This window comes from Mustela nivalis (genome assembly GCF_964662115.1).
Source record: "Mustela nivalis genome assembly, chromosome: 9".
NCBI classification, from domain to species: Eukaryota; Metazoa; Chordata; class Mammalia; order Carnivora; family Mustelidae; genus Mustela; species Mustela nivalis.
In genome coordinates, this window is record NC_139028.1 from 2675892 (window position 1) to 2747980 (window position 72089).

A 72089-nucleotide genomic window follows, 5' to 3' on the forward strand; every position below is an offset into this window, starting at 1 on the left:
AATCCCAAGAGTTCATTCTTGCCCTTGCTTCCCTTGCCTTTGGCGATGTTCCTAGGAAGAAGTTGCTGCTGCTAAGGTCAAAGAGGTTGCTACCTGTTCTCTCCTCAAGGATTTTGATGGATTACTTTCTCACATTATGCTTCTTCATCCATTTCCAGTCTATTTTCATGTATGGTGTAAGGAAATGGTCCAATTTCATTTTTCTGCATGTGGCTGTTCAATTTTCCCGACCCTAAGGCCAGAGGCTCCTTCTCTACTCTGGGGGCGGCGTGCTGTGCCTTCCCCATGTGCTCCTGAGGAGCGCGGTGACAGACGTGTGCGACCATGCTTCTCTCTCAGACAGAGGGGATGCTAGGGAAAAAGTATTTCGCTCCATGCGGGTATCTTCCACCGTGCTGCGGACTAGCTCAGGCAAGCAGCAGCAGCATCCACAAACCCAACTCTGATTTCCCAACGAATGCTGTGCTTTCCCAGGGGAGATGCCCAGGCAAAGAGGCTTTCGCTGTATGCGGGTTTCTCCCACCGCAAGACTGGGCTCAGGCAAGCAGCAGCAGCCCGCAGATCATTTCTCAGCGAATGCTGTGCTTTTGCAGAGGCTTTGGCTTGGAGCGAACAGCCCTTCGCCGCTGCTTCCTCAGCAAGGCTTCAGTCGCGTTAGGGAGAAGAGCTGCAGGAGAGCTGGTGCCTCTTGGGCCTTGCTTTCCCGGGCTCCATGTTCGCGTCCTGGGTTCACCCTGCCAGGCCGAACTAAGCAGACACAGCCACAACCGTGAAGTAGCGTGCATAGCCTAGGGTGGCACTCTATGCACACTACCATCTCCCGGTTTAGGCATTGCTAGGCCTTTTACTCTAGCGCTCAGGCGGACTCGGGGACTAGGCCAGTGCTTTCCCCACCAGAAAGGAGAGGTGACAGGATCCCTGCACACCGCTCTGTGCACTGAATAGGGAGCTTTGGGGGACTGTCCCCACTCCTTCCCCTTAAACCCCATGCTTCCTCCAAGCTTCCACATCGTGGAGGAAGAAGGCATCTGATGGCAAGTTCTTTCTGGGAGTTGTTTCTCGAGTTCAGGGTAGGCACCTGGTAGCAAGCCCATGTCTGCCCCAGGGACAGGTGGCCAAGGAGCTGCTGTCTCCTTGAGCCCAAAGGTCAGGACCGGCATGCTTTCTTCCCAGACTCCTTCCTCAGAGTGGAGCCCTTTCCCCTGCCCTAATCTACCCGTCCTGTCTCTTAGCAGCCAGACTTCCTTCGCTCTGCAGTGACAGACGTGTCCCTTTCCTTAAGGCTCTTTCCACAGGTGCCACCGCGCTTCTCTCTCAGGCAGAGGGGATGCCCAGGCAAAGAGGATTTCGCTCATGCGTGTATAGTCCACCGTGCTGTGGAGACTAGCGGAGGCAAGCAGCAGGCAGCATCCCACAGACCCGACTCTGATTTCCCAAAGAATGCTGTGCTTTCCCAGAAGGGATGCCCCGGCAAAGAGGCTTTCGCTCTATGCGGGTTTCTCCCATCGTGCAGCGAATACTAGGCTAAGGCAAGCAACAAAAGCAGCCCACAGAATCGACTTTGATTTCCCAGCGACTGCTCTGCTTTTGTAGAGGTTTTCAGCTTGGCGCGAATAGCACTTCGCTGCTGCTTCCTCAGCAAGGCTTTGGTCGTTCGCTCTATCGAAGCAGGGAAGAAGAGCCGCGGGAGAGCTGCTGCCTCTTGGGCCTTGCTTTCCCGGGCTCCAAGTTCGCGCCCGGGGTTCACCTTGCTAAGCCGAACTAAGCAGACACAGTCACAGCCCTGCAGCAGCGAGCCTGGCCTAGCATTGCACTCTATGCCTATTACCACCTCCTGGTGACGGTAAAGCTTTGCCTTTTGCTCAGGAGATCAGGCAGACTCGGGGACTAGGCCAGTGCCTTCACCACAGGAGAGAGGAGGCAACAGGATGCATGCACACGGCCCGTGCACCGGGATGGGGAACTGTGGGGGACTGTCACCACTCCTTCCCCGGCACACCCCCTGCCAGCCCCAACGCTGCCACATCTTGGTGGAACACGGCATCTGACTGGCCATTTCTCCATGGGGTTGTTTCTTCGAGTTGCGGGTATGGCACCTGGGGGCAAGCCCGTCTTCCCTTCCATAGGTGGCAAACGAGATGCTGTCCCCTTGGGCCCAGAGGCACAAGACAGGCCTGCCTTCTGCCCAGACTCCTTCCTCAGAGGATAGCACGCGCCCCTGCCCTAGTCGTCCCCTCATGTCTCCTTAGCAGCCAGGCTTCCATCTCTCCGCACAGGGAGCGGGTGACACTTGTATTGCCACAGGCCGCTGTGCCTGCCAGGGCCGGCTCTCCTGTTTCGCAACCGTTTCCAGATCAGAAAGCCAACGGCTCCTGCTCTTCTCCCTGGGCAGCGTGATGCACCTTCCACAGACATGCTCCTGGGGAGTGCAGTGATAGATGTGTCCCTTTCCTTAAGGCTCTTTCCACAGGCGCAACCGCGCTTCTCTCTCAGGCAGAGGGGTGCTAGGGCAAAGGATTTCGCTCCATGCGGGTATCTTCCACCATGCTGCGGAGACTAGCTCAGGCATTAAGCTGCAGCATCACACACATGTGATTCGGATTTCCCAACGAATGCTGTGCTTTCCTAGAGGGGATGCCCGGGCAAAGGGGTTTCGCTGTATGCGGGTTTCTCCCACCGCAAGACTGGGCTTAGGCAAGCAGCAGAAGAGACCGCAGAACCGACTCTGATCTCCCAGCGACTGCTATGCTTTCCCAGAGGTTTTCAACTTGGCGTGAACCACACTACGCTGCTCTCCTCAGCAAGGCTTTCATCGTTCGTTCTGTCGCAGCAGGGAAGAAGAACAGCGGGAGAGCTGGTGCCTCGTGGGGCTTGCTTTCCCGGGCTCCAAGTACACACCCGGGTTTCAACTTGCTAAGCCGAACTAAGCAGACACAGTCACAGCCCGGCAGCAGCTTGCGTGGCCTAGCATGGCACTCTATGCCTATTACCATCTCCTGGGGTAGGTAAGGCTTTGCCTTTTACTCCGGCGCTCAGGCAGACTCGGGGACTAGGCCAGTGCTCTCAGCACAGGAGAGAGGAGGCGACAGGATCCCTGCACACGCCCCGTGCACGTGGATGGGGAACTGTGGGAGATAGTCTCCACTCCTTCCCCGGCACACCCCCTGCCACCCACATCGCTGCCACATCTTGGTGGATGACGGCTTCTGACTGCCCGTTACTCCATGGGGTTGTTTCTGCGAGTTGCGTGTATGGCACCTGGTGGCAAGACCAAGTTTGCCGTTGGGACAGGTGGCCATGGAGATGCTGTCCCCTTGGGACTAGAGGCACAGGACAGGCCTGCCTTCTGCCCAGACTCCTTCCTCAGAGTGGAGCTCACGCCCCTGCTTTAGTCATCCCCTCATGTCTCCTTAGCATCCAGGCTTCCATCTCTCCGCACAGGGAGCGGGTGACACTTGTCTTGCCACCGGCCCGCTGTTCGTGCCCCAGCAGGCTATCCTGCTTCCCGAGCGTTTCCCGTCCCCAAGGCCAAGGGCTCCTTCTCTTCTCCGGGGGCGGCGTGCTGCGCCTTCCCCACACTTGGTCCTGGGTAGCGCGCTGACAGACGTGTGCAACCACGCTTCTCTCTCATGCAGAGGGGTGCTAGGGCAAAGAGGATTTCGCTCCATGCGGGTATCTTCCACCTTGCTGCGGGGAGTAGCTCAGGCAAGCAGCAGCAGTATCCCCAAACCCAACTCAGATATCCCAACCAATGCTGTGCTTTCCCAGAGGAGATGCCCTGTCAAAGAGCCTTTCGCTGTATGCGGGTTTCTCCCACTGTGAGATTGGCTCAGGCAACCAGCAGCAGCAGCCCACAGTACCGACTCTGATTTTCAGCGAATGTTGTGCTTTCACAGAGGCTTTGGGCTTGGAGCGAACCGCACTTCACTGCTGCTTCCTCAGCAAGGCTTCGTTCGCTTCAGGGAAGAAGAGCTGCGGGGGAGCTGGTGCCTCTTGGGTCTTGCTTTCCTGAGCTCCAAGGTCGCACCCGGGGTTCACCTTGCTAAGCCGAACTAAGCAGACACAGTCACAGCCCTGCAGCAGCTTGCGTGGCCTAGCATGGCACTCTATGCCTATTACCATCTCCTGGGGTAGGTAAGGCTTTGCCTTTTGCTCTGGCGCTCAGGGAGACTCGGGGTGTATGCCAGTGCCTTCAGCACAGGAGAGAGGTGGCGACAGGATCCCTGCAAATGGCCCGTGCACTTGGATGGGGAACTGTGGGGGACAGTCTCCACTCCTTCCCAGTAACACCCCCTGCCACCCACATCGCTGCCACATCTTGGTGGAAGACCGCATCTGACTGCCCGTTTCTCCATGGGGTTGTTTCTGCGAGTTGCGGGTATGGCACCTGGGGGCAAGCCCAAGTCTGCCCTTGGGACAGGTGGCCAAGGAGATGCTGTCCCCTTGGGACCAGAGGCACAAGACAGGCCTGCCTTCTGCCCAGACTCCTTCCTCAGAGGATAGCACGTGCCCCTGCCCTAGTCGTCCCCTCATGTCTCCTTAGCAGCCAGGCTTCCATCTCTCCGCACAGGGAGCGGGTGACACTTGTCTTGCTACCGGCCTGCTGTTCATGCCATGGCAGGCTATCCTGCTTCCCGAGCGTTTCCCGACCCCAAGGCCTAGGGCTCCTTCTCTTCTCCGGAGGCGGCGTGATGCGCCTTCCCCACACTTGCTCCTGGGGAGCGCGGTGACCGACGTGTGCAACCACGCGTCTCTCTCAGGCAGAAGGGATGCTAGGGCAAAGAGTATTTCGCTCCATGCGGGTTTCTTCCACCGTGCTGCGGAGACTAGCTCAGGCAAGCAGCAGCAGCATCCCCAAACCCAAATCACATTTCCCAACGGATGCTGTGATTTCCCAGGGTAGATGACAAGGCAGAGAGGCCTACGCTATATGCGGGTTACTCCAGCCGCGAGACTGGGCTCAGGCAAGCAGCAGTAGCCCACAGAACATTTCCAGTGAATGCTGTGCTTTCTCAGAGGCTTTGGCTTGGAGCGAACAGCACTTCGCCACTGCTTCCTCAGCAAGGCTTCAGTCGCGTCAGGGAAGCAGAGCTGCAGGAGAGCTGGTGCCTTTTGGGCCTTGCTTTCCCGGGCTCCATGTTCGCCTCCTGGGTTCACCCTGCCAGGCCGAATTAAGCAGACACAGCCACAACCCTGCAGTAGCGTGCGGAGCCTAGGATGGCACCCTATGCACACTACCATCTCCCGGTGTAGGCATCGCTTGGCCTTTTACTCTGGCGCTCAGGCGTTCTCGCGGACTAGCCCAGTGCTTTCCCCACGGGAAAGGAGACGTGACAGTATCCCTGCACACCGCCCGTGCACTGAATAGGGAGCTTTTGGGGAAGTCCTCACCCCATCACCCTAAACTCCATGCCACCTCCAAGCTTCCACATCCTGAAGGAAGACGGCATCTGACTCCCTGTTATTTCAGGGAGCTGTTTCTGCGAGTTTAGCGTAGGCTCCAGGTGGCTAGCGCATGTCTGCCCCAGGGACAGGTGGCCGAGGAGCTGCTGTCTCCTTGGGCCCAGAGGCTCAGGACAGGCATGCTTTCTGCCCAGACTCTTTCCTAAGAGTGGAGCATGCGCCCTGCCTTACACATTTCCTCCTTTCTCTGTAGCAGACAGGCTTCCGTCTCTCTGCACAGGGAGCATGTGGCACTTGTATTACCACCGGCCGCTGTGCCTGCCAGGTCCGGCTCTCCTGTTTCGCAACCGTTTCCAGACCAGAAAGCCAACGACTCCTGCTCTTCTCCTTGGGCAGCGTGCTGCCACTTCTACAGACATGCTCCTGGGGGGCGCAGTGATAGACGTGTCCCTTTCCTTAAGGTTCTTTCCAGAGGCGCAACCGCGCTTCTCTCTCAGGCCGAGGGGTGCTAGGGCAAAGAGGATTTTGCTCCATGCGGGTATCTTCCACCGTGCTGCGGAGACTAGCTCAGGCAAGCAGCAGCAGCATCCCCAAACCCAAATCACATTTCCCAACGAATGCTGTGATTTCCCAGGGTAGATGACAAGGCAAAGAGGTTTTCTCTGTATGCGGGTTTTTCCAGCCGTGAGACTGGGTTCAGGCAAGCAGCAGTAGCCCGCAGAACATTTCTCAGCTAATGCTGTGCTTTCTCAGAGGCTTTGGCTTGGAGCGAACAGCACTTCACCGCTGCTTCCTCAGCAAGGCTTCAGTCGCGTCAGGGAAGCAGAGCTGCAGGAGAGCTGGTGCCTTTTGGGCCTTGCTTTCCCGCGCTCCATGTTCGCTTCCCGGGTTCACTGTGCCAGGCTGTATTAAGCAGACACAGCCACAACACTGTAGTAGCGTGCGGAGCCTAGGATGGCACCCTATGCACACTATCATCTCCCAGTGTAGGCATCGCTTGGCTTTTTACTCTGGCGCTCAGGCGTTCTCGCGGACTAGCCCAGTGCTTTCCCCACAGGAAAGGAGACGTGACAGGATCCCTGCACACCGCCCGTGCACTGAATAGGGAGCTTTCGGGGACTGTCCTCACCCCATCCCCTTAAACCCCATGCCTCCTCCAAGTTTCCACATCTTGAATGAAGACGGCATCTGACTCCCTGTTATTTCAGGGAGCTGCTTCTGCGAGTTCAGCGTAGGCTCCTGGTGGCTAGCGCATGTCTTCCCCAGGGACAGGTGGCCAAGGAGCTGCTGTCTCCTTGGGCCCAGAGGCTCAGGACAGGCATGCTTTCTGCCCAGACTCCTTCTTAAGAGTGGAGCACGCGCCCTGCTCTACACATCCCCTCCTCTCTCCATAGCAGAGAGGCTTCCGTCTCTCTGCACAGGGAGCGGGTGACACTTGTATTGCCACAGGCCGCTGTGCCTGCCAGGGCCGGCTCTCCTGTTTCGCAACCGTTTCCAGACCAGAAAGTCAACGGCTCCTGCTCTTCTCCCTGAGCAGCGTGCTGCACCTTCCACAGACATGCTCCTGGGGAGTGCAGTGATAGATGTGTCCCTTTCCTTAAGGCTCTTTCCACAGGCGCAACCGCGCTTCTCTCTCAGGCAGAGGGGTGCTAGGGCAAAGGATTTCGCTCCATGCGGGTATCTTCCACCATGCTGCGGAGACTAGCTCAGGCATTAAGCTGCAGCATCACACACATGTGATTCGGATTTCCCAACGAATGCTGTGCTTTCCTAGAGGGGATGCCCGGGCAAAGGGGTTTCGCTGTATGCGGGTTTCTCCCACCGCAAGACTGGGCTTAGGCAAGCAGCAGAAGAGACCGCAGAACCGACTCTGATCTCCCAGCGACTGCTATGCTTTCCCAGAGGTTTTCAACTTGGCGTGAACAGCACTACGCTGCTGTCCTCAGCAAGGCTTGGTCTTTCGCTCTTTCGCGGCAGGGAAGAAGAACATCGGGAGAGCTGATGCCTCGTGGGCCTTGCTTTCCCGAGCTCCAAGATCGCATCCTGGGTTCACCTTGCTATGCTGACCTAAGCAGACACAGTCACAGCCCTGCAGCAGCTTGCGTGGATCCCTGCACACGGCCCGTGCACTTGGATGGGGAACTGTGGGGGACAGTCTCCACTCCTTCCCCGGCACACCCCCTGCCACCCACATCGCTGCCACATCTTGGTGGAAGACGGCATCTGACTGCCCGTTACTCCATGGGGTTGTTTCTGCGAGTTGCGGGTATGGCACCTGGTGGCAAGCCCACGACTCCCTTTGGAACAGGTGGACAAGGAGATGCTGTCCCCTTAGGACCGGAGGCACAACACAGGCCTGCCTTCTGCCCAGACTCCTTCCTCAGAGTGGAGCTCACGCCCCTGCCCTAGTCATCCCCTCATGTCTCCTTAGCAGCCAGCCTCCATCTCTCTGCACAGGGAGCGGGTGACACTTGTCTTGCTACCGGCCTGCTGTTCGTGCCATGGCAGGCTATCTTGCTTCCCGAGCGTTTCCCGACCCCAAGTCCAAGGGCTCCATCTCTTCTCTGGGGGCGGCGTGCTTTGCCTTCCCCACACTTGCTCCTGGGGAGCGCAGGGACACACGTGTGCAACCACGCTTCTCTCTCAGGCAGAGGGGATGCTAGGGCAAAGAGTATTTTGCTCCATGCAGGTATCTTCCACCGTGCTGCGGAGACTAGCTCAGGCATTCAGCTGCTGCATCCCACACATCCGATTCTGATTTCCCAACCAATGCTGTGATTTCCCAGAGGAGATGCCCGGGCAAAGAGGCTTTCGCTGTATGCGGGTTTCTCCCACCGAGAGATTGGGCACAGGCAAGCAGCAGAAGAGCCCCCAGAACCGAATTCTGATTTCTCAGCAAATGCTGTTCTTTCCCAGAGGCTTTGGCTTGAAGCGAGCAGCACTTCGCCGCTGCTTCCTCAGCAAGGCTTCAGTCGCATCAGGGAAGAAGTGCTGCCGGAGAGCTGGTGCCTCTTGGGGCCTTGCTATCCCGGGCTCCAAGTTCACATCCTGGGTTCATTCTGCCAAGCTGAAATAAGCAGACACAGCCTCGACCCTGCAGCAGCGTGCTTGGCCTAGGATGGCACTCTGCTCACAATGCCATCTCTCAGCATACGCACGGCCGGTCCTTTTGCTCTGGCGTTCAGGTGGACAGGGGACTAGGCCTGTGCCTTCTCCATCCTTGAGGAGACGTGAGAGACGTAATCGGTAACTGTCCCTGTTTCCCCGGGACACCCCCTGTCTCCACCAATGCTGCCACATCCTGGAGGAAGACGGCATCTGATTGCCCGTTCCTCCAGGAGGTGTTTCTGTGAGTTCACGGCCGGAAGCTTGGTGGCAAGCCCACGTCTGCCCTTTGGACAGGTGGCCAAGGAGATGCTTTCCACTTGGAACCAGAGGCACAGGAAAGGCCTTCCTTCCTCAGATTGGAGCACGTTCCCCGGCCCAATCGCCCCCTCAAGTCTCCTTAGCAGCCAGGCTTCGTCTCCCTGCACAGGGAGTGGGTGACACTTGTCTTGCCACCGGCCCGCTGTTCCTGCCAGGGCCAGCTCTCTAGCTTTGCGACCATTTCCCGCCCACAAGGCCAACGGCTCCTTCTCTTCTCCTGGGTAGCTTGCTGCACTTTCCCCAGACAGGCTCCTGGGGAGCCCAGTGACAGACATGTCCCCTTCCTTAAGGCTCTTTCCACAGGCGCAACCACGGTTCTCTCTCAGGCAGTGGGGATGCCCAGGCAAAGAGGATTTCGCCCCATTCGGGTTTATTACACCGTGCTGTTGGGTCTTGCTCAGGCAAGCAGCAGCAGCATCCCACAGACCCGACTCTGATTTCCCAAAGAATGCTGTGCTTTCCCAGAGGAGATGCCCAGGCAAAGACCCTTTCGCTGTATGAGGGTTTCTCCCGCCGTGCTGCGAATACTAGGCTAAGGCAAGCAGCAACAGCAGCCCACAAAAACGACTCTGATTTCCCAGCGACTGCTATGCTTTCACAGAGGTTTTCAGCTTGGCGCGAACGGCACTTCGCTGCTGCTTCCTCAGCAAGGCTTTGGGTGTTCGCTCTGTCGCATCAGGGAAGAAGAGCTGCGGGAGAGCTGGTCCCTCTTGGGCCTTGCTTTCCCGGGATCTATGTTGGCACCCTGGGTTCACCCTGGCAGTCCGAACTAAGCAGACACAGCCACAACGCTGCAGCAGCGTGCGTGGCCTAGGATGGCACTCAATGCACACTACATTCTCCCAGTGTAGGCAACAACCCTGTATCTGACTGACTTGTTAATTCTGGGAAGGTCTTGCAGATTAATTTGCTTGCCAGAGGTGGTTCCTCTAATTGATGTCTAAGAACCCTAATTAGGTAAGAAACTTTTTAACATTTTCATTGCTATTTATTATTATTATTATTATTATTATTGCTAATATCTCTATTATAAATAATTCACAAGGGCATCTTTCTGACAAAAGACAAAGAGCTGGCTACTAGTAGAAAAAGTACTTTTGACTCTGTCAGTGAAAGTGGTAAAGGGATTTGAGAAAATAAGGCAAAGCACTGGAATTATGTGTTAAAACTTTAAATATTATAGACACATTTACTTAATTTCTAATACTGTTGTTGCTTATAATTAAATAAGATGTTTTCCATGAACCACGCATTACAGCAAATATATTGTTTATACAGATTAAATTTTCATCAAAAGGGACGCCTGGGCGGCTCAGTTGGTTAAGCAGCTGCCTTTGGCTCAGGTCATGATCCCAGCATCCTGGGATCGAGTCCCACATTGGGCTCCTTGCTCGGCCGGGAGCCTGCTTCTCCCTCTGCCTCTGCCTGCCATTCTGTCTGCCTGTGCTTGCTCTCTCGCCCACTCTCTCTGATAAAGAAATAAAATCTTAAAATAAATAAATAAATTTTCATCAAAAAATTGTAAGTGTATTTTATTGTAGGATCATGATCAGCATTTTGCAGATGAGAAAAGTGAAATTTAGAAAAGTATGTCTCTTCAAATCCCTCATACAATATCTGGCCTAGATAGAAGGATATACTATCACAATTGAGGAAGATAATTGAGATTACTTAAAATGATAAACTTTACTGTATAGGGTTTTTAAAAGTTTGCCACAGATTCAGATTCTTTTAAAATATATATCTATTTTGTGTAAAGAGAATGCACTGAGAAGTAAAAAGAAAGTGATATATCAGTGCTACCAACTAATGGCTATAATATCATCACCTTATTTATGAACAATAAAACAGTGTGCAATACTTAAATAAATTTAAATAAATTCCTATTTATTTTATATATTTATAAATTTAAATAAATTCCTATTTATTTATTATTAAAGAAATTCCTCTAACAAACAGTATGTTTTGAAGGTTGCTAGCAGGAAAGTGTTGTACTTCATGGAAGTAATCAGAAAATGTGATCTAAAAGTCTGCTTTCAAGGGCGCCTGGGTGGCTCAGTGGGTTAAAATTCTGCTTTCAAGAAGCTATAACAGTAAGTACTGAGCATTAGCTATTATATGCTATGGATGAATAACTGAAATCTACATTTGAAACTAATGGTACACTATATGATAACTAATTGAATTTTAAAAAGTTAATTAAAAAAAAACCACTATTTTATAAAACAATATTCCCAACAGGCTCTTTTGCTTTAAAATACTCACTCGGTAATGAGAGTCATTACTTTTGTCCAGCAAATTCTTACATCACTGTTTATCCCTTCCCTGCTTTATCCCTTCCCAGTATCAATAAAGGCTCACTTGGATTACCTAGAAGCCATGAGAAAGCTTGTAATAGATCTGGCTGGTTTTCACCAGCAATTTGACCACCATGTGCACAGGGAAGTCTATTGATAAAGGCTTTATTGCAATAAATTGCAAATACAGGGATGATTTTGAATTCTCTTTCTTGAGGTCTTGTTTCATGATAATAAATGTAGGGTGGCTTATTGGAATGGATGTTATTAACATATCTTCATAGTTCTAAGTACATGGAATTGTAAAATAGATTAATGAAAGTGGCATTACTGACAACCGTCCTCATTTTGAAATCAAATTACAGTGTACTGAGCTGAGGAGGCAAAGCAGATTTGGGATTATGAGTGAAATAATTTTAAAAAGTCTTAGGGGTATGATCAGACTATTGGGTAATTCAGTAGAAAAATATCAACTGATTGAGATTCTGTGTTCCCTGATTTCAGAGAGACATTAAGATAAATAAGTAACACGAGGAGACTAGGAAGCCAAACATAAGTGATACTTTTGTGCCAGGGTGTGTATACATCTGTTTATCTTCTTGCTTTACCACTAAGGTTGCCCCTAGAGGAGAGTTGAAATATGTGTTGGAGCTAATCTCTGTGGATTACCCAAGAAACCACATCCTACAGCTCTCCCTGAAACACCGCTTATGATTTCAATGTAATTTGATTTTTGCATTTTTAGAAATAACAAAATACTTTGCAAACTCATCTACTTTATTACCACCACAAGTGAGTCAGCTGACTCCACATTTTAACACAGTGACAGTCACAGAGGAATGGAGGAGTGAGTAGAGTTATCAATATATGTGTTTAAAGAAGTATGACAGGGTAGCAGCTATTTCCAGGAACCAAAACATGGGTCAGCAGCTGTGCAGGAAAAGTGATGGAATAAATGACTCATTTCAGAGGAGTTCTATAACATATTAGTTCTATAATGGATCTTCAGCACCCAATTACCCGCTTTGATCTAAAGATAAGGATTTACAGTTAAGATCCCATTTATGATTTGTCTGGTAGAGTCTGAATCATGTTTACTATTGTTTTGACTATTACTTGAAACCTATAGTAGTACTTGGGATATGTGTTGTGTATTCTGTGAACATGTGCTATTTTTAGATTAGATAATTCCTGTCTCGAACCCCTGTTAATTTGTTTGCTTTTGTTTATTTGATAGTGCTTTCAGTAAATGGATATATCTTAAAAATTGCAAAGCCACTATTAAAATAAGTTATTATGATATATAGCATGGAATTGCACATTCCTCCTTTGAATCTGACAGAGCTTCACCATATCCTTGACAATTTGGGAAAAACACGCTATTATTTTTCTTCATAAAATTTCTCCTGTTAGGCTGTGATGGTTGTCATCAGCAGTAACTCCTCTGAAGGCTTTGTCAAAAGAGTTGAAAAAATTGGAAAGGTGTGAATGAAGCTGTTTGCTGAATATAAAGAAAAGAGAGTTGAAGTACAATTCACACTCTTACTTCTCCTTCTATGCTTTCAGATGTTTGACATTTGAAAATTTTGCTTCTAGAAGAGATGCCCTATATAATTCTTACTTAAAGGAGCAAGTTGCTTTAATAATTTTTTTTATTATTCTACCATTCAAGAATTTCCATTTAAATTAAATTCAATACCATTTTAAAAAAATCAAAAGTGCAGCCAGTATTCAATTCCTGGGCTAAATAATTTTAGAAAGCTTTGTGTTATTGAACCTACGGGGTTTTTCTGTAGTTTTAACTCTTTCTTTCTGTGATTTTTCCCATTAGTCACATAATTGATGCAATATAACAGACATTGAGGATAAAGGACTGAATAGAACAATCCTTGGCCTCATGAAGTTGAGAATCTAGCAAGGGAGTCAAACAATTCAATCATTCAGAGACAATTTATTGAGTGTCTGGCCTAAGATGAGCACAACAAAACCCCAGCTCAGAGGAATCTTTTTTTTTTTTTAAGATTTTATTTATTTATTTGACAGACAGAGATCACAAGTAGGCAGAGAAGCAGGCAGAGAGAGAGGAGGAAGCAGGCTCCCCGCTGAGCAGAGAGCCTGATGTGGGGCTCGATCCCAGGACCCTGAGATCATGACCTGAGCCGAAGGCAGCGGCTTAACCCACTGAGCCACCCAGGCGCTCTAGAGGAATCATTTTAATGGGAGAGATAGATAATAGGTAAGCCAACTTTAAAAAGAAAAAAATCGTACTGGTTTTTCTTTAATAGTGTTGCATATTTGAACTAAATAAGCACATTTTAATAAGAGCAGTGATTGAGAAGAGGTTTTGTAACTGAGTGGTCCGAAAGGGCCTCCCTGAAAAAGTCTGTTTTGAACAGATTTCTGAATAATATCAGCCAGGAAGCTGCGTAAAAATCTCAGGGATGGGTGATTTTTCCAGTCAAAAAACTGTAAAGGCTCCAAAGTCACAATACAGCTGTAAGTTTCTCTAATAAAGTAACTTCTGACAAAGAATGAGAAGAAATAACTAACCCAGGTTTGAAAGAAAAGGGACAGACTTTCTATGGAATTCATATTTAATTAAAGCTCTAAAGGACAAAAATACAATAGAGCAAAATTCTGGTCCCGCTGATATACCTAATGAAAGTTCATAAACAAGGTGTGGGTAGCAAAGAGTGTGTGGGAATGTTGGTAAGGACAGTGGGCAAGAGTCATCCCTGAACATGTTCTTTAATGAAGCAATTCTTGTGTTGTTTTAAAGGGTAACTTGGAGTTTGCCTAAGTGATTAGAGAAGGATGCCTCGGCTTATGGAAGTTCAAAGCCATAAAGATGTGATAAACTACTGCAGATATTTTCATGTATATTTGTTGTTGCTTCTAGTAATGGTGATCTAAAAACTCCTACTTAAGACAACTTAAAAATCCAGACAAAATAGCTTTTAAAGTTAAAAATATCAGAATGATTATAAAAATAAGTGAGGGATTACTGGGCCAATACGAAACACAATGAGAGCCTAGAGATATATGCCCTGAAGCCATTTTAGCTATGAGAGCATTAGAAACTGCTAAAACACACTGAGCTGTGTTTTTAATAGACACTTGATACTAGAGAAAAAAAATTCAAAATCCAGCAGCAATCAAATTTGAGGACTTTGGTACAACCCAAATTTAAGTTGAGATCCCCAAAGCACAAGGAGAAGCAGAAATAAGACTAGAGCCTACCTTGCCTTCTGTGTAAACTGAGAACGTCAACCACTGAATTTGGAGTATGATTGTCTTGTAGAGTCTCAGATATAAGAGAAAATCCTGCCAAGGAGGACCATACCATTATTATAGCTCTTAATTATCCCTACTCAATAAGAGTTTCAAATATAATGTCTTGAACATACCAAAATGTAACAAAGCACACAAAGGAAAACCATTAACAAGATTTGATAGACAAAAAGGGATTAAGTATGATATTAAAATGATCAATAAAGATTGTAAAATGGCTTGATTACTCTGCTCAAAGAAATGAGAGGGGAAGCAAATTGAACAAAAAACTGAAACTAAAAAATGATATTGAGAAAGATTTTATAAGTGAACCAAATGGATACTCTAGAACTTTAAAGATATGACAGCCAATTTAAGATACCACAGGGGTGCCTGGGTGGCTCACTTAATTAAACCTCCAATTCTTTTTCCTTTTTTTTTTTAACACCTTAATTTTATTTTATTTCTTTCATTTTGGCTCAGGTCATGATGTCAGGCTTGTGAAATAGAGCCCAGAGTTGGGCTCTGTGCTGAGCCTGGAGCCTGCTTAAGATTCTTTTCCCTTCTTTTTCTATCCCTCCCTGCGCTCTCACTCGCTCGCTCTCTCTTGCTTGCAAATAAATAAATAAATCGACAGATAATAGACAAAGCAAAATAAAAGCAGATTATGAAAATAAATATAAAGTTTTTGAAATGAAAACAAGTTCAAAATAAAATAGAGAAGACCTACACAGCTAAAATTTCATTCAGGAAATCTATTATTAAAGAAGTCAGTATGACACAATGTTAAGATATCAAAAGATTGGAGCATGTACTTTACAGAAAGGGTAATCCAAATGGCCACTCATAGGTAAAAACTGTTTATCTTTATTATGAATCTGGAATTAAATTAAATTAAATTAAAAATAAATTAAAACCTAGAATGGCATACTATTACACACTTACCATATTGGGAAACAGTAAAAATGTCTTGCAAGAATGTGAAAGAATGACAGTGCCCATAATAAAAACATTTGAGGTAGGTTGGACAATATTTAGAAAACTTAAAAATTAAAAAAAAATTTTGGTCCATTCCTGGAAATACAACATTGAATTAAATGAATATTTTCACCAGGATATGAAAACAGATGATTATAGTTATTTCATTCATAACGGCAGATCAGCAGTGGTCTATTTGCACGATGTTACATTAAATAAGAGAGAATATTAACAAACTGGGAGAAGGGGCTAGGTTGTTATCATAAACAGATCTTCTATGGTGCTGATTATGTTCTATTTCTCAAAATCTTTAAGTTAAAAAATTTTCAAATTTATATCTAAATAGTTAGATAGATAGATAGATGATAGATTGACAGATATCCCAGAAGCTGCAATGCTAGGCTAAGACCAGGCTTTAAAGGGCTTTTCTATATTCTACTAAATACTTTAAACCATTCAATATATTATAGCTCAGTGTTCGAATCTCCATTTGTTTCCTCAGTTTTCTAATATTTATCTTAAGGTGACCTGATGCAGACTTTTGATGACCTTTGTCTAAATATTTCTATTTTAACAAAGTCCTTTTTAATACTCAGAGACTAAAACTTAGAAAAACACTCTGATTTTTATCTCACTAGAGTGGAAAATATATGGTTACCCATTAACTAATGATATCCATGTCTACATTAGCTCCATGACATTTTTCATTCTTGGGAGCTTTTGGTTAAATGAATTTTTTTAAAGCTTCCTTTAAATGAAGCTTTAAGCCATCACCACATGAATAAAATTAAAGAACTAAATGAAAACAAGCCAAGTAATAGAGTAATAGAATGTGCAGTGGAAAGAGTACAATTCTGAAATCATAAAGCCTAAATTAGTGTGATGCATCTTTACTAGCCATGTAATCATAAACCAGTTATCTAAATGTGTTAGCCTCAGATTTTTCACCCATGAAATGGTGATGATAATACTAATTATGCAGAGTTGTTGTGTGGATGTGATGAAGCATGGAGCATGAGAGTCTCATATTCCATGCTAAAATGATAGCTATTTTTTACTTATAATAATTCTAATAATAGTAATTAAATTGTTCAAAATGATAATATTCATTTATATTGAGGCATTGTATTGACTATTCATAGACACATTTACCAAAATAAATTTCATTTTACTTTACCCCCTCTGAGGCTATATATTCCTTAATTCAATATGAATCTTATTATGAATAATAATTATCATGATAAATATGCTGATTTTTCTTCTATTTATTTTTAGGGAAGTATCCTTTACTGTTGAACATAAAGAAACTTAAGCAAGTCTGTCTTATTCAAAATTTGCATGCTGCTTTCTTATGAAACTAGATTATAGAGTTGTATGAAATAAATTCATGCAGTTAAGACATTTATGTTTGGAAAACTGGGTGGTCAGTTTAGTATTTCAAAAGAAGATTTTAAATTTAAACCTTAAAACTGAGCTCTTTCAGCCTTATTTATAGAACATCCTTCATGCTTCATAAGTATTCCTTCATTGTAAACTAACTAATAGTGTTTGTCACAGTGTATATAACTAAAATGGATTTTGTATTCTATTATTTCAGAGTTAGTTGCAGTTTCTACTTCCTTACTTCCTCTTTTGAAAAATAGATTAATTCTACAAAAGGTTATTTCCAGCTTTATTGAAAAATAATTGACATATTATAATTTGTAAATTTAAGAAATGATTTCTTATAACACTGCAAACTTTTAACATTGTGTAAATTTTGTACCATTTGATAAATTGGTATACATCTGCATTGCAATATAATCTACATAAAAATGTTAATACATCTACTATCTCATATAGTTGCCTCTGTTTTTTATGCATGTATTGTAAGGAATTTTAAGATCTACTCTCTTAGCAACTTTTATGTATATAGTACAGTAGAGATAAACTTCAGAGGTCTTGTGGGTTTTGTTCCAGACCGCCTCAATAAAGTGATTATTTCAATAAACTAAGTCAAATCATTATTATTATTTTTTGGTTTCCCAGTGCAAATAAAAAATTATGTTTCCCAGTGCATATAAAAAATAAACACTATACTGTACTGTTCAAAAGCATTATGTCTTTAAAGAAAAACAATGTATATACCTTAAGTAAACTAGTTCTGAGTTTTCAGTGGGTCATAAATAGTGATCACAGATCACCATAACAAATACAATAATAATGAAAAAACTTGAAATATTGCAAGAATTACCAACATGTGACAGAGACACAAAATGAACAAATGGTGTTAGAAAAATGGTGGCAGCAGACCTATTTTATACAATATTGCTATAAACTTTCAACTTGTAAGAATGTGATATATGCAAAATTTAATAAAGGGAAGCACAATTAAAAAAGTATGTATATATTATTAACTATGACCATCATGCTGTACATTAGATCCCCAGAACTTTTTCCTATTATAGTTGCAAGCTTGTACCCTTTGACCACCTTATTCCACCCCAGGTTCACCCCTTGTCAACTCAACTCTAAGTTTCCATTAGTTTGCTTTTTCTTCAGATTCTGTATGTAAGGGATATCGTAATACATAAATTAAAAAATATATAAAATCTTTGAAATAGTTCACTTAGTATAATACCTTCAAGATCCATCCATGGTATTGTAAATGGCAGTATTTCTTAATTTTTCATGGTTAAGTAGTATTCCATAGTATATATTTACCATACTTATTTTATTCATTCATCCATTAATGGATACTGAAGTTATTTCCATCTCTTGCTTAGAGTTAATAATTTTATAATGAACATAAGAGTGCAGAGATGTCTTCGAATAGTGACTTCGTTTCCTTTAGCTATATCCCTAGAAGTGGGATTACTGAATCATATGGTAATTTTACTTTTAATAATATGAATAGTCTCCATACTGTTTTCCATACAAATTTATATCCCTATCACAGTGCATAAGTTCCCCATTTTCCCCAATATTTACCAAAATTTGTTAGTTTTAATTTTTTGGTAGTATATATTCTAAGAGGTAGTAATAACTTGCTGTGTTTTTCAGAGGTAAACAAAAACAACAACATAATGACTTTGCCCTGAGTTTTTTACGTTGAGCACTTTTTAATGCTCCTGTTGGTCATTTATATAACTTTTTTGAAAAAAAGTCTATTGAGATTCTTTTGCTTTTTTTAATTATATATTTTTTCTTTTTGTATCTGTTAGTTATTAACCTCTTTTCAGATATAAGTTTTGTAAGTATTTTCTTCCATTCTGTGGATTGTGTTTTTATTCCCTCTTTTTTTTGGCAATGCAGAAAATTTAGTTTGATGTAATACCATTTATTTATTTTTGCTTGTGTTTTTGGTCTGGTATCCAAAAAACTATTGGCAAGACCAATGTCAAGGAGAATTTTTCCTATGTTTTTCTTTAGGAAATTTAGTTTTATGCATCACATTTAAGTCTTTAATCTATTTCAAGTTAAGATTTATGAGTGATATAAGGTTCCAGTTTCATACTGTTTATGTGACTATTCAGTTTTAAATATCATTTACTGAACAGACTATCTTTACCCATTACATATGTTGGCCCCTGTCAAATATTAGGTGACTGTATGAAAGGATTTATTTCTGGACTCTCAATTCTGTTCTACTTGTTTATTGGTCTGTTTTTATGCCAGTATGCTTTATTGTTTTGAGCATGAGGGCTTTGTAGTATAGTTTCAAATCAAGAGTGTAATTTCGCTTCTTCATTCTTTCTCAGAACTGCTTTGATTATTTGTTGTCTTTTATGGTCTCATATAAATTTTAGGATTCTTTACTTACTTCTGTAAAAACACAATATTGGATTTTTTAAAAGATTATTTATTTATTTATTTGAGAGAGAGAGATGACAAGCAGGCAGAGAGGCAGGCAGAGAGAGAAGAGGTAGCAGCTTCCTGCTGAGCAGAGAGGCTGATGCGGGGCTCGATCCCAGGACCCTGGGATCATGACCTGAGCCGTAGGCAGCAGCTTAACCCACTGAGCCACCCAGGTGCCCCTAACATTGGATTTATGATAGGAATTGAATTTACAGATGGTTTTCGGTAGTATGGACATTTTAACAATGTTAATTCTTACCATTCATAAATATGAGCTATCTTTCCATTTGTGTCTCCTTCAATTTCTTTATCAATGTCATAGATTATGGGGTACAGATCTTTCATAGTCTTAGTTAAATCTTATCCTAAGTATTATATTAGTTTTGATGCTAGTGTGAATTAGATTGTTTTCTTTATTTTTTCAGATAGTTCATCATTAGAGTGTTAAAATGCTCCTGTCTTGTGCTTACTTTGTCAGCACATATACTAAAATTGGAATGATGCAGAGAAGACTAGCGTGATCACTGAGCAAGGATGACATGAAAAACTATTAAAAAAACGAAAAAAACCAAAATTCTTGTCTTCTATATATTGATCTTGTATTTGGCAGCTTTACTAAATTTGTTTATTCAAAAATTTTTATGAAGTTTTTAGGATTTTTTTACATGTAAGTTCATGTTATCCAAAAAAAGAAAATTTTACTTCTTCCTTTTTTTTTTTTAATTTGGAGTCTCTTATTTCTTTGTGTTCCTTGTTTCTCTGGCTAGGACATCCAGTACTATGTCAAATGAGAGTAGTGAAAGTGGACACACTTGTCTTTTTTCTGATCTTTAAGGGGAAAACTTTCAAACTTTTTTGATTGAATATGAGATTAGCTCTGGGCTTGCAATATGTGTTTTTTCTTTAATGGATTTTTTAAATTATTTTTTTTAAATTTTTTATAAACATATAATGTGTTTTTATCCCTAGGGGTACAGGTCTGTGAATCACCAGGTTTACACATTTCACAGCACTCACCATCACTCACCATAGCACCTGCCCTCCCCAATGTCCATACCCACACCATCCTCTCCCAACACACCTCCCCCCAGCAACCCTCAGTCTGTTTTGTGAGATTCAGTCTTTTATGGTTTGTCTCCCTCCCAATCCCATCTTCTTTTATTTTTCTTTTCGCATGCCCGTAACTGCCTATGTTGCATCTCCACTTCATCATATCAGGGAGATCATAGGATAGCTGTCTTTCTCAGATTGATTTATTTCGCCAAGCATAATACCCTCTAGTTCCATCCACGTCATCACAAATAGCAGGATTTCATTTCTTTTGATGGCTGCATAGTATCCCATTGTACATATATACCACATCTTATTTATTGATTCATCTATTGAAGGACATTTAGGTTCTTTCCATAGTTTAACTATTGTGGACATTGCTGCTATAAACATTTGGGTGCATGTGCCCCTTCAGAATGCCACGTTTGTATCTTTAGGGTATATACCCAGTACTGCAATCACTGGGTCATAAACTAGTTCTATTTTCAGCTTTTTGAGGCACCTCCACGCTGTTTTGGAGTGAACCGCACTTCACTGCTGCTTCCTCAGCAACGGTTCGTTTGCTTCAGGGAAGAAGAACCGCGGGAGAGCTGGTGCCTCTTGGGCCTTGCTTCCCGGGCTCCAAGTTTGCGCCCGGGGTTTACCTTGTTAAGCCGAACTAAGCAGACACAGTCACAGCCCTGCAGCAGCTTGCGTGGCCTAGCATGGCACTCTATGCCTATTACCATCTCCTGGGGTAGGTAAGGCTTTGCCTTTTGCTCCGGTGCTCAGGCAGACTCGGGGTCTAGGCCAGTGCCTTCAGCACAGGAGAGAGGAGGCGATAGGATCCCTGCACACGGCCCGTGCACTTGGATGGGGAACTGTGGGGGACAGTCTCCACTCCTTCCCCGGCACACCCCTTGCCACCCACATCGCTGCCACATCTTGGTGGAAGACGGCATCTGACTGCCCGTTTCTCCATGGGGTTTTTTCTGCGAGTTTCGGTTATCTCACCTGGTGGCAAGCCCAAGTCTGCCCTTGGGACTGGTGCCAAGGAGATGCTGTCCCCTTGGGTCCAGAGGCACAAGACAGGCCTGCCTTCTGCCCAGTCTCCTTCCTCAGAGTGGAGCTCATGCCCCTGCCCTAGTAGTCCCCTCATGTCTCCTTAGCATCCAGGCTTCCATCTCTCCGCACAGGGAGCGGGTGAAACTTGTCTTGCCACCGGCCTGCTGTTCGTGCCATGGCAGGCTATCCTGCTTCCCGAGCGTTTCCCGACCCCAAGGCCAAGGGCTCCTTCTCTTCTCCGGGGGCTTCATGCTGCGCCTTCACCACACTTGATCCTGGGGGAGCGCGGTGACAGATATGTGCAACCACACTTCTCTCTCAGGCAGAAGGGATGCTAGGGCAAAGAGTATTTCACTCCATGCAGGTATCTTCCACTGTGCTGCGGAGACTAGCTCAGGCATTCAGCTGCTGCATCCCACACATTCGATTCTGATTTCCCAACGAATGCTGTGCTTCCCAGAGGAGGTGCCCGGACAAAGAGGCTTTCGCTGTATGCGGGTTTCTCCCACCGAGAGACTGGGCACAGGCAAGCAGCAGAAGAGCCCGCAGAACCGACTACTGATTTCTCAGCCAATGCTGTGCTTTCACAGAGGCTTTGGCTTGAAGCGAACAGCACTTCACCGCTGCTTCCTCAGCAAGGCTTCAGTCGCATCAGGGAAGAAGTGCTGCCGGAGAGCTGGTGCCTCTTGGGGCCTTGCTATCCCAGGCTCCAAGTTCACAACCTGGGTTCATTCTTCCAAGCTGAAATAAGCAGACACAACCTCGACCCTGAGCAGCGTGGGTGGCCTAGGATGGCACTCTGCTCACAATGCCATCTCTCAGCATATGCACGGCCGGCCCTTTTGCTCTGGCATTCAGGTGGACAGGGGACTAGGCCAGTGCCTTCTCCATCCTTGAGGAGACGTGAGAGGATCACTGCACACCGCCCGTGCCCTGGAATGGGGTGTAATCGGTAACTGTCCCTGTTTCCCCGGGGCACCCCCTGCCTCCGCCAATGCTGTCACATCCTGGAGGAAGACGGCATCTGATTGCCCGTTCCTCCAGGAGGTGTTTCTGCGAGTTCACGGCCGGAAGCTTGGTGGCAAGCCCACGTCTGCCCTCTGGACAGGTGGCCAAGGAGATGCTTTCCACTTGGGACCAGAGGCACAGGAAAGGCCTTCCTTCTGCCCAGACTCCTTCCTCAGATTGGAGCACGTTCCCCGGCCCAATCGCCCCCTCAAGTCTCCTTAGCAGCCAGGCTTCACCTCTCTGCACAGGGAGTGGGTGACACTTGCCTTGCCACCGGCCCGCTGTTCCTGCCAGGGCCAGCTCTCTAGCTTCGCGACCATTTCCCGACCACAAGGCCAACGGCTCCTTCTCTTCTCCTGGGCAGCTTGCTGCACTTTCCCCAGACAGGCTCCTGGGGAGCCCAGTGACAGACATGTCCCCTTCCTTAAGGCTCTTTCCACAGGCGCAACCACGGTTCTCTCTCAGGCAGTGGGGATGCCCAGGCAAAGAGGATTTCGCTCCATGCGGGTTTATTACACCGTGCTGTTGGGTCTTGCTCAGGCAAGCAGCAGCAGCATCCCACAGACCCGACTCTCATTTCCCAAAGAATGCTGTGCTTTCCCAGAGGAGATGCCCAGGCAAAGACCCTTTTGCTGTATGAGGGTTTCTCCCGCCGTGCTGCGAATACTAGGCTAAGGCAAGCAGCAACAGCAGCCCACAAAAACTCTGATTTCCCAGCGACTGCTATACTTTCACAGAGGTTTTCAGCTTGGTGTGAACGGCACTTCGCTGCTGCTTCCTCAGCAAGGCTTTGGGTGTTCGCTCTGTCGCATCAGGGAAGAAGAGCTGCAGGAGAGCTGGTCCCTCTTGGGCCTTGCTTTCCTGGGCTCTATGTTGGCACCCTGGGTTCACCCTGGCAGTCCGAACTAAGCAGACACAGCCACAACGCTGCAGCAGCGTGCGTGGCCTAGGATGGCACTCAATGCACACTACATTCTCCCAGTGTAGGCAACACTTGGCCTTTTGCACAGGCCCTCAGGCGGACTCGCGGTTAAGGCCAGTGCCTTCCCCACAGGAGAGGAGAGGCGACAGGATCCCTGAACACCACCCGTTCACTGGAATGAGGAGCTTTGGGAGATTGTCCCCACTCCTTCCCCGGCAAAACCCCTGCCACCGAAAACGCTGTCACATCTTGGAGGAAGATGGCATCTGACTGCCCGTTTCTCGAGGGAGCTATTTCTGCGACTTCCGGGTATGGCGCCTGGTAGCTAGCCCAAGTCTGCCCTACGGACAGGTGGTCAAGGAGATGCTGTCCCCTTGGGACCAGAGGCACAGGACAGGCCTGCCTACTGCCCAGACTCCTTCCTCAGAGTGGAGCATGCATCTCTGCCCTAGTCATCCCCTCATGTCTCCTTAGGAACCAGGCTTTGTCTCTCTGCACAGGGAGCGGGTGACACTTGTCTTGCCACCGGTCTGCTGTTCCTGCCATGGCAGGCTATTCTGCTTCCCGACCTTTCCCGACCACAAGGCCAACGTATCCTTCTCTTCTCCTGGGGTGGCGTGCTGCACCTTCCCCAGACGTGCTCTTGGGGAGCGCAGTGACACACGTGTGCAACCACGCTTCTCTCTCAGATCTCAAATACCCAACATAACCCTACACCTAAAGGAGATGGAGAAAGAACAACAAAGAAAGCCTAACCCAGCAGAAGAGGAATAATAAAGATCAGAGCAGAAATCAATGAAATAGAAACAAATAAACAAACAAATAAATACCACAAAAAACCAACAACAACAACAAAAAACAATAGAACAAATCAACGAAACTAGGAGCTGGTTCTTTGAAAGAATTAATAAGATTGATAAAACCCTTTCCAGACTTATCAAAAAGAAAAGAGAAAGAACCCAAATAAATAAATTAATGAATGAAAGAGGAGAGATCACAACCAACACCAAAGAAATACAAACAATTATAAGAACATACTATGAGCAACTCTACGCCAACAAATTCAACAATCTGGAAGAAATGGATACATTCCTAGAGACATATAAACTACCACAACTGAACCAGGAAGAAATAGGAACCCTGAACAGACCCATAACCAGTACGGAGATTGATACAGTCATCAAAAATCTCCAAACAAACAAAAGCCCCGGGCCAGATGGCTTCCCAGGGAAATTCTACCAAACATTTAAAGAAGAATTAATTCCTATTCTCATGATACTGTTCCAAAAAATAGAAATGGAAGGAAAACTTCCAAACTCATTTTATGAGGCCAGCATCACCTTGATCCCAAAACCAGACAAGGATCCCATCAAAAAAGAGAACAGCAAACCAATATCCTTGATGAACACAGATGCGAAAATTCTCACCAAAATACTAGCCAATAGGATTCAACAGTACATTAAAAGGATTACTCACCACGACCAAGTGGGATTTATTCCAGGGCTACAAGATTGGTTCAACATATGCAAATCAATCAATGTGATACAACGCATTAATAAAAGAAAGAACAAGAACCACAAGATACTCTCCATAGATGCTGAAAAAGCATTTGGCAAAGTGCAGTGTCCCTTCCTGATTAAAACTCTTCAAAGTGTAGGGATAGAGGGCACATATTATCAATATTATCAAAGCCATCTATGAAAAACCCACTGCAAATATCATTCTCAATGGAGAAAAATGGAATACTTTTCCGCTGAGGTCAGGAACACGGCAGGGATGTCCGTTATCACCACTGCTATTCAACATCGTACTAGAAGTCCTAGCCTCAGCAATCAGACAACAAAAAGAAATTAAGGGCATCCAAATTTTGCCAAATTGGGAAAAGAGAAGTCAAACTATCCCTGCTTGCAGAGGATATGACACTGTATGTGGAAAACTTAAAGGACTCCACTCCAAATCTGCTATAACTTGTATAGGAATTCTGTAAAGTGTCAGAATATAAAATCAATGCACAGAAATTGGTTGCATTTTTTTTAAACCAACAAGACTGAAGAAATAGAAATTAAGGAGTGAATCCCATTTACAATTGCACTCAAAACCCTAAGATACCTAGGAATAAACCTAACCAAAGAGACAAAGAATCTATACTCAGAAAACTCCAAAGTGAGTACTCATGAAAGAAATTGAAGAAGACACAAAGAAATGGAAAAATGTTCCATGCTCCCGTATTGGAAGAACAAATATTGTGAAAATGTCTATGCTACCTAAAGCAATCTACACATTTAATGCAAACCCTATCAAAATCTCGTCCATTTTTTTCAAAGAAATGGGACAAATCATCCTAAAATATATATGGAACCAGAAAATACCTCGAATAGCCAGAGGAATATTGAAAGAGAAAGCCAAAGTTGTTGGCATCACAATTCCAGACTTCAAGCTCTATTACAAAGTTGTCATCATCAAGATGGTAGGGAACTGTCCCCAAAACAGACATAGATCAATGGAACAGAATAGAGAGCCCAGAAATACACCCTCCACTCTATGGTCAACTAATCGTCAACAAAGCAGGAAGGAATGTCCTATGGAAAAGACACAGCCTCTTCAACAAATGGTGTTGGGAAAATTGAACAGCCAATGCAGAAAAATGGAGTTGGACCATTTCCTTACACCATACATGAAAATAGACTGTAAATGGATGAAAAAGCATAATGTGAGAAAGGAATCCATCAAAATCCTTGAGGAGAGAACAGGCAGCAAACTCTTTGACCTCACCAGCAGCAACTTCTTCACAGGAACATCACCAAAGGCAAGGGAAGCAAGGGCAAGAATGAACTCTTGGGATTTCATCAGATCAAAAAGCTTTTGCCCAGCAAAGGAAACAGTTAACAAAGCCAAAAGATGACTGTCAGAAGTTATCTGGGAAAAGATATTTGCAAATGACATACCAGATAAAGGGCCAGTATCTATCCAAAATCTATAAAGAGCTTATCAAACTCAACACCCTAAGAACAAATAATCAAATGAAGAAATGGACAGAGGACATGTATTCTTTCTGCAAAGAATACATCCAAATGGCCAACCAACACATGAAAAAATGCTCCACATCACTCGGCATCAGGGAAATACAAATAAAAACCAGAATGAGATACCACCTCACACCTTTCAGAATGGCTAAAATGAACAAGTCAGTCAATGACAGATGCTGGCGAGGATGTGGAGAAAGGGCAACCCTCCTACACTGTACGTGGGAATGCAAGCTGGTGCAACCACTCTGGAAAACAGCGTGGAGGTGCCTCAAAAAGCTGAAAATAGAACTAGTTTATGACCCAGTGATTGCAGTACTGAGTATATACCCTAAAGATACAAACGTGGCATTCTGAAGGGGCACATGCACCCAAATGTTTATAGCAGCAATGTCCACAATAGTTAAACTATGGAAAGAACCTAAATGTCCTTCAATAGATGAATCAATAAATAAGATGTGGTATATATGTACAATGGGATACTATGCAGCCATCAAAAGAAATGAAATCCTGCTATTTGTGATGACGTGGATGGAACTAGAGGGTATTATGCTTGGCGAAATAAATCAATCTGAGAAAGACAACTATCCTATGATCTCCCTGATATGATGAAGTGGAGATGCAACATAGGCGGTTACGGGCATGCGAAAAGAAAAATAAAAGAAGATGGGATTGGGAGGGAGACAAACCATAAAAGACTGAATCTCACAAAACAGACTGAGGGTTGCTGGGGGGAGGTGTGTTGGGAGAGGATGGTGTGGGTATGGACATTGGGGAGGGCAGGTGCTATGGTGAGTGATGGTGAGTGCTGTGAAATGTGTAAACCTGGTGATTCACAGACCTGTACCCCTAGGGATAAAAACACATTATATGTTTATAAAAAATTTAAAAAAAATAATTTAAAAAATCCATTAAAGAAAAAACACATATTGCAAGCCCAGAGCTAATCTCATATTCAATCAAAAAAGTTTGAAAGTTTTCCCCTTAAAGATCAGAAAAAAGACAAGTGTGTCCACTTTCACTACTCTCATTTGACATAGTACTGGATGTCCTAGCCAGAGAAACAAGGAACACAAAGAAATAAGAGACTCCAAATTAAAAAAAAAAAAGGAAGAAGTAAAATTTTCTTTTTTTGGATAACATGAACTTACATGTAAAAAAATCCTAAAAACTTCATAAAAATTTTTGAATAAACAAATTTAGTAAAGCTGCCAAATACAAGATCAATATATAGAAGACAAGAATTTTGGTTTTTTTCGTTTTTTTAATAGTTTTTCATGTCATCCTTGCTCAGTGATCACGCTAGTCTTCTCTGCATCATTCCAATTTTAGTATATGTGCTGACAAAGTAAGCACAAGACAGGAGCATTTTAACACTCTAATGATGAACTATCTGAAAAAATAAAGAAAACAATCTAATTCACACTAGCATCAAAACTAATATAATACTTAGGATAAGATTTAACTAAGACTATGAAAGATCTGTACCCCATAATCTATGACATTGATAAAGAAATTGAAGGAGACACAAATGGAAAGATAGCTCATATTTATGAATGGTAAGAATTAACATTGTTAAAATGTCCATACTACCGAAAACCATCTGTAAATTCAATTCCTATCATAAATCCAATGTTAGGGGCACCTGGGTGGCTCAGTGGGTTAAGCTGCTGCCTACGGCTCAGGTCATGATCCCAGGGTCCTGGGATCGAGCCCCGCATCAGCCTCTCTGCTCAGCAGGAAGCTGCTACCTCTTCTCTCTCTGCCTGCCTCTCTGCCTGCTTGTCATCTCTCTCTCTCAAATAAATAAATAAATAATCTTTTAAAAAATCCAATATTGTGTTTTTACAGAAGTAAGTAAAGAATCCTAAAATTTATATGAGACCATAAAAGACAACAAATAATCAAAGCAGTTCTGAGAAAGAATGAAGAAGCGAAATTACACTCTTGATTTGAAACTATACTACAAAGCCCTCATGCTCAAAACAATAAAGCATACTGGCATAAAAACAGACCAATAAACAAGTAGAACAGAATTGAGAGTCCAGAAATAAATCCTTTCATACAGTCACCTAATATTTGACAGGGGCCAACATATGTAATGGGTAAAGATAGTCTGTTCAGTAAATGATATTTAAAACTGAATAGTCACATAAACAGTATGAAACTGGAACCTTATATCACTCATAAATCTTAACTTGAAATAGATTAAAGACTTAAATGTGATGCATGAAACTAAATTTCCTAAAAGAAAACATAGGAAAAATTCTCCTTGACATTGGTCTTGCCAATAGTTTTTTGGATACCAGACCAAAAACACAAGCAAAAATAAATAAATGGTATTACATCAAAATAAATTTTCTGCATTGCCAAAAAAAAGAGGGAATAAAAACACAATCCACAGAATGGAAGAAAATACTTACAAAACTTATATCTGAAAAGAGGTTAATAACTAACAGATACAAACAGAAAAAAATATATAATTAAAAAAATAGCAAAAGGATCTCAATAGACTTTTTTTTCAAAAAAGTTATATAAATGACCAACAGGAGCATTAAAAAGTGCTCAACGTAAAAAACTCAGGGCAAAGTCATTATGTTGTTGTTTTTGTTTGCCTCTGAAAAACACAGCAAGATATTACTACCTATTAGAATATAATACTACCAAAAAATTAAAACTAACAAATTTTGGTAAATATTGGGGAAAATGGGGAACTTATGCACTGTGATAGGGATATAAATTTGTATGGAAAACAGTATGGAGACTATTCATATTATTAAAAGTAAAATTACCATATGATTCAGTAATCCCACTTCTAGGGATATAGCTAAAGGAAATGAAGTCACTATTCGAAGACATCTCTGCACTCTTATGTTCATTATAAAATTATTAACTCTAAGCAAGAGATGGAAATAACTTCAGTATCCATTAATGGATGAATGAATAAAATAAGTATGGTAAATATATACTATGGAATACTACTTAACCATGAAAAATTAAGAAATACTGCCATTTACAATACCATGGATGGATCTTGAAGGTATTATACTAAGTGAACTATTTCAAAGATTTTATATATTTTTTAATTTATGTATTACGATATCCCTTACATACAGAATCTGAAGAAAAAGCAAACTAATGGAAACTTAGAGTTGAGTTGACAAGGGGTGAACCTGGGGTGGAATAAGGTGGTCAAAGGGTACAAACTTGCAACTATAATAGGAAAAAGTTCTGGGGATCTAATGTACAGCATGATGGTCATAGTTAATAATATATACATACTTTTTTAATTGTGCTTCCCTTTATTAAATTTTGCATACATCACATTCTTACAAGTTGAAAGTTTATAGCAATATTGTATAAAATAGGTCTGCTGCCACCATTTTTCTAACACCATTTGTTCATTTTGTGTCTCTCTGTCACATGTTGGTAATTCTTGCAATATTTCAAGTTTTTTCATTATTATTGTATTTGTTATGGTGATCTGTGATCAGTATTTATGACCCACTGAAAACTCAGAACTAGTTTACTTAAGGTATATACATTGTTTTTCTTTAAAGACATAATGCTTTTGAACAGTACAGTATAGTGTTTATTTTTTATATGCACTGGGAAACATAATTTTTTATTTGCACTGGGAAACCAAAAAATAATAATAATGATTTGACTTAGTTTATTGAAATAATCACTTTATTGAGGCGGTCTGGAACAAAACCCACAAGACCTCTGAAGTTTATCTCTACTGTACTATATACATAAAAGTTGCTAAGAGAGTAGATCTTAAAATTCCTTACAATACATGCATAAAAAACAGAGGCAACTATATGAGATAGTAGATGTATTAACATTTTTATGTAGATTATATTGCAATGCAGATGTATACCAATTTATCAAATGGTACAAAATTTACACAATGTTAAAAGTTTGCAGTGTTATAAGAAATCATTTCTTAAATTTACAAATTATAATATGTCAATTATTTTTCAATAAAGCTGGAAATAACCTTTTGTAGAATTAATCTATTTTTCAAAAGAGGAAGTAAGGAAGTAGAAACTGCAACTAACTCTGAAATAATAGAATACAAAATCCATTTTAGTTATATACACTGTGACAAACACTATTAGTTAGTTTACAATGAAGGAATACTTATGAAGCATGAAGGATGTTCTATAAATAAGGCTGAAAGAGCTCAGTTTTAAGGTTTAAATTTAAAATCTTCTTTTGAAATACTAAACTGACCACCCAGTTTTCCAAACATAAATGTCTTAACTGCATGAATTTATTTCATACAACTCTATAATCTAGTTTCATAAGAAAGCAGCATGCAAATTTTGAATAAGACAGACTTGCTTAAGTTTCTTTATGTTCAACAGTAAAGGATACTTCCCTAAAAATAAATAGAAGAAAAATCAGCATATTTATCATGATAATTATTATTCATAATAAGATTCATATTGAATTAAGGAATATATAGCCTCAGAGGGGGTAAAGTAAAATGAAATTTATTTTGGTAAATGTGTCTATGAATAGTCAATACAATGCCTCAATATAAATGAATATTATCATTTTGAACAATTTAATTACTATTATTAGAATTATTATAAGTAAAAAATAGCTATCATTTTAGCATGGAATATGAGACTCTCATGCTCCATGCTTCATCACATCCACACAACAACTCTGCATAATTAGTATTATCATCACCATTTCATGGGTGAAAAATCTGAGGCTAACACATTTAGATAACTGGTTTATGATTACATGGCTAGTAAAGATGCATCACACTAATTTAGGCTTTATGATTTCAGAATTGTACTCTTTCCACTGCACATTCTATTACTCTATTACTTGGCTTGTTTTCATTTAGTTCTTTAATTTTATTCATGTGGTGATGGCTTAAAGCTTCATTTAAAGGAAGCTTAAAAAAATTCATTTAACCAAAAGCTCCCAAGAATGAAAAATGTCATGGAGCTAATGTAGACATGGATATCATTAGTTAATGGGTAACCATATATTTTCCACTCTAGTGAGATAAAAATCAGAGTGTTTTTCTAAGTTTTAGTCTCTGAGTATTAAAAAGGACTTTGTTAAAATAGAAATATTTAGACAAAGGTCATCAAAAGTCTGCATCAGGTCACCTTAAGATAAATATTAGAAAACAGAGGAAACAAATGGAGATTCGAACTCTGAGCTATAATATAATGAATGGTTTAAAGTATTTAGTAGAATATAGAAAAGCCCTTTAAAGCCTGGTCTTAGCCTAGCATTGCAGCTTCTGGGATATCTGTCAATCTATCATCTATCTATCTATCTATTTAGATATAAATTTGAAAAATTTTTAACTTAAAGATTTTGAGAAATAGAACATAATCAGCACCATAGAAGATCTGTTTATGATAACAACCTAGCCCCTTCTCCCAGTTTGTTAATATTCTCTCTTATTTAATGTAACATCGTGCAAATAGACCACTGCTGATCTGCCGTTATGAATGAAATAACTATAATCATCTGTTTTCATATCCTGGTGAAAATATTCATTTAATTCAATGTTGTATTTCCAGGAATGGACCAAATTTTTTTTTTAATTTTTAAGTTTTCTAAATATTGTCCAACCTACCTCAAATGTTTTTATTATGGGCACTGTCATTCTTTCACATTCTTGCAAGACATTTTTACTGTTTCCCAATATGGTAAGTGTGTAATAGTATGCCATTCTAGGTTTTAATTTATTTTTAATTTAATTTAATTCCAGATTCATAATAAAGATAAACAGTTTTTACCTATGAGTGGCCATTTGGATTACCCTTTCTGTAAAGTACATGCTCCAATCTTTTGATATCTTAACATTGTGTCATACTGACTTCTTTAATAATAGATTTCCTGAATGAAATTTTAGCTGTGTAGGTCTTCTCTATTTTATTTTGAACTTGTTTTCATTTCAAAAACTTTATATTTATTTTCATAATCTGCTTTTATTTTGCTTTGTCTATTATCTGTCGATTTATTTATTTATTTGCAAGCAAGAGAGAGCGAGCGAGTGAGAGCGCAGGGAGGGATAGAAAAAGAAGGGAAAAGAATCTTAAGCAGGCTCCAGGCTCAGCACAGAGCCCAACTCTGGGCTCTATTTCACAAGCCTGACATCATGACCTGAGCCAAAATGAAAGAAATAAAATAAAATTAAGGTGTTAAAAAAAAGGAAAAAGAATTGGAGGTTTAATTAAGTGAGCCACCCAGGCACCCCTGTGGTATCTTAAATTGGCTGTCATATCTTTAAAGTTCTAGAGTATCCATTTGGTTCACTTATAAAATCTTTCTCAATATCATTTTTTAGTTTCAGTTTTTTGTTCAATTTGCTTCCCCTCTCATTTCTTTGAGCAGAGTAATCAAGCCATTTTACAATCTTTATTGATCATTTTAATATCATACTTAATCCCATTTTGTCTATCAAATCTTGTTAATGGTTTTTCTTTGTGTGCTTTGTTACATTTTGGTATGTTCAAAACATTATATTTGAAACTCTTATTGAGTAGGAATAATTAAGAGCTATAATAATGGTATGGTCCTCCTTGGCAGGATTTTCTCTTATATCTGAGACTTTACAAGACAATCATACTCCAAATTCAGTGGTTGACGTTCTCAGTTTACACGGAAGGCAAGGTAGGCTCTAGTCTTATTTCTGCTTCTCCTTGTGCTTTGGGGATCTCAACTTAAATTTGGGTTGTACCAAAGTCCTCAAATTTGATTGCTTCTGGATTTTGAATTTTTTTTCTCTAGTATCAAGTGTCTATTAAAAACACAGCTCAGTGTGTTTTAGCAGTTTCTAATGCTCTCATAGCTAAAATGGCTTCAGGGCATATATCTCTAGGCTCTCATTGTGTTTCGTATTGGCCCAGTAATCCCTCACTTATTTTTATAATCATTCTGATATTTTTAACTTTAAAAGCTATTTTGTCTGGATTTTTAAGTTGTCTTAAGTAGGAGTTTTTAGATCACCATTACTAGAAGCAACAACAAATATACATGAAAATATCTGCAGTAGTTTATCACATCTTTATGGCTTTGAACTTCCATAAGCCGAGGCATCCTTCTCTAATCACTTAGGCAAACTCCAAGTTACCCTTTAAAACAGCACAAGAATTGCTTCATTAAAGAACATGTTCAGGGATGACTCTTGCCCACTGTCCTTACCAACATTCCCACACACTCTTTGCTACCCACACCTTGTTTATGAACTTTCATTAGGTATATCAGCGGGACCAGAATTTTGCTCTATTGTATTTTTGTCCTTTAGAGCTTTAATTAAATATGAATTCCATAGAAAGTCTGTCCCTTTTCTTTCAAACCTGGGTTAGTTATTTCTTCTCATTCTTTGTCAGAAGTTACTTTATTAGAGAAACGTATGGCTCTATTGTGACTTTGGAGCCTTTACAGTTTTTTGACTGGAAAAATCACCCATCCCTGAGATTTTTACGCAGCTTCCTGGGTGATATTATTCAGAAATGTGTTCAAAACAGACTTTTTCAGGGAGGCCCTTTCGGACCACTCAGTTACAAAACCTCTTCTCAATCACTGCTCTTATTAAAATGTGCTTATTTAGTTCAAAGATGCATCACTATTAAAGAAAAACCAGTACGATTTTTTTTTCTTTTTAAAGTTGGCTTACCTATTATCTATCTCTCCCATTAAAATGATTCCTCTGGGCTGGGGTTTTGTTGTGCTCATCTTGGGCCAGACACTCAATAAATTGTCTCTGAATGATTGAATTGTTTGACTCCCTTGCTAGATTCTCAACTTCATGAGGCCAAGGATTGTTCTATTCAGTCCTTCTTTATCCTCAATGTCTGTTATATTATGGGACTAATGGGAAAAATCACAAAAGAAAGAGTTAGAACTACAGAAAAACCCTGTAGGTTCAATAACACAAAGCTTTCTAAAATTATTTAGCCCAGGAATTGAATACTGGCTGCACTTTTGATTTTTTTTAAATGGTATTGAATTTAATTTAAATGGTAATACTGGAATGGTAGAATAATAAAAAAATTATAAAAGCAACTTGCTCCTTAAAGTAAGAATTATATAGGGCATCTCTTCTAGAAGCAAAATTTTCAAATGTCAAACATCTGAAAGCATAGAAGGAGAAGTAAGAGTGTGAATTGTACTTCAACTCTCTTTTCTTTATATTCAGCAAACAGCTTCATTCACACCTTTCCAATTTTTTCAACTCTTTTGACAAAGCCTTCAGAGGAGTTACTGCTGATGACAACCATCACAGCCTAACAGGAGAAATTTTATAAAGAAAAATAATTGCGTGTTTTTCCCAAGTTGTTAAGGATATGGTGAAGCTCTGTCGGATTCAAAGGAGGAATGTGCAATTCCATGCTATATATCATAATAACTTCTTTTAATAGTGGCTTTGCAATTTTTCAGATATATCAATTTACTGAAACCACTATCAAATAAACAAAACAAACAAATTAACAGGAGTTTGAGACAGAAGTTATCTAATCTAAAAATAGCACAGAATACACAACACATATCCCAAGTACTACTATAGGCTTCAAGTAATAGTCAAAACAATAGTAAAAATGATTCAGACCCTACCAGTCAAATCATAAATGGGATATTAACTGTAAATCCTTATCTTTAGATCAAAGCGGGTAATTGGGTGCTGAAGATACATTATAGAACTAATATGTTATAGAACTCCTCTGAAATGAGTCATTTATTCCATCACTTTTCCTGCACAGCTGCTGACCCATGTTTTGGTTCCTGGAAATAGCTGCTACCCTGTCATACTTCTTTAAAGCACATATATTGATAACTCTACTCATTCCTCCATTCCTCTGTGACTGTCATTGTGATAAAATGTGGAGTCAACTGACTCACTTGTGGTGGTAATAAAGTAGATGAGTTTGCAAAGTATTTTGTTATCTCTAAAAATGCAAAAACCAAATTATATTGAAATCATAAGTGGTGTTTCAGGGAGAGCTGTAGGATGTGGTTTCTTGCGTAATACACAGAGATTAGCTCCAACACATATTTAAACTCTTTTCTAGGAGCAACCTTAGAGGTAAAGCAAGAAGATAAACAGATGTATACACACCCTGGCACAAAAGTATCACTTATGTTTGGCTTCCTAGTCTCCTCGTGTTACTTATTTATCTTAACTTCTCTCTGAAATCAGGGAACACAGAATCTCAATCAGTTGGCATTTTTCTACTGAATTACCCAATAGTCTGATCATACCCCTAAGACTTTTTAAAATTATTTCACTCATAATCCCAAATCTGCTTTGCTTCCTCATCTTAGTACACTGTAATTTGATTTCAAAATGAGGACAGTTGTCAGTAATGCCACATTCATTAATGTATTTTACAATTCCATGTACTTAGAACTATGAAGATATGTTAATAACATCCATTCCAATAAGCCACCCTAAATTGATTATCATGAAAGAAGACCTCAAGAAAGAGAATTTAAAATCATCCATGTATTTGCAACTTATTGCAATAAAGCCTTTATCAATAGACTTCCCTGTGCACATGGTGGTCAAATTGCTGGTGAAAACCAGCCAGATCTATTACAAGCTTTCTCATGGCTTCTAGGTAACCCAAGTGAGCCTTTATTGATACTGAGAAGGGATAAAGCAGGGAAGGGATAAACAGTGGTGTAAGAATTGGCTAGACTAAAGTAATGACTCTCATTACAGAGTGAGTATTTTAAAGCAAAAGAGCCTGTTGGGAATATTGTTTTATAAAATAGTGGTTTTTTTTAATTAACTTTTTAAAATTCAATTAGTTAACATATAGTGTACCATTAGTTTCAAATGTAGATTTCAATTATTCATCCATAGCATATAATAGCTAATGCTCAGTACTTACTGTTATAGCTTCTTGAAAGCAGAATTTTAACCCACTGAGCCACCCAGGCGCCCTTGAAAGCAGACTTTTAGATTACATTTTCTGATTACTTCCATGTAGTACAACACTTTCCTGCTAGCAACCTTCAAAACATACTGTTTGTTAGAGGAATTTCTTTAATAATAAATAAATAGGAATTTATTTAAATTTATAAATATATAAAATAAATAGGAATTTATTTAAATTTATTTAAATATTGCACACTGTTTCATTGTTCATAAATAAGGTGATGATATTATAGCCATTAGTTGGTAGCACTGATATATCACTTTCCTTTTACTTCTCAGTGCATTCTCTTTACACAAAATAGATATATATTTTAAAAGAATCTGAATCTGTGGCAAACTTTTAAAAACCCTATACAGTAAAGTTTATCATTTTAAGTAATCTCAATTATCTTCCTCAATTGTGATAGTATATCCTTCTATCTAGGCCAGATATTGTATGAGGGATTTGAAGAGACATACTTTTCTAAATTTCACTTTTCTCATCTGCAAAATGCTGATCATGATCCTACAATAAAATACACTTACAATTTTTTGATGAAAATTTATTTATTTATTTTAAGATTTTATTTCTTTATCAGAGAGAGTGGGCGAGAGAGCAAGCACAGGCAGACAGAATGGCAGGCAGAGGCAGAGGGAGAAGCAGGCTCCCGGCCGAGCAAGGAGCCCAATGTGGGACTCGATCCCAGGATGCTGGGATCATGACCTGAGCCAAAGGCAGCTGCTTAACCAACTGAGCCGCCCAGGCGTCCCTTTTGATGAAAATTTAATCTGTATAAACAATATATTTGCTGTAATGCGTGGTTCATGGAAAACATCTTATTTAATTATAAGCAACAACAGTATTAGAAATTAAGTAAATGTGTCTATAATATTTAAAGTTTTAACACATAATTCCAGTGCTTTGCCTTATTTTCTCAAATCCCTTTACCACTTTCACTGACAGAGTCAAAAGTACTTTTTCTACTAGTAGCCAGCTCTTTGTCTTTTGTCAGAAAGATGCCCTTGTGAATTATTTATAATAGAGATATTAGCAATAATAATAATAATAATAATAATAAATAGCAATGAAAATGTTAAAAAAAGTTTTCTTAACTAATTAGGGTTCTTAGACATCAATTAGAGGAACCACCTCTGGCAAGCAAACTAATCTGCAAGACATTCCCAGAATTAACAAGTCAGTCAGATACAGGGTTGTCCGTAGACTAAAAGGTGAAGCAAAAGGACTAGGTTTGGAAAATAGGTAAGAACAGTGAAAAAAATGATCAAATTTTTGGGCAAAATAAATTCTTAGGTGTCCTTTCAATGGAGTCCTGGGCATTATGTAGCAGAAACTCTGGAGATTATCTCAATCCATTGGAGTCACCCTGTTTACTAGCTTGCTATTGACAAAGTTATTTACAAACTGTAGAGCAAGAGGTTATAATGTAGAAAACTGATGGTAATGCACAAGATTCTTGTTAACAATAATGCAAGTTAGTGATATTTCATTAGAAAACATAAATTCTATAACCCAAATAATGGGCCCAGAGCACTTCTGCTGCACAACTCAGCTTATATCCCAAATAACCATGTGAACTAGTTTTAATATCTGCTTCTTATTAATTTTTGAATAAAAATTCTCGACACAAGTATTTTATAATTGTGTGATAATCATGCATTTAATTTCTTGGAGAACAAAACACACTTTAGCGTAACTATATTCATTCACAGAACCAGCCTTGATAACACACTTCTATATGTTAGAAATGATATAATAAATGTAGAATATTGGGCACTCGTTTGGTATTCTTTGCCATGTTTTGCACTATCTAAAAAGAGATCAGTGAACTTGGACTGGAGTTAGTAGACATGGAAGAAAATAAAATATTACAGAGAGGAATACTCTGTGGTCCACAACCTAAACGGGCTGGGATTTCCATCATTTGGATCCCTGTAGCTTTACAAAAGTCAATAAAACTTTGTATCTCCTATTAAAGTGGATTCCCCAGTACTTTTTCAAACATCTCTTGTAAAGTATTGTTTCCCAGAAAAAAAGGGATTTTGCACATGCATCTGCCTTTGTCTCTGGTCATGATCTCAGTCAGGATCCTGGGATCGAGCTCCATATCAGGCTTTTTGCTCATTAGGAAGTATACTTCTCAGTCTCTCTCTGCAGCTACCTCCCCCTGCCCCACTCATGCTCTCTCTCTCTCTCAAATAAATAAATACAATCTTTAATTTTTTAATTAAAAATAAGATAAATAAAATAAAATAAAAAGTCTGGTCTTACTGCCCCATTTAGCTCCTTTTTTTTGAGTTGTATTTAAAGCAGCATGAGAGAACATGAGGCTCTCAAACTTAAAAAAAAAAAGGAAAAAATTGAGTTTTGTTAGGATTTAAGATCTTGTCTGCTAGAAAAAACATTGGCTTTGTTAACATGTGAAAATTAACAAAAGATAATAAGATAGAATTCTAATAATTTTTGTAGAAATTAAAAATTTCCTCCAACACAATTACATCAGACCCATTAAGTAAATTCATTCCAATGTCCGAAACCAACCTTTTCTAATACTAATGCATCTGTGTAAACAGAGTCAACCCAAGGAATAAATAAATATTATTATTTTTTTCCTGTCTCTTCCACAGTCACATCTGGGTATATTGGTAGCAAGCCAATTATCTATCTTATAAGACATGATATCATAAGGAAGGGTATTCTGTCCATTTGGAACAACTGAAAATCATTGTAATTTTATCTTGGTGCAGTAACTTGATATGGCACAGTGTGGGTTATGAATATATTTTATTTTTTTTTTTACTGGGAAGAAGAGATTATAGAGATATTGGTTATCCAAGAGAGACTGACAGGTGTTGATAGTTGCCAGGTCAATATCCATTTACTTTTTCCTTGAATCTCAGAAAGCACTGAGGGATTGACAAGAAGGAAACATAAAACAACATCAAATATTTTATTGTCACTTTTCTATTTATATTGTAACCACATGACAAAGTATCAGTCGTACAATATATCATTCTCTTTACCTCTATCTTTCTGCCAGAAATGTGGGCTTAATAGTGAGAACTCCAACAGCAATTTTTGCAACTGTGAATAAAAAGCCATGAAAACCTCTAAGATAGTTCACTTCACTTTCTTAAGACGCTGAACCAACACCAGAAAACACTCTCTGTAGTCTTCTTGTTAAATGAAAAAATATGGTTAAACCACTTTTGAAAGTCTACTACCTACAGCAAAATGTAAATCTTAATTGAAATATGTCCTCTCAGCTGTGCTTAAGCAACTGAGTCCTGAGCTTTTCAGGTTTTCAGTCTGAAAGAGTACACCTCTGGTGCTCAGAAAGGGAAGAGAAAGGACACCCTGTTCTCCATATAAATTAAAGAAGAGAAATCTGTGCATTTAAGTGGGCCATATAAAATTTATCAAGCAATTATCTCCTAACTCCTTCCTATCCAAATTACCTGATATGCTCTCCCTACTCCTTTATTCCACGTTACTGCCTTGTCCGGGATTCTGTCTCACATCACAACATGTCTTCTGTTATTTCCTTCTTGCAAGCTAGTTTTGTTTTCTCCATCTAAAAAAATCAACAATCATTGTGTATTTCAATTCCCATTTTCCTCAAATGCATTGATTCTTCTTATCTATTACTCTTTTCTCATACTCAGTGTCTTTGTCTTTATGGGGTTTGTACTTTGCTTTTCCCCATCCTTTACTGCCATTATATAATCAAATCTAATAACTTCTTAGAGAAAGTTAAAAATTCCTGCATAGCCACACGTGAACACAAAGTCACTGATTTTTAGCAAACCTATAAGATAGTCAGACATCCATTCAATTTCTTTTTTGTTAAGATTTTATTTATTTATTTGACAGAGAGAGATGACAAGCAGGCAGAGAGGCAGGCAGAGAGAGAGGAGGAAGCAGGCTCCCTGCTGAGTAGAGAGCCCGACTTGGGGCTCGGTCCCAGGACCCTGGGATCATGACCTGAGCCGAAGACAGTGGCTTAACCCACTGAGCCACCCAGGCGTCCCTCCATTCAATTTCTTAACTGAGTCTCAAATGCATCCTGAGTTCTAACCTAAACCTAAGTTCTACTTCTTACACGTTGTTCTATGACCAAATCCTTTCAGTTCAGTATTTTGTAACATTTAAATATTAATCAATTGATGCTTTGTCTGTGTATTTCTATGATAATAATTTGAATACTGTAGATTTATTGTTATATTTATAGATTTATAATCAAAGTTTCATCAGTTGAAGTTTTTGGAAATTTCAGATATAATGATTAACCTAAAATGATACTGCCTCAAATCCCTCTGATATCAAGGCCCAACACTTGATTATAGCCAAACCTGTGGTGGATAGTTCCATGGGAAATTGCAGTTACTTAACACTGATAGCATCTCATGTTCTCTCTCTCATTTTAGAATGTCTCCAACACAACCCAAAAGTGTAGGAGAGTTAATGTCCTCTGAGGACAGCTCTCAGTGAAGTGGAAATAAGAGCCATAGATAAAATTGTCAGTTTTCAGGTCTTCATGAGGACAACTTAAAGAAGTTTCTCAGGACCTTTCAGTAAATGCAAGCCTTCATTTTCTATCCACAACAATTATATCAACAATGTACCTCTTTGACAAAGTTGTTTCTTCACTGTATCACTTTCCCATTCTTTTCTACCTTGGATAATCTCCCAGATAAACTAACAGTACTCAAATCCTTTGTCCTACTCTTTGCTCTCAGGATAAATGGAGCCAAAAGACTTAGATTAATATCAAGTTCTGAATGGGATCTTAGAGCTATTTCTGTCCAGATTTTCATAAACATAGGGACCTTTGAATTATCAGGCTATAAATAAGTTCTAAATGGAGGGGGCAAAAGCAAAAAGTAGAAATTTTTATGTTTGATTTTTAATCATGATTAAAAATAATGTTAGTACATTATAAAAGTGTGGATCTTTGTAAAACAATGTCATAATGTAAGAAATAGGTTGCATAGTCCTTTTGAGAATATGAAACCAAGTGTTCAGGTGCCATCTAATTTCTTGTTTAATCCAGAACTTTGGTGTGCATTATCTTGAGGAATAGAATTTTGAAGTCTAGACAGACTAACAGAAAACTGACCCAAATGTGTGTGTTTATATTTCTGCTTTTGTTGTAAAAATCAAAGTGTGATTGCTGGTTTAAAATGGTAAAACTAATAATGTTCATGGACTCTATTATAAATTTTCTAATTGTATGGGAAGAATCCAAGAAACATATAATTAATTGATTTGCAAATCCTCAAAGTGCTACAGGATCAGGTAGTGGTATGTTCTGATTCAACAGCATCATAATGCAGCATTTTATATGTGTGGCTAATGGATATTTTCATAAATGTTTGCTAGCTAGTCAGCCAATACAGAGAAATATTAGGTAGGGTAATTACTCACAGTTGTGTTTAATAAAATGAGAGAAAATTATCAAATGACACTAATAATAATAATCCTATAGCAGGCTAAATAATTCAATGATAATTACAAGTATTAATCTAGCTTTCTTCCCTGATTATGACTCTTCTCTCCTTTATCCTAATGGGAGTAGCAGATTGTCTGCAATGAATTGTGAAAACCCAGCAGTGACTTTGGCAGTGAAGGCCTCCCATCAATTTTGATAGGTTAAAATGATTCTGGATGGTCTTGAGCAAATGTGTCAATTTTTTTTCTGTGTGTGTAATAAAAGAAAGAAGCAATAGTAAATTCTTGCTGTTATTCCATGGAGCCAATAAAATCATACTGCCAACAAGAGGCTGTTGACATCGTAAGTGTGGTTAACTGTCTTGAAATACTAGGCCTTGAAATAAAATTCCAATATTTCACATAACCTCTTTTTTTTTAAAGAAAAAAACAAAACAAAACAAAACAACTATACTGCTTACATTTAGGGCCCTGCTGTTGTGTAACTATTTTTGAACATGTCTACTGTAAGTGTATATATATTTTTTTTTTCTGTGCAATAAATTCATTTAGAGATAAATTTAGATTGCAAATTATTTGGGGGGAGGCATGGTATTTGTGGCTAGTCTTACAAGTAAAAAGGACTAAAAGAAAGAAGAAAAACATTTTTTATTACAGCATATTTACATCTGTCCAAAGTACTTATTTACTATCATACTGACTAATGTATAATACTGTGCACAAAGAAAGAAGTTAAATGAGTTATAATTCAGTCGAAGTATAGCTGGCCATTTTAAAACTTACCACTGAATCTTTCTGGTATGAAATGTGATATCTGGCAATCTGGTCCAGTTCATTACATCAGGTCATTTGTATGTTCTTATTACCATTTTGATAGCATAGCACATTTTATAACCCAGACATTTTACAATGGAACTATGATGCATGTATTTTCAAAAGTATAGACATACATGAAGCTATGAGGTCTAAAAAGATGAATGTCCGTAGTACCATATAGACTCAACAAATAAAAATGTCCAAGGCTCTGAGTGAGATTTATGAATATTGTATAAGATTAGGCCAACATGTGGTTTTGATATAAATCATCTGTTCTTAAATTAGAATTACAATCGTTGAGTACAGTGTTGAAAATGGCAGATAGATTTTAGCTATCTTTGCTCAGTAGGGAAAATGGAAAAATGTTTAGTTTGGTCAGAATTTCACTTAACTTCTGAAAAATCTTACGTTTGAGAGAACCCTTCTGAAATAAGAATCCTTAAAGACATAACCCCTTTGGCACAAGTTTTCAAGAAACTTGTTGGATGTTGTAGACAATTATATGGCACACGTACTGTTCTAGATGTTTCATGCCAATAATATGTAAGCCATACCAAGGCTACATATACATATAGAGATGTTCCTCAGCTTACAAGGGGGCTATGTACAGAGAAACACATAAAAAACTGAAAATGCATTTAATACCCCTAAACTATCAAATATCATAGCTTACCTTAAGCTTATTTCAACATACTCAGAACACTTACATTTGCCTGCATTTGGGCAAAATCATCTTAAGCAAAGCCTATTTTATAACAAGGTATCAAATATCACATGCAATTTATTAAATATTACACTAAAAAAAAGAAGAATGGTTATATATAGAATGGTTGTAAGAATATCAGGTGTTCATCCCTGTAATCTTCTAGCTGACTGGGAGCTGTGGCTCACTGCCCCTGCCCAGCATCACAAGACGGCACCATACCACATGTCACTGGCCCTTTTTATAAAGACCCAAATTCAAAATTCAAAGTACAGTTTCTACTGAATCACTTTCACTTTCACATCTTTGCCAAATATATTGTAAGTTGAATCATTGTAAATCAGGAGCCATCTTATTTGAAAGTTAAATCACAGTCACCCGTATACACACAAAAAAAGGCCTTCATGTAGGGCCATCTATGTATCTCTAAACAACATAGCATGACCTATCAACAGCAAAAAATGGATGTGAAGGGGACAATTGCTTTGCGTCAGTACTCTGAGCAGTAACATACATGGCCTTACTCACCTAGCAGAACTCCAGAGCTAGCTGATGGCAAGGAATTTTACAAATGTTTGCTGAACAGCTTAAGCACTATTATTTTTAAATTAGTGTGCATATCTGTTTTCTAAAGATATGTTAATTTATTTTATTGACGTATTACAAAACCAAATAATTTCCTCTTATTTAAGTGGCAGGTAAATAGAATTCTTTTTAATTTAAATCAAATGGCTTTTTAGGGAAAATATACTAAAAATTCTGAAACTTGTATTGCTTATGAATCTTTTATTGGAATCCTTATCAAGTTGTATTTTTCAAGTTTTTCCTAAATAATCTTCAATGAATTGAAAATATTTTTTGGATTTTATTCAAGGCTATTAACTCACAATTTCACTTTGTTAAATATAGTGCTAAACGTTCAACCAAAACGTTGTGTCTTTTTTTTTCCACTACCACATCCTCCATCTACTGACTGGATTCTCTCCCCAACTAACACATATATACCATTGTCTATCTTTAGGATAAGTAAGGGTCATCTTTTGTCTTTATTCTATTCCTCGCATGCTTCTGAACTTGTTGAATTTTAATATAGTCACACCATAAGCATCACATATTTGATTCCCCTTTCAATAGTTAACAGTGCACAACCAGAGCATACCTTCAAAGCTATCAATAGACTTACTCTGATATATTATTTTTGTATTTTTGTAAATTAAAATAATTAAATTATAGAACAAGAGTTTCAGGTGGTAGGTGTTGTAAGTTTTACCCAAACTGACTTTTGTCAAACTCGTTTTTGTCATCATATATGACAAGTAGTTTTCTCACGTTTGTTTTTAGAATATCCTTGTATAATGAATATTTACAGTGATATCTAGTATAAAAATCTTGCAATTTATTTTAGAAACATTAAAATATTGAAAATCAATCTATTTCTTTGATTCATTAAAGACATTTTTGGCTTGTTTCCAGTACTTTCTTACTGGTTAAAAAATGAATTTGAAGTAGTCTGAATTTCATTATTATATGGCACTTTCCCTTTGATGAATACAAAGATGATATTCTATATTAGCTATCTGAGAAGAATTTGTTTTTTTAATTTTATTTATTTGTGAGTGAGAGAGAGCACAAGCAGGGGGAGCAGCAGGGTGAGGGAGAAGCAAACTCCCGGCTAAGCAGGGATTCTGTTGCAGAACTGAGTCCCAGGACCCTAAGATCATGACCTGAGCTAAAGGCTCAGGCGTTTAACTGACTGAGCCACCCAGGTGTCCCAATCTGAGAAGAGTTCTGTATGTTATTCCTATTAATATGCAGTTTAAAGTCTAGGTGATTAACTTAATATTTAAGTGGCTATTACATAGATAGCACTATGTTCCAGGCAGAGAGTAAGAAAGAAATAGTAAATCAACCATATTCTATGCATTCTAAATGAAAATAATTAATCAATCATAATAAATCCTTCTATTTATGGAATATCAACTTATAAGCTTTCCTCCATATGAAAAATGCCAAATACCAGAATAAAGGGTCATCTAATACAAATAAAGGATAGAATTAAAGAATTCTGGTAAGCCATTTAATTTTGAAAAATGGTGCTATATTGTTGCTGAGTTGTGGTTTTCAGTTACATAATATCTGATAAGTGTAGAAGTAACATGAGTGTTACGTGAGATGAGAAATGGTTTATAATTAAGATAATTTTAAAAGTACAGATAAATACAAATTTGTAAACATAGCATTATGGAGGAATAAAAATAAATGATAGCTACACACTCTAAAGTGAATAAATCTTGGAAAGTTAATAGAGAAGTAAAACAAGGGCAGTGCAAAAAGTATGGTACATTTTTATGAAGTTCAAACAAATTCTGTGAAACCATCGATGGACTTAAAGATACTATTATGTATCAAATATTGTAAAAATTAAGCAAGGAAATAGCAAACATAAAATAACCAAAGCATACAAACTTGGGTAGATACAATAGGTGTGATCATGTTCTACTTCAAAAAGAGATGAGTTAATAGATAAATAGAAGTAACTAGACTTTTTAGAAGTTAATAAAACTTTGCCTGTTATTTCTTAGTAATATAAAATATATGGTTTTCTAACAAAAACGTTTATCTTAAAAATATTTAAAAATAAATTTCAGGCTACTCATAAGGTTCTATTTACTTTTCCACTGAAGGAAAAGCTGGTTGTTGTAGTTGTTGTTTGTTTGTTTTAGTCTCCTCCTGGTTTTTATTATTATAATGTGGAATAAGGAATGTTAGATTGAAAAGTGAATTATTTTATAGACAGAATCATTACTTGATTCACCTCCTGGTACAGCAGATGGAACTCCTGAAAATATGCCCTTTTGCCTTACAGAAGAGTAACAGTTATGCTTACTTCTGAAACATACTTGGTGGTGGCCCTAAATAGTGACACCATAGTAAACATTTTGAATATTTGCAATTAATTTTTATAGTCATAGGGCTCCAAAAGGCACTGCTCGTATCTTAGCAGGTATTTCAATAAAGCTAAAAGTTGCCTGACTGTTTAAAAATATTAACAAGGCACAAAACGGCAGAAGTATTGTCCTCAGATATTATTTTTTTAGATATATGCTCCTGATTCCAGACATGACAAGTTATTTTTTTAAATTTTTTTATAAAAGATTTTATTGATTTATTTGACAGAGATCACAAGTAGGCAGAGTCAGGCAGAGAGAGAGGAAGAAGCAGGAACCCTGCTGAGCTGAGAGCTCAATGTGGGACTCGATCCAAGAATCCTGGGATCATGACCTGAGCCGAAGGCAGAGGCTTTAACCCACTGGGCCACCCAGGCGCCCCCATGACAAGTTATTTTTGATAGCTATATATACAATGTATTTTCCAGTTATAAGAAAAATGGTTCTGCTATTTTTAACATTTTTTAAAAATTACATAATTTTTTAAATTAAAATTTTATTTTTTAATGTTTTAATTTTCTTTTCTTTTTTTTAAAAGATTTTATTTATTTATTTGAAAGACGGAGATCACAAGTAGGCAGAGAGGCAGGCAGAGAGAGAGAGAGAGGGAAGCAGGCTTCCTGCGGAGCAGGGAGCCCGATGCAGGGCTCAATCCCAGGACCCTGAGATCATGACCCGAGCCAAAGGCAGCAGCCCAAACCACTGAGCCACCCAGGCACCCCAATGTTTTACTGTTCAATATACTACTTAGAATATAAAACCTATTCCATTTGGTAAGATATTTACCATTTAAAAAATGGTAATTTTCTCATAGTGTGTTCCCCTCACATTGCTTTATTTTGAATAAAAATAATTTCACAATAAACATAACTGATGCTTTCCTTTTGATTGTCCCTCTGTTGGTCATACTGTATATGAGCCATGACAATTAGTTTTACAAAATTTATTCATGTTTGTTGATATGTTTTATCATAACTAATTTTCCCTCCCTTATCTAGATTCCCCAGCTTTCAGACAGGTGGACACTTCAATAAACCATACCCAAGGGATGTATCAAGTACTTCTTAGACATCTCTCAGATCCTTGAGGTCTCGTTTTACCTAGGGATTTGCAAAAGGTTCTGCCAGAGGCACCACTGTGACAACTGATGACCATGGTCTATCTCCTGCTAAGCTCAAGAGGTCACTGGTTTCCAAGTTTATCTATACAATTAATGCATTCCAGCAAGTTCTTTGTTTTTTAATATTAACAAACTTACTTTAAAGTTTATATGAAGAGGCAAAGACTCACAATAGTCAACATAGTGTTGAAGGAGAACAAAGACTGAGGACTGACTTCAAAGTTTACCATAACGATGGGGCGCCTGGGTGGCTCAGTGGGTTAAGCCTCTACCTTCGGCTCAGGTCATGATCCCAGGGGCCTGGGATCGAGTCCTGCATTGGGCTCTCTGCTCAGCAGGGAGCCTGCTTCTCCTCATCTCTCTCTCTGTCTGTCTCTCTGCCTATTTGTGATCCCTCTCTGTCAAATAAATAAATAAAATCTTTTTAAAAAAAAGTTGACCATAATGATCATTGTAAGCAAGATATTGTAATACCACAGAAAGACTAGATTAAAGGAACCGAATATATATTATCAATTATATTTTATATTTAATATAAAAGCAAAAGCAATACAAGAGAGCAAAATACAATCTTTTAAACAAATGGTTCTGGAGTAATGGTGAAGCTAAATGTAAAAATATAAAATAAAAATAAAATAAAATAAATCCAGGCAGATATCATACACTCTTCACAAAAATTAACTCAGATTGGATTATAAACCTAAACATGAAACATGTAGAAGGTAATATAGAAGAAAATTTAAATGACCTTGGTTTTGGCAATAACTTTAGCTACAAAAGCACAAGCACTGAATTTTAAAATGTCTACTCTGTGAAACACAATGCCGAGAGAATGAAAAGGCAAAGCACAGACTATGAGAAAAAATTTGCAAAATACACATCTGGCAAAGGACTGTTAATCAAAAATACACAAAGACCCCTTAAAACTCAACAAGGGGGGAAAAACCTGATTAAAAATGAGCCAAAGTCCTTAGCAGATACCTCACAAAAGAAAATATTACAGATGGCAAATAAGCATATAAAAAGATGCTTCACATCATATGTCATCAGGAAAATGCAAATTAAAACAAAAAAGAGACACCCGTACATACCCAGAATTCAGAACACTGAAAACAGAACCCGAAATGTTGGTGAGGATGTGGAGCAACAGGAATGTTCTTCCATGTCTATTGAGAATAAAGAATGGAAAACAACTTGGCAGTTTCTTACAAAACTAAACATATTCTTGCCAGATGATTCAGCAGTAGCAGTTCTTGGTATTTATCCAAAGAAGATGAAATCTATACCCACAAAGAGGTCTATAGTAGTTTTATTCATAACTGACAAAAGCTTGGAAGCAACCAGGATATCATTCCACAGGTGAAAGGTCAAATAAAGTGTAGTACATGCAAACAATGGAATATTATTTAATGCTAGAGAAATGAATTACCAAGCCATGAAAAGATATGGATATAAATATTTAATAAATATTTGATTTTAGGCTTCTACCAGTCTATCAATAGTATTAGTATATTTTAACAGTGAATGCTCAGCATTCATGAATTTACCTAATAAAATATTTTGGGCTCAATATTTTAAATACTTCAACATCTATGATTATATTCCTAATAATTTTGAATTGGGGTAAATAAACCTTAACTTTTTGTAACTTGTTTCAATATGCAAAAGAGCTCAATGAAATTTTAGAAAATAAAAATTTACCAAAAAAAAGTTTAGTTTACTATTGCCAAATAATTTAAAACTTTATCTTATATTCAAATACATATATTTTTCTAAATTGATTTATATGCTACTAAAACCAAAAACTTTTAGTTATACTAGATTTCATATCATGCCATCAATGCCAGAAAGCCATCTGTCGATGACTTGTCTTAAATAGAGTTAAGATGGGCGTTATTACAATGCAAGATGGAAACAAAGATAGTATAACAATTGAGTGTTACATAACTTTTCTGTTTTGATCAAGTTACTAATCTACAAAAGGCTTTTATCGGTGACAGACTTGGGAATTTAACAAAACTTTTAAACTAGCATGTGCGACTCATTCCTAGAAAACAACACAATCAATAACACTTTATTTAGATTAAATCATGACTATTTCTCCATTTGAATAAAAAAGGTAGCAACTCCAATAAGTTTATTGAACGTGAAAAGTTGAAATGCTGTAATGCTCCTAAGGAATCAAATGATCCAGTCATGAATTACAAAAAAATGATATAAATACCAAAGTGTTTGTATAATTGTAATGTACAACTGCCCATTAGCGTTCAATAGTGTAGGCTTGTACAAGAACTCTATAAAAGAACTCCACTTCTAAACTGTGGAAAATATGTTCCCTTTCTCCCTATATACAACTATTAAGCCATTCATTTAGCTTTTAAAATATCCACTTACTTCAGGCTTTTTACTCATTTGAACCCGGCAGCAGGGTTCTATTCTTATTGCTTACATCTGAAGGATAGACTTCTAGCGTAAGAGGTAAAGCCCATAAAGGAGCCCAATAATAACAACAAAATACAGTTTAGTGATCCCTTACAATCTGCCAGCTACCTTTCTGAGAATACTTCAATTAATAAAACATATAAAATAGCTGACCACAAAGAGCTTACATTCTTTTGAAATATAATAGTGAAATAAACCAATAATAGAGGGGCGCTTCGGTGGCTCAGTCCATTGAGTGACTGCCTCTGGCTTGGGTCATGATCTCAGGGTCCTGGGATGTAACTCCCCAGCAGGCTTTCTAGGCAGTGGGGTGTTTTCTTCTTCCTCTGCGCACCCTCCCATTTCTCTCTCTCTCTGTCTCAAATAAGGAAATAAACCAGTAATAGAATAATGATTGATGGTTGATGGCGATAAGTGTTACAAAGAAATACAAGAAAGGTAAAAGCCATTGGAGAATGCTGGGATGAAAGTTAATTTTATTTTGTGTCGGGTGGTTATATCTCATTTAGGAGATGTTATTTGCACAAAGACCCAGGAAGTGAAGGAGGGTGTTATACAAATATCAAAGGAAAAGATTGCTCTAGGCAGAGCAAGTAAGTATATAGACTTTGTGTGAAAAGCTTGTCTGTTACTTTTGAGGAAAAGCAAGGAGGCCAATGAGGAGTTCATAGTGGTGGAGAGAGGAAGAACGTATTGTACCTTCTAGTACATTGAAATGCCTTCAGTTTTTATTTAATATGAAAGGGGAAGATACCAAAAGACTTTCAACAGCAGAATAAAATCATCTGACTTGATTTTTAGGTTAAGTTGCTGTACCAAAATAAATTTGCAGGGAGAAAGGAGTGCAGTATGTGTGGAAGTGGGGCTATCAATCAAGTCAATAATTCAGAAACATATGATGGTGTTTTTAGCATGCTGGGTGGTAATAGAAGTGGTGAGGTACGGTTTTTATTTTGTATATATTTTGATGGTGAATATTCCGGTGAACAGGATGGAGTATGTGCAGGACAGACAATATCAACATTTATTTTACCTGCACAAACAGAAGGGTGGAGTCTTCATTCCCTGATATGGAGAGAACTCTGAGTTCAATTGTTCTTTGTCATTAAATGGCATAGTGATGATGAGGATTTAGTCAGACAGTGAAAGAGAACAGTAAGCATAGTGTTAAGCGGTAAGACATTATAATACATTTGAACAACAAAAAACGTTGTGTTGGATCATGTGTTTGTGTGAGTAAATAAATAAATAAAGCTTCCTGGGCTTCTGATAGAGGTAAAGAAGACTAGTATATGATCCAAAGGGGCACGTGCACCAAATGTTTATAGCAGCAATATCCACAATAGCCAAACTATGGAAAGAACCTAGATGTCCATCAACAAATGAATGATATATATATATATATATATATATATATATATATATATATATATATATATATGATGGAATACTATGCAGCCATCAAAAGAAATGAAATCTTGCCATTTGCGATGACATGGATGGAACTAGAGGGTATTATGCTTAGCAAAATAAGTCAACAAGAGAAAGACACTATCTTATGATCTCTCTGATATGAGGAACTGGAGGTGCAATGTGGGTGCTTGGGGGACAGGAAAAGAGTAAATGAAACAAGATGGGATCAGGAGGGAGACAAACCATAGGAGACCCTTAATCTCACAAAACAAACTGAGAGTTGCCGGGGGGAGGGGAGGGTAGGGAGAGGGTGGTGGGGTTATGAACATTGGGGAGGGTATGTGCTGTGGTGAGTGCTGTGAAGTGTGTAAACCTGGCGATTCACAGACCTGTACCCCTGGGGCTAATAATACATTATATGTTAATTTTTTTAAAAAGAGGAAGAAGAAGACTACTATAAATCAAATGCTATGGTTTTCAGCAAAGAGTGTGTAATCAGGCATATTTTATTAAAGTAACCATGTAAAATGGTGGTTGAAAATTGGAATAACAGAAAACATCAAAATTAGAGATTTTAAAAAGAGATCTGGGACAGTGTAGAGAATATAATCAATGATATTATAATAGTGTTATATGGTGACAGATGGTGGCTATATTTATAGTAATCATAGAATAATGTATGGAGATATTGAAAACCTGAAACCAATGTAACACTGACTATCACTATACTCAAATAAAAAAATAGTAAAAATAAAACATTTTATTTTAAAAAGATAAAAAAAGGGACAAGAATTTGTAAAGTGAATTTCAAAAAGCTTAAAGATGAGGCTAAGACATACTCTGAACCTTGAGGAAAACACCATTTTGAAAATTCTTCCCATTTTGAGAAAACTCAAATGAATCAATACCATAAAAGAACCCATTTTAACTGAGAGATGTAATGAATGCTCAAGAAATAATTTTATGACAGGATAATTATTCCCTATGAAACAGCATATAGAAACCAGGGGAAACACCTGGAAGCAAAATAAACTATACTGAAAATAAGAATTAGGAAAAAGATAAATGATGAAAGATAAGAAAATTAGAACTGCGAGAGAGACCTAGTGAATAGAATTTTTAGCTTGTGGTTTAATGTTTTTGAGGATAATCTAGAGTTCTTAACTGCCTTGAGACAGGCTGGTTGTAGGCAGTTTAGGCAGACCCCTAAGGCAGGCCTACTTTGGGCAGGTGGTGTTGGAGGAGGCCATTGGACTGGACAAAGACAAATCCAACCATTTGACTAAAGTGTCTGTGAAGATGTTGATTTCAGATGCAACAGAGAAAGACCTGTTAAATCTAATCTCAGAAATGGAGATCATGAAGATGATTGGACAGCACAAGGACACCATCAACCTGCTGGGTTCTGCACACAGGATGGTCCTTCGTACACTCTCATGGAATATGCCTCCAAAGACAACATACAGGAGTACCTGCAGGCCCAGAGGCCTCCTGACCTGGAGTACTGTTACAATATCAGCCGCAATGCAGCAGAGCAACTCTCCTCCAAGGACCTGGTATCCTGTGCCTATCAGGTAGCCTGAGGCATGGAGTACCTTGCCTCCAAGAAGTGCATACACCAAGACCTGGCCACCAGGGAAGTGCTGGTGACAAAGGACAACATGATGAAGATCTCTGACTTCAGCCTTGCCAGAGATATCACCACATCAGTTACTATAAAAAGACAACCATCAGTAAACTGCCTGTGAAGTGGATGGTCCCTAAGGCCATGTTTGACCAGAGCTACATCCACCAGAGTGACTTCTGGTCTTTTGGGGTGATCCTGTGCAAAATCTTCAATCTGGAAGCCTCCCATATCCTGGAGTGCCTGTGGAGGTGGCTTTCAAGCTGCTGAAGGAGTCATTTGATGGATAAGCCAATAAGTGCACCAGTTATACACAATAATGAGGGGTGGCTGGCATGTGGTTCCTTCAAGCTGCTGGTAGAAGACCTGGATCATACTGTGGCCTTGACCTCCAACCAGGAGTACCTGGACCTGTCCTTGGCCCTGGAACAATACTGTCTATGCTTTCCCAACACCTGAAGCTCCACCTGCTCCTCAGAGAAGAATTCCACCTTCTCTCATGTGCCGTTGCCCAGGGAGGCCTATCTGCCCTGACACCCAGCCAAACTTGCCAATGGTGGACTCAAATGACTAGTATCCCTATTACTCCTGTCCAGATTACGTCATAAGCTGTAACCCTTACCCCCCACCCTCCCTGCAAGACTCACTGCCTTCTCCTTTGTCCCTTTCCTACTGGCAGGAGCCAGAAGCCTACCTGAGGCCTTCACCCCTTGAAGTTCACCTCTCTTCCCCTTCCTCTTCCTCCTCCTTACAACCTGCTCATGAAAGAAAGGCACAGAGAGGCAGGTACTTGCTCGTGGCTACTTCCTTCCCGCCCATATGTTGGACCAAGACCCCTCCCTGGCATCTGGTACTGCCTGGACGTCGAGGGAGTGGGAGATGAGGCATGCCAGTGAAAGCTGTTGGAGCTTTCCTGTTTTGGTTTTGTCTGCTTAGCATAACATGTAAGACTGAGTTCTGGTGGCAGGGACCTAGTCCTTGGGGCTATAGCACTAGCAAGGGGAGGTCAACTGCTGTGGGCCTTGGCTAAGAGCAACCCCTGCTCCAGAGATATGGTGCCAAGGGCTTATTAATTTTGATACTAATTTGCTTTGCTGACCAAATACCTGGTATCAAAAGATGGGAAGGCAAAGACTGAAAGCAGTGTTGTGACCATGGGGTCCAGCCCCAAACTATGAAGAAAACACAAAGTGTATAAATCTGAGTAAGTATATATTTACACACCTTTTTAAATAGGTTGTTATCAAAGATTTAATCAATGGGTAATATGCTCCTCGTGGCTGGGAAGCATCAGTTGCCATATATTAAAAACAAAGAAAAGAGGTGTCTGGGTGGCTTCCTCCATAAGTGTCCCTTCTTTTCAGGTCATGATCCCAGGGTCCTGGGATGGAGCCCCACATCAGGCTCTCTGCTCAGTGGGAAACCTGCTTCTCCTTTTCCCTCTGCCCTGCTTATAGTTCCTCTTCCTATCTCTCTGTCTCTCAAATAAATAAAATATTTTAAAAAAAGAAAGAAACAAAATGTTTTTAAAAGGACTTTTTTTTTTTAATTTTCTAGGGGTGCCTGGATGACTCAGTTGTTTAAGCAGATGTTTGCCTTTGGCTGAGGTCATGATTCCACTGTACAGGGCTCCAGCCCTGCATGGGACTACTTGCACCCCAAGGAGCTTGCTTCTTCCTCTCCCTTTGCACGTGATTCCCCCCGCTTGTGCGCTTCCACTCTCTCTCTCTCTCTTTCTTTCTCTTGCTGTCAATAAACAAAATAAAATCTTTTCTTAAATAAATAAATAAATAAATAAACAAATAAATTTCTAAACCTACTTTCAGTTTAGGTCCCTTAACAAAAATTGCTACTGCTTCATTTAAAAAAAAAAAAGATAATTTAGAAATGTGCTTCCAGAGCTAAAAAGCTGTTTTGCTTTTTATTTTTTTGTCAGGATTAAATATAGAAGTGCTTTAAAAAGTAAAAGAAAAAATATGCTATATTAACACTAATCACACTATAACTTTGGTGGTTATATCAAGATAATGAAAAGTGATTTTAAAGCAAATTTCATTATCAGACATAAAGATCAAGTCAAAATTACAGAAGAGTAAAAGGATGAATTCATCAGGGAGTATAATAATTCTTGACTTTTAATACTTAATAACAGATTTGGTGATATATAGGGAAAAACTAAGAACAAAAATCATAACTTCTACCTTAGAAGAGAAATGGAAAAAAATTTCAACACCTTTATTTTAAGATTATATAGACAAATGGTCATCAAATTGGTAAGATATGTAAGACTTGAACAAAATTATCAACTAACTAGATATGCTTGATATTACAGAACACTCCCAACAACCGCAGACTACATATATCTTAAGCCTTGATTTTCTTTGCAAAGGTCAACATTGATAATGTTCTAGTCATACATCCGTGTACCAGGAAAGAAGTAGCATATTTCTTGAAAGACACAGCTATCAAAGCTCCATTGAGAAACCGTAAAGATGGAGAAGGGATTTGAAAATTATATATCTGATAATGGACATCTATTCTGATTATTAAAAAATGAATAAAAATAAAAAACCTTACTAATAACCAAACAGAGTATCCAATTTTACATGTGAAGAAAATTATTGCAGAGACATGTCACCAAAAGGATATGGATGGCTTATAAGCACATGACAAATTTCTCAACATTTAGACATTAAAGAAATACAAATTAAAATCATAATGAGACATGCTTACATATCTATTAGAATGGCTAAAATTATAAAGGATAATTGTACTTCGTCTGAGCTAGATTGAGAAGCAACAAAAAATCTAAACTGTTGTTGGCATATATCATGATACCACCACTTTGGAAAATATCTGCCATATAATAGGTTCAGTAGACAATTTGTAAATTTCAGAAAAAAATAATGTTGAGAGTATACTGAATTTCATAAGTCATTTCAATATATTTTTCCAAAAAAGAAACTATGTAAAACATGCCTTAAATTTACTTTCAAAATATTTTATAGCATATAATGGACAATATACATAAGCCTTAAAGAAACAATCATATAAATAACCATTTCATACCTACTTAAAAATTGCATAATACCACACTCCTCGATCCTCTCTGAATGCTCTAAAATAACCCTTCAAAGGAAATACATTTTTAAAAATAACAGATTTTTTGGCAAATAATTTAATAAATAAAAGTTTCATTCATCTACGTAGATCATAATAAATGTTTTTAGTAAGCATGAAATTATAACTCTGAAGTGTGCTAAAATGAAACCACCTGCTAAGGGTGAGAGAACAAAAATAAACATCATTTTTCCAAATAAGAGGAATTTATTACCTTTGAATCAAAGCATGTGCATTTGTTCAAATGGGCAATAAAGGAATATGGAAACACAAACCATAGAAAGTCATATTTTAGATTTCTAAAAGACTTCAAAATGAAGAGTATACATTTTTTAAATGTTACATAATGCTACATAATGACAAGATGACAGGTTGTGACAAATAGCATTTTAAAAGCTCTACTCATAATGGAACGGAAGGTGTCATTTCCCTATAATTTTATATATGTCATTAATTTACTATATCTGGATACAACATATTACCAAACAGATGTTCATCAAAGACTAAATCATTTTTAATGGAACATAATAATTTGAACCTACATGTATTAATCATTTTTTTCGATCAAACATTTATAGTCTCGCTAAACTTTTTATCAGTTGTCGACAAAATTAAAAAACAATAGGATAAAAAGTCGTGTTTGGAAAAGTAGATTTTCTTTGAAATTTGCATTTAAATGAAAATATTCGCTGATATTTTTAAAACTTTAAATGTAATTTTATATATATCTGACCTATCAAATGATATAAAATTTTTGGAGACTTAATATAGTTTGGGGCACATGGTAAGCAATTATCAATTTTTTTGTTGATCCAAGTGTTCTTGTATGATTTTTCTTAATTATTCTAGTACCACAATTTATAGTTCTAAGATTTTTCCACCCCCCCATTTTAATATCTCTTAAGGTGGCACTCACCTTGCACTTGATGACATATCCTAGTTTATCTGATAGCATTTCTCTTTCTTAGTCGAACATAAACTATAGTGCATCTTACCCTTGATGAAAGCTAGGATGCAATGAAATACACTATTATGGTTACGATTCTGATATTTGAAATCCTCCGGTAGCTCCCTGTGCCCCCACAGTGTAGTACCTCACCTCCTCGCCATAGTATACAAACCATCTCACCCCCAGTGTTAACCCCGGGGCTCAGCCTCCATCCCCAGGTGATGCTGCCAGATCAGCTGTCGGTTGTCATGAACTTGCTGTAGTTTCCCGAATGCACTGTGCTGCCTCCTGGCACTTTGAAACTTGACACACTCATCCTCATTCTTCGCTTTGCCCTTGTCTATCACCTCCCCTGAAAATCTGTTCCTAAGTGGCTTTTCCCAGCTCCAACCTACCCTTGGTAGTCTTTTATCTCCCTGTGGTAAAGCCTGTCACACTGCACCATGGACATGCCCGTTGTCCCCCTGAGAAGAGAAAAGGGACAGTGAGGGCCCCCCAACATTTGCAGCTCTAGTGCAGAGCCCCATGCCTGGCTTGCAGGAAATGCCAGATCATGAAGACAAACAGAGATCATCCTCTGGCTAAAACCAGCTCTTCTTTGCCTACCGCAGGATTTGAATCAATAAAGGGCAACCAGTTATTATTGCTGTTTGTCTAGGGATTTTTACCCCATATATTTCCCAGGTCTTTACTCTTTTTATAGCACTTTAATTCAGGCTTCAACCACTTCCTAGTCAGATCAGGTGAAATCATTTTCCTTCCCATACCCTCGATGTATTTCACATCTAGTAATTCTTTTTTTAAAGATCTTATTTACCTATTTGACAGACAGATCACAAGTAGGTAGAGAGGGAAGCAGAGAGAGAGGGGGGAAGCAGGTTCCCCGCTGAGCAGAGAGCCCGATGTGGGGCTCAATCCCAGGACCCTGAAATCATGACCTGAGCCGAAGGCAGAGGCCTAAACCACTGAGCCACACAGGAGACCCCATATCTGGTAATTTTTAATCAACATGGATATGCTGCATCAAATAGTTCCTTCTTCTTCAAATATAAATACTCGCATGTCTTAGGAGAATGTCATGCCTTTAGTAGCAAACTTGAAATCTTGGCCATTGGTTTTGATTTTTGATTTTTGTTTTGGTTTGATTTGGTTCGGTTTTTGTCATTTTAAAAATGCCTCCAGCCCTTGGCTCTGTCTGACCTGATTGCTTTCAGCTGTTTCTGTAACAAAATCGTCCAGGCAGCGAAAACTCTCATTGTTTACAGTGGCGCCCCCTTCTGAACTCTTTGTTAATAAAAAGCTTTTTTTTTTTTTTTTGGCTATGATAAATGTGGAACAACAATGAGGTATTTCAAAGAGGTGAACCACAGATAAATTTCTCTAAGGGTGGGGTGAGGGTTACTCAAAAAGGAACTTAACGAGGCTTTTAAAGATATCGACAATCATTATAACATAATGTGACTGATTGTTACCGTGCTCTTAATTGGGCAAACACTTGTTGGCTTCCAAGAAGGACTAACATAGTTGAGATGGTTCTAGCGGCCTTCTAGCACAGGGTCTCATGAGGCAGGGACTCTAGCCACTGGCTGTGCAAGGCATGTTAGTGATTCTATTTTTTCCTCTGCAGAATGGGTCTTTCTACATTCCAGGTACTTTCTACCCCAATAAATAATGCGGCAATTCTTTCAGTGAGTTGTACTTTTGATTTAAACAGCCAACTGTCTCTTAAAAAGGACTTTTGTTTAAATTCCTTAAAAAAAAGTCTTTTTAAAAAAAATCTTTTTCTTATTTTTAATTTTTTAATCCCATATGTTTACTCTGATCATGGAACTTTGTCATTATGACCTTCTCGGCTGAATAAAATATTCACCATCAGCACCTACTGCTCTCCTCTCCTGGTGGTCTCTCCAGAAGGGGACTTCTCCAGCTCTTCTAGCAGGAGATGGGCACTTCCCCTCTACCCCTGTTGCCGGACCAGCCTTACCTATCCTGCAGGGTCAGGTCGTTCTGGCCTTTTATCTGTTGTTCTCTTCTGAGTGGTTACTTTTTCATAGATACCGTGCTTTCCTTTTGTCAGGATTTACCCTGGACTATCAAAACCCTTTTCTTGTGCCAGTGAAGCCTAAGAAACAGTCCTGGTGAGAGAACCAGGAAATCGAACAGATCATATTTATCCTGAATGTTCTGTCCAAAATGAAAAATACATTTCTGAGGAGCCTCAAGATCTCTGAGAAGAGAAGTTTCACCAACTCTGTCATGTAGGGGCATCAATTCCGATTCTGTGTCAATTGTCCTACTTTCCCAGCTAGTAATTCTCTACCTCATAAAGCCCAATCTCAACCGTTTCCTCTCTCAAATGCAATTGCTCTTAGAGTCTTCACATGGCACTTGGGGCCTGCTGGTCATTGGCTACTGCGCTCTGTACTTTGGGTCTAACAGCTGCACGGCATCAAGATGAGAACGTCTCTTGTTCTTAGACTTTATATAGTTTGGGGCACATGGTAAGCAATAATCACAATTTTAGTTGATCCAAGTGTTCGAACATTTCTTAATTATTCTAGTACCACAATTTACAGTTCTAAGATTTTTCAACTCTCCCCATTTTAATATCTCTTAAGATGGCACTCACCTTGCACTTGATGACATATCCTAGTTTAACTGACAGCATTTCTCTTTCTTAGTCAAACATAAACTATAGTGCATCTTACCCTTGATGAAAGCTAGGATGCAATGAAATACACTATTATGGTTACGATTCTGATATTTGAAATCCTCCGGTAGCTCCCTGTGCCTTCACAGTGTAGTACCTCACCTCCTCACCATAGTATACAAACCATCTCACCCCCAGTGTTAACCCCGGGGCTCAGCCTCCATCCCCAGGTGATGCTGCCAGATCAGCTTTCGGTTGTCATGAACTTGCTGTAGTTTCCCGAATGCACTGTGCTGCCTCCTGGCACTTTGAAACTTGACACACTCATCCTCATTCTTCACTTTGCCCTTGTCTATCACCTCCCCTGAAAATCTGTTCCTAAGTGGTTTTTCCTAGCTCCAACCTACCCTTGGCAGTCTTTTATCTCCCTGTGGTAAAGCCTGTCACACTGCACCATGGACATGCCCGTTGTCCCTCTGAGAAGAGAGAAGGGACAGTGAGGGCCCCCCAGCATTTGCAGCTCTAGTGCAGAGCCCCATGCCTGGCTTGCACGAAATGCCAGATCATGAAGACAAACGGAGATCATCCTCTGGTTAAAACCAGCTCTTCCTTGCCTACCGCAGGATCTGGATCAATAAAGAGCAGCCAGTTATTATAGCTGTTTTTCTAGAGATATTTCCCCCATATATTTCGGGGGTTTCTTGTTAGCCCCAGAGGGCAATGTTTTTTCATCTGGAGGGCAGGCAGAGGGCTGCATTGTAGCTCTGGAATTGCCAAACTGGAGGGCTTGTGGGCCAGGAGTTGAGGACAGAAGTCTGAGAACACAAGCAACCTTAGGGTCTGGGCAAGGGCATGGCAGGTACGCTCTGCAGATGAAACAAGATCTCGTGCATCTGAAATCAGGTGAGGATCTGACAAACGCTCAGGTTGGATTTTTTGTCCCTTATGGCCCTCTTCATGAAGAGGTGGTGGATCACGAGGCCCTGGAATTTTTCCCACGATGGGAGTTGTGAGATTCTCCAAACCGTAAAGATTCTTCTGCAGGGCGATTGAGACCTGTTGGTTGGCTCCAGGACTTCCCATACGGATCGATTCCGAGTAGGGTTCTAAGGATGGATGGCTGGGGAGCCCGACTCTCATTCCTCTTGTGTCCTAGTGACAAGACAGGTTAGATCTGCTGGATCTGGGGGAGAAACTGAGAGTGTTGAGTTGAAATGGACTCTCTTGTGGATGGGTCCTAATGTGGGTTTGTGTCCATGGAGAACTTGGAATGAGGCAGTGGCACAGGGTCCCTGAAGGGTTCTCCTAACCAGAGGCTTTGACTCAGCTCCAACGTGCAAGATTCCCACGTGGAGACGAGATTTCTTCTGATGGGTGCCTCAAGAAACAGCCATATGCTGCTATTGGAATCCAGGCCTCTGAGGAGAGATGCCTGGACAACAAAGCAATGGATCCGATTAGGATCTAGGGGCCTGCTCACTGCAATTTACCTCTGGGGACATCTGTCCACGGGTCTAAGTGCAGGTAGATGCTCAGCTGGTGTCAGACCGCCCTTGTTTTTCCTGGGCAGTCAACACTATTGGGATGGCCCCGGGCACTTTGGAGGTTTATCATCCTATTTCTAGGTTTGTGGCCAATGGAATGGGCAGAATTCCCAGGTACAGTCCTCAGGTTTGGCTCCAAGAACCTGTGCCTGTAGGTTTTGTGGGCCAGGGCTGTGGGGACAGTTGTCTGAAAACACAAACTCGGCTTAGGTTTCGGGTCGTAGGTATTGCAGGACTGATCTACAGACAGTGAGGAGAACTCTTCAGGATATGGACAAGGGGGCAAGTGTGAGACGCTTGCTCAAGATTTTGTCTCTGGATATTGTGTCACTGATGGCCGTGGAATGTCCGGGTGGCCTCATGGGCCATGGACGAGTCTTCCTCTCTGGGCATTTGGCCCGATCCGAAGAGTTTGGGGTTATTCTTTGAGATGGGAGGAGTTGGTTTTGTTTTGTTTTTACCTCAGGTGTCCCACCAAAAGAGAGTTTCCAGAGCAGAGCCCTGGGGAGGGGCGAGGGGACAACCAGAAAGCTGGTTAAAGCTTGGGGCCTAGGGGCATCGCAAGCCCATTATGACGTCTAATGGTCCAGCCACTGAGAAGACTTACTAGAGGACAGGACTCACGCTGAGGGTCAAAATGCGTGTTTGTGCCCTCTTCGTACTTAAGCATGGGCGGGGCATAATGTGTCAGGGTCAGGGTCAGTGTCAGCGTTTGGGTTAGGGTTTGGGGCAGGCTCACAGTCAGTGTCAGGGTCAGGGTTAGTGGTTACTGTTAGGGTTAGCCCCGCTCCTGGGTCATGGACCCATCCGTTCAGGGTCTCAGGATAAACCCTGTGCAGAAGGGTGTAGACCCTCCACCCGATCCCACTTAACCAGCCTTAAACCGGGGTGTGAACATAACTTGCCCACCAGACATCTAAACCCTCATCAGCCTGATCCTGCTTGGGGCATCTCCTCCCACGATGGCATGGCAAGTTCCTCTTTACACACAGACACACAGACACCCAGAGGCACACACACACACACAGAAACGGGGAAGAGACCTAGGGCTACACCCGTGGATCAGAAGGTGTGGGACTCTCTGACTCTGAGCCCCCTGGTGTCACCTTTTGATTTTATTAGCCAAAGGGTCTGAGGCATTGGGAAAACATGATATGACCTGAAGGGAGGCGATGTGTCTGGCGGGCGAGCTCTCTTCTCCCTGCATCCTCCCGGCTTCAGTACAGCAGAAGAACATGTTGCTTCCTTTAGGATGTGCCTAGAAATGAGCTGGGCAGGGGGTTTTTCTCTGTAATGGGTTGCCTGGACACATGGGTTGCAATTCCGTTGGGCTCTGTCGTCAGGGAAGTGAGGTCACCACTGCCTGGGGGCTCCTTACCGAACTTCCTGCTGTAGCAAAGCTCCCTGAGCCACTGGTGCGCAAGCTGCTCAGGCTCACACTCCACTCAATGCAGTGCCCATCCAGTGACCCCCATTCAGACTCCACCCAGCCCTTGGGAGGCCTGGGTGCAGCTGTTGTCCCCGCTGGAGGCAACAGAGCTGGGTTTAGACTAGGTTAGTGTTAGGGTTAGGGTTTAGAAAGACTTAGGGTCAGGGTTAGGTTTAGACCTCGTTGGGGTCAGGGTTAGCGTAAGGCTTAGGGTAGGGGTCAGGGTTAGGGTTAGGTTCATGGTTAGGTTTAGGGTCAGGCTCACAGTAGGGTCACGGTTAGCGTATCGGTCAGAGTCAGGGTCAGGGTCAGTGTTAGGGTGACGGTTAGGTTTAGGTTCAGGTTCAGGGTCATGGTCAGATTTAGGGTCAGGTTCAAGTTTTGGTTTGGGGGCAAGGTTCATGTCAGGGTTAGGGTTAGGTTTGAGATAGGTTTAGTGTCAGGGTTAGGGTCAGGGTCAGGGTTAGGTTCATGGTTATGGTAAGGTCAGCTTTATGTTTAGGATCTGTTTTATGAGTAGGTTAAGAATCAGGGTTAGCTTTAGGGTTATGATTATGTTCAGGATCTTGGATTGGGTCAGAGTTAGGTGTACATTCAGGGTTAGGGTCAGTGTTAAGGTCAAGGCCAGGGTAAGGTTTAAGGTTAAGGTCTGACTTAGGCAAAGTTCAGAGATAGGGGTATGATATGATCAGGGTCAGGTAGAGGGTCCGGATTATTGTTAAAGTGGGGTTAGGGTTAGGGCTAGGTAGATTGAGGGTTAGGGTTAGACCAGGTTAGGGTCAGTGTCAGTGATAATGTTAGGGTTTAGTTTTAGGGTTAGGTTCAGCATTAGGTTTTCGGTTAGGGCCCGTGTTAGTGTCAGAGTCAGGATTACGTTAAGGGTTACAGTTAGGGTCAGGCTCACATTCAGTGTCAGGGTAAGGTTAGGGTCAGGGTCAGGGTCACTGTTATGGTCAGGGTTACGTTTCTGGTGTTTGCCTGGGTCAGGGTCAGGGTGAAGTCTAGGGCCAGTGTCAGGTTTACGGTCAGGATCAGGTATTGTTTTAATGTCCACATTCGGGTCAGCGACAGGGTTATATCGTTGTCAGTGTTAGGGTCATGGTTAGGTTTCGGCTCAGGGCCAGGATGAGGTATAGGGTCAGGGTCTGGTATAGGCAAAGTTCAGAGATAGGGTTATGATCATAGTCAAGTATAGGGTCAAAGTTAAAGTTAAAGTTTAGGGTTAGTGTTAGGGTTAGCGTTTGGTGGACGGTTAGTGTTAGAACTTGTTAGGATCAGGGTCCGTGGTAGGGTTAGGGATTAGTGCTAGGGTTGGTTCAGCAATAGGATTCTGGGGAGGACCCGTGTTACTGTCAGGGTCAGGGTTGCATTTAGGGTTAGAGTTAGGGTCAGGTTCACATTCAGGGTCAGGTTTAGTGTTCAGGTCAGGGTCAGGGTACTGCCAGGGTCAGGGTTAGATTTATGGTCATGGTCTGGGTCAGGGTCAGGGTGAAGTCTTGGGCCAGTGTCAGGTTTACGGTCTGGATCAGGTATTGGTTTAAAGTCCACATTCAGGTCAGCGACAGGGTTATGTAGTGGTCAGTGTTAGGGTCATGGTTAGGTTTAGGCTCTGGGCCAGGGTCACGTATAGGGTCCGGGTCTGGTATAGGCAAAGTTCAGGGTTAGGGTTATGATCATAGTCAGGTATAGGGTCAGGGTTATTGTTAAAGTTAGGGTTAGTGTTAGGGTTAGCGTTTGGTTGACGTTTAGGGTTAGAGCTTGTTAGGATCAGGGTCTGTGGTAGGGTTAGTTGTTAGTGTTAGGGTTGGGACCAGCGATAGGATTCGGGGGAGGGCCCGTGTTAGTGTCAGGGTCAGGGTTACATTTAGGGTTAGTGTTAGGGTCAGACTCACAGTCAGGGTCAGGTTTAGTGTTCAGGTCAGGGTCGGCATCACTGTTAGTGTCAGGGTTAGATTTATGGTCATGGTCTGGGTGAGGGTCAGGGTGAAGTTTAGCACCAGTGTCAGGTTTAGGGTCAGGTATAGGTATTGGTTTAAAGTCCACATTCGGGTCAGGGACAGGATTGTGTAGTGGTTAGTGTTAGTGTCATGGTTAGGATAAGGGTCAGGGTCAGGGTCAGGTGAAGGTCAGGGCCAGGGTCAGGTTTAGGGTCAGGCTTTGGTATACGGTCAATGTTCGGTTCAGTGTCACAGTTAGGTTTGTCGGTAGCATTTGGGATTGGGGTTAGAGTTAGAGTTAGAAGTAAAGTTATGGTTAGGGTTAGCGTTAGACAGCGTAAGGTCAGGGTTAGGATTTGGTTTAGGGTAGGGGTTAGTGTTAGGGTCAGGGTCAGCGTTAGGTTTAGGTTCAGGGTCTGTATTAGGGTCATGGTTAGAGATACATTTAGGTTTAGGGTTAGGGTCAGGCTCACAGTCACGGTCATGGGTAGAGTTAGGGTCAGGGTTATGTCCGCGTCAGGGTTAGGATTAGGGTCATGGTCAGGGTCATGGTTAGTTATGAGTCTTGTTTACAGTAATATCAATGTTAGGTTTAGGTTCAGGGTCCACATCAGGGTCAGTGTCAGGCTTAGGTTTAGGTTTAGGGTTCCGGTCAGGATCACAGATAGGGTCAGGGTCAGGGTCAAGGTTTGGTTTAGGGTTTGGGGCAGGCTCACAGTCAGTGTCAGGGTCAGGATTAGTGGTTACTGTTAGGGTTAGCCCCGCTCCTGGGTCATGGACCCATCCGTTCAGGGTCTCAGGATAAACCCTGTGCAGAAGGGTGTAGACCCTCCACCCGATCCCCCTTAACCAGCCTTAAACCGGGGTGTGAACATAACTTGCCCACCAGACATCTAAACCCTCATCAGCCTGATCCTGCTTGGGGCATCTCCTCCCACGATGGCATGGCAAGTTCCTCTTTACACACAGACACACAGACACCCAGAGGCACACACACACACACAGAAACGGGGAAGAGACCTAGGGCTACACCCGTGGATCAGAAGGTGTGGGACTCTCTGACTCTGAGCCCCCTGGTGTCACCTTTTGATTTTATTAGCCAAAGGGTCTGAGGCATTGGGGAAACATGATATGACCTGAAGGGAGGCGACGTGTCTGGCGGGCGAGCTCTCTTCTCCCTGCATCCTCCCGGCTTCAGTACAGCAGAAGAACATGTCGCTTCCTTTAGGATGTGCCTAGAAATGAGCTGGGCAGGGGGTTATTCTCTGTAATGGGTTGCCTGGATACATGGGTTGCAATTCCGTTGGGCTCTGTCGTCAGGGAAGTGAGGTCACCACTGCCTGGGGGCTCCTTACCGAACTTCCTGCTGTAGCAAAGCTCCCTGAGCCACCGGTGCGCAAGCTGCTCAGGCTCACACTCCACTCAATGCAGTGCCCATCCAGTGACCCCCATTCAGACTCCACCCAGCCCTTGGGAGGCCTGGGTGCAGCTGTTGTCCCCGCTGGAGGCAACAGAGCTGGGTTTAGACTAGGTTAGTGTTAGGGTAAGGGTTTAGAAAGACTTAGGGTCAGGGTTAGGTTTAGACGTCGTTGGGGTCAGGGTTAGCGTAAGGCTTAGGGTAGGGGTCAGGGTTAGGGTTAGGTTCATGGTTAGGTTTAGGGTCAGGCTCACAGTAGGGTCACGGTTAGCGTAACGGTCAGAGTCAGGGTCAGGGTCAGTGTTAGTGACGGTTAGGTTTAGGTTCAGGTTCAGGGTCATGGTCAGATTTAGGGTCAGGTTCAAGTTTAGGTTTGGGGGCAAGGTTCATATCAGGGTCAGGTTTAGGTTTGGGACTGGTTTAGTGTCAGGGTTAGGTTCAGGTTCAGGGTTAGGTTCATGGTTATGGTAAGGTCAGCTTTATGTTTAGGTTCTGTTTTATGTGTAGTTTCAGGATCAGGGTTAGCTTTAGTGTTATGATTCTGTCAGGATCATGGATTGGGTGAGAGTTAGGTTTACAATCAGGGTTAGGGTCAGTGTTAAGGTCAAAGCCAGGGTCAGGTTTAAGGTTAAGGGCTGACATAGGCAAAGTTCAGAGTTAGGGTTATGATCAGGTTCAGGGAGAGGGTCAGGATTATTGTTAAAGTGGGGTTAGGGGTAGGGTTAGAGGTAGGTTGAGGGTTAGGTTTAGACCGGGTTAGGGTCAGGGTCAGTGATAATGTTAGGGGTTAGTTTTAGGGTTAGGTTCAGCATTAGGTTTCGGGTTAGGGCCCGTGTTAGTGTCAGGGTCAGGGTTACGTTTAGGGTTAGAGTTAGGGTCAGGCTCACAGTCAGGGTCATGTTCAGTGTTCAGGTCAGGGATGGGTCACTGTTAGGGTCAGGGTAAGATTTATATTCATGGTCTGGGTCAGGGTCAGGGTGAAATCTTGGGCCAGTGTCAGGGTTACGGTCAGGATCAGGTATTGGTTTAAAGTCCACATATTCGGGTCAGTGACAGGGTTATATAGTGGTCAGTGTTAGGGTCATGGTTAGGTTTAGGCTCAGGGCCAGGGTCACGTATAGGGTCCGGGTCTGGTATAGGCAAAGTTCAGGGTTAGGGTTATGATCATAGTCAGGTATAGGGTCAGGGTTATTGATAAAGTTAGGGTTAGTATTTGGGTTAGCGTTTGGTTGACATTTAGGGTTAGAGCTTGTTGGGATCAGGGTCTGTGGTAGGGTTAGTGGTTAGTGTTTGGGTTGGGTTCAGCGAAAGGATTCTGAGGAGGGCCCGTGTTAGTGTCAGGGTCAGGATTACATTTAGGGTTAGTGTTAGGGTCAGGCTCACAGTCAGGGTCAGTTTGTTGTTCAGGTCAGGGTCAGGGTCACTGTAAGGGTCAGGGTTAGGATTATGGTCATGTCTGGGTCAGGGTCAGGGTGAAGTTTAGCGCCAGTGTCAGGTTTAGGGTCAGGTATAGGTATTGGTTTAAAGTCCACATTCCGGTCAGGGACAGGATTATGTAGTGGTCAGTGTTAGTGTCATGGTTAGGATTAGGGTCAGGGTCTGGGTCAGGTGAAGTTCAGGGACAGGGTCAGGTTTAGCGTTAGGCTTTGGTTTAGGGTCAATGTTCGGTTCAGTGTCACAGTTAGGTTTTGGCGGTAGGGTTTGGGATTGGGGTTAGGGTTAGAGTTAGAAGTAGGGTTATGGTAGGGTTAGGGTTAGACAGCGTAAGGTCAGTGTTAGGGTTTGGTTTAGGGTAGGGGTTAGTGTTAGGGTCAGGGTCAGCGTTAGGTTTAGGTTCAGGGTCCGTATTAGGGTCATGGTCAGAGTTACCTTTAGGTTTAGGGTAAGGGTCAGGCTCACAGTCATGGTCTGTGTTAGGGTTAGTGTCAGGTTTAGGTCAGCGTCAGGGTTAGGATTAGGGTCAGGGTCTGTGTCATGATAAGGTTTGAGTCATGGTTACTGTAAGGTCAGATTTAAGTTTAGTTCAGGGTCCACATCAGGGTGAGTGTCAGGCTTAGGTTTAGGTTTAGGGCTCAGGTCAGGATCACATACAGGGTCAGGGTCAGGGCTTGGGTTAGGATTTGGCGTAGGCTCACAGTCAGTGTCACGGTCAGGGTTAGTGGTTACTGTTGGGGTTAGCCCGGCTCCTGGCTATGGACCCATCTCTTCAAGGTCTCAGGATAATCCCTGGGCAGAAGGGTGTAGACCCTCCACCCGATCCCACTTAACCAGCCTTAAACTGGGGTGTGAACATGACTTGCCCACCAGACATCTAAACCCTCATCAGCCTGATCCTGCTTGGGTCATCTCCACCCATGATGGCATGGCCAGGTCCTCTATACACACAAAGACACAGACACTCAGAGGCGCACACACACACACACACACACACACACACACACACTGTGAGAGAGAGACTGCGAAGAGACCTAGGGCTACACCAGTGGATCAGAAGGTGTGGAACTCTCTGACTCTGAGCCCCCTGGTGTCACCTTTTGATTCTATTAGCCAAAGGGCCTGAGGCGTTGGTGAAACCTGATATGACCTGCCAGGGAGGGGACGTGTCAAGCAGGGAGCTCTCTTCTCCCTGCATCCTCTCGGCTTCAGTACAGCAGAAGAACATGTCGCTTCCTTTAGGATGTTTCTAGAAATGAGCTGGACAGGAGGGTTTTCTCTTTATGGGGTGCCTGGATACGTGGGTTCCAATTCTGTTGGGCTCTGTCATCAGGGATGTGAGGTCACCACTGCCTGGGGGCTCCTTACCAAACTTTCTGCTCCACCAGAGCTCCCTGAGCCGCTGGTCCCCAAGCTGCTCAAGGCTCACACTCCACTCAATGCAGTGCCCATCCAGTGACCCCCATACAGCCTTCCCCCAGCCCTTGGGAGGCCTGGGTGCAGCTGCTGTACCCACTGGAGGGAACAGAGCTGTGTTTAGACCAGATTAGTGTTAGGGTTAGGGAGAAGAAAGACTTAGGGTCAGGTTTAGGTTTAGACCTCATTGGGGTCAGGGTTAGCGAGGCTTAGGGTAGGGGTCAGGGTTAGGGTTAGGTTCATGGTTAGGTTTAGGGACAGGCTCACAGTAGGGTCAGGGTTAGGGTTTCGGTCAGAGTCAGGGTCAGGGTCAGTGTTAGGGTGACTATTAGGTTTAGTGTCAGGTTCAGGATGATGGTCAGATTTAGGGTCAGGTTCAAGTTTTTGTTTGGGGGCAAGGTCATGTCAGTTCAGGGTTAGGTTTAGGACAGGTTTAGTGTCACGGTAGGGTCAGGGTCAGGGTTAGGTTCATGGTTATGGTAAGGTCAGCTTTATGTTTAGGTTCTGTTTTATGAGTAGGTTCAGGATCAGGGTTAGCTTTAGGGTTACGATTCTGTTCAGCATCACGGTTTGCGTCAGAGTTAGGATTACAGTCTGGGTTAGGGTCAGAGTTAAGGTCAAGGCCAGGGTCAGGTTTAAGTTTAAGATCTGACAAAGGCAAATTTCAGAGTTAGGGTTATGATCATGGTCAGGGAGAGGTTCAGGATTATTGTTAAAGTGTGGTTAGGGTTAGGGTAGAGGTAGGTTGAGGGTTAGGGTTAGACCGGGTTAGGTTCAGTGTCAGTGATAATGTTAGGGGTTAGTTTTAGGGTTAGGTTCAGCGTTAGGTTTCGGGTCAGGGCCCGTGTTAGTGTCAGGGAGGGTTAGGTTTAGGGTTAGAGTTAGGGTCAGGCTCACATTCAGTGTCAGGGTTAGTGTTAGGGTCAGGGTCAGGGTCTCTTTTAGATTCAGGGTTAGGTTTCTGGTGTTTGCCTTAGTTAGCGTCAGGTGAAGTCTAGAGCCAGGGTCAGGTTTACAGTCAGGATCAGGTATTGGTTTAAAGTCCACATTAGTATCAACGACAGGGTTATGTAGTAGTCAGTGTTAGAGTAATAGATTGGATTAGGATCATAACCATAATAGAGTATTTAATTGCATCCTAGTTTCATCAAGTGTAAGATGCACTATAGTTTATGTTCGACTAAGAAAGAGAAATGCTGTCAGTTAAACTAGGATATGTCATCAAGTGCAAGGTGAGTGCCACCTTAAGAGATATTAAAATGGGGGTGGGGGAAAAATCTTAGAACAAGTAAATTGTGGTAGTAGAATAAATAAGAAAGGTCCAACACTTGGATCAACTAAAGAAGTGATTATTGCTTACCATGTGCCCCAAACTATATTAAGTCCTAGAACAAGAGACGTGCTCATCTTGATGCCCCGCAGCTGTTAGACCCAAGGTACAGTGGGATGTAGCCAACGACCAGCAGGCCCCAAGTGCCATGTGCAGACTCTAAGAGCAACTGCTTTTGAGAAAGGAAACGGTTGAGAGTGGGCTTTGAGAAGTAGAGAATTACTAGCTGGGAAAGTAGGACAATTGACACAGAATCGGAATTGATGCCCCTACATGACAGAGTTGGTGAAACTTCCCTTCTCAGAGATCTTGAGGCTCCTCAGAAATGTATTTTTCATTTTGGACAGAACATTCAGGATAAATATGATCTGTTCGAGTTCCTGGTTCTCTCATCCAGACTGTTTCTTACCCTTCACTGGCACAAGAAAAGGGTTTTGATAATCCAGGGTAAATCCTGACAAAAGCAAAGCAAGGTATCTATGAAAACTAACCACTCAGAAGAGAACAACAGATAACAGGCCAGGCCGACCTGACCCTGCAGGATAGGTAAGGTTGGTCAGGAAACAGGAGTAGAGGGGAAGTGCCCATCTCCTGCTAGAAGAGCTAGAGAAGACCCCTTCCGGAGAGACCACCAGGAGAGGAGAGCAGTAGGTGCTGATGATGAAGAATATTTTAATCAGCAGAGAAGGTCAAAATGACAAAGTTCCATGATCAGAGTAAACATATGGGATTAAAAAATAAAAAATAAAAAAAAAGATTTTTTTGTAAGGACTTTTTTTTTAAAGGAATTTAAACAAAAGTCCTTTTAAAGAGACAGTTGGCTGTTTAAACCAATAGTACAACTCACTGAGAGAATCGCCGCATTATTTATTGGGGTAGAAAGGACCTGGAATGTAGAAAGACCCATTCTGCAGAGGAAAAAATAGAATCACTAACAGGCCTCATGCCTTGCACAGCCAGTGGCTAGAATCCCTGCCTCATGAGACCCTGTGCTAGAAGGCGCTAGAACCATCTCAACTATGTTAGTCTTTCGTGGAAGCCAACAAGTGTTTGCCCTGTTAATTGCACGGTAAGAATCAGTCACTTTATGTTATAATGATTGTCGATATCTTTAAAAGCCTTGTCAAGTTCCTTTTTGAATAACCTTCACCCACCCTTAGAGAAATTTATCTGTAGTTCACCTCTTTGAAATACCTCATGGTTGTTCCACATTTTCCGTAGCCGAAAAACAAAAACAAAAACAAAAACAAAAAAAAGCTTTTTATTAACAAAGTGTTCAGAAGGGGCGCCACTGTAAACAATGAGAGTTTTCGCTGCCGGGACAATTTTGTTGCAGAAACAGATGAAAGCAATCAGGTCAGACAGAGCCAAGGGCTGGAGGGATTTTTAAAATGACAAAAACCGAACCAAATCTAACCAAAACAAAAATCAAAACCAATGGCCAAGATTTCAAGTTTGCTACTAAAGGTATGACATTCTCCTAAGACATGCGAGTGACTTGATCACTTTATTTATATATTTATATTTGAAGAAGAAGGAACTATTTGATGCAGCAAATCCACGTTGGTTAAAAATTACCAGATATGGGGGCTCCTGGGTGGCTCAGTGGTTTAGGCCTCTGCCTTCGGCTCAGGTTATGATTTCAGGGTCCTGGGATGGAGCCCCACATCTTGCTCTCTGCTCAGCGGGGAGCCTGCTTCCCCCCTCTCTCTCTGCCTCCCTCTCTACCTACTTGTGATCTGTCTGTCAAATGGGTAAATAAGATCTTTAAATAAAGAATTACTAGATGTGAAATACATCGAGGGTATGGGAAGGAAAATGATTTCACCTGATCTGACTAGGAAGTGGTGGAAGCCTGAATTTAAGTGCTACAAATAGAGTAGAGATCTGGGACATATATGGAGTAAAAATCCCTAGAAAAACAGCAATAATAACTGGCTGCTCTTTATTGATCCAGATCCTGCGGTAGGCAAAGAAGAGCTGGTTTTAGCCAGAGGATGATCTCCGTTTGTCTTCATGATCTGGCATTTCCTGCAAGCCAGGCATGGGGCTCTGCACTAGAGCTGCAAATGCTGGGGGGCCATCACTGTCCCTTTTCTCTTCTCAGGGGGACAACGGGCATGTCCATGATGCAGTGTGATAGGCTTTACCACAGGGAGATA